General features: G+C 45.6%; 3 protein-coding genes across 3 annotated transcripts; all 3 read right to left on the bottom strand.

Moving 5' to 3' along the window:
• Window positions 1-88: 88 nt before the first annotated feature.
• Window positions 89-1,003, bottom strand: LOC139833150 (uncharacterized). Its single transcript, XM_071823329.1, has one exon. It carries the CDS (start codon window positions 1,001-1,003, stop codon window positions 89-91), a length of 915 nt encoding a protein of 304 aa, XP_071679430.1.
• A 21,522-nt stretch (window positions 1,004-22,525) lies between these two features.
• Window positions 22,526-23,454, bottom strand: LOC139833079 (uncharacterized). Its single transcript, XM_071823234.1, has one exon. The coding sequence runs from the start codon at window positions 23,452-23,454 to the stop codon at window positions 22,540-22,542; it is 915 nt and encodes a 304-aa protein (XP_071679335.1). The 3' UTR covers window positions 22,526-22,539.
• Window positions 23,455-27,217: 3,763 nt separating this feature from the next.
• LOC127319154 (DNA (cytosine-5)-methyltransferase CMT1-like) lies at window positions 27,218-49,144 on the bottom strand. Its single transcript, XM_071824451.1, has 21 exons — window positions 48,659-49,144; window positions 48,423-48,439; window positions 48,255-48,363; window positions 47,480-47,587; window positions 47,273-47,407; window positions 47,060-47,168; window positions 46,614-46,822; window positions 46,463-46,528; window positions 46,144-46,377; window positions 45,925-45,983; window positions 29,475-29,541; window positions 29,071-29,400; window positions 28,927-28,998; window positions 28,756-28,842; window positions 28,566-28,653; window positions 28,191-28,309; window positions 28,012-28,116; window positions 27,891-27,934; window positions 27,750-27,819; window positions 27,562-27,665; window positions 27,218-27,422 (listed from the first exon to the last, which is right to left on the bottom strand). Exons 1-21 carry the CDS (start codon window positions 49,142-49,144, stop codon window positions 27,218-27,220), a joined length of 2,823 nt encoding a protein of 940 aa, XP_071680552.1.
• Window positions 49,145-72,089: the final 22,945 nt, after the last annotated feature.

The following is a 72,089-nucleotide window of genomic DNA, read 5'->3' as shown; positions in this document are numbered from 1 at the left end:
ATCTACTAATAAAAGTACAAAGCCATTAGCTAATACTAATGGGAGATCTCCAATGGCTTCGACTTCAGCTTGGACGTTGTTTGCTACTTTAATACATCTTTCTCCTCTTTGCAGGGTCTGTCTCATACGGAATCCCTTTCTTGCACAGATGTTTCAGGAATGCCACACAGTCTTTCTGGTAGTGGCCCTTTTCCTTGCACCACTTGCAAGTGTCCTTGGACACCTCTTCATGCGGCTGGTGATCTTCAGTCTTTCCATGCGGCTTAGCAGGAGGAGGATTCCACTGAGGTTTCCCTTGTGGCTTGAAACTCTGAAAGTTCCTCTTCTTGGTTGGGCTTAGGTAATTGACAGAATCACCAGATTGCCCCTTGATCCTCTCTTCTTCTTGCACACACATGGAAATCATCTTCTCAATGGCCCACTTTTCTGGTTGTGCATTGTAGTTCACAGCAAAGGTCTCAAATTCTTTTGGGAGTGAGGCAAAGATCAGATGGATGACAAACTGTTCTGGAAGCTCCATCTCCATAGACTTGAGCTTGGAAGACATATGGCTCATCCTCAATATATGATCCCTTACTCCACCACCAGTGTATTTGGTGGTGACAAGCTTTCTTATGAGAGTGCTAGCATAGGCCTTGGAAGACCCAGTAAACTGACTCTCTACCTTTTTCAGGTACTCACTGGCAGTGTCACATTGTGGGATTGCTCCCCTTATAGCCTCCAAAATGGAGCTCTTGATCACCATCAAGCACTTTCTGTTGGACGAGTCCCACTTAGCACGATCAAGATCGTACTTCATTCTTTTTGGTCCATGGTCGAGAACCCTTTTGTTAAAGTCATCTTCACTTTCTTTGTCGCCCCTCACGGGGTCCTTATGTTCTATGGGACAAGCCTCTATCAGTGCCAAGTCGAGGTCAAGCAAAGCAAGCCCCACCTCAATCTTCTCTCGCCATGAGCCATAGTTCCCTCCATTGAGGGGCTCAATAGCCGAGATAAAACTCATAGGATTTCCTGAAACAAAATTTCCATCAAAATGAATTAATTCAACGTTGGTCAAATTAAAACATGGCACTTCTCAATATTAATTCTATGTCACCATTGGGCAGAAATAGAACCAATAATGATACCTCTGAATCTTGCGGAATACAATTTTATTAACAACGTTGGTCATTAAATAAAATCATCATACTCAAAATAAACTCTCATTTCCTAATTCAATTTTCCCGTTGGTTCCAATTAAATAACGAAACAATAAAATATGACTTGAACTTAACTAACACAGCGGAAACTTAACTTAATTTTCGAACTTTAACCCACATGAAAAAATTCCTATCTCACATTTATTCTTATTACTAAACTATTTCCAGAAAATTAAAACAGAAAAAATTTACTGGAAACAAAAAAACAGACATAACAGCCCAGATGGGCTCTTCTCTGATGCTCTCCTAAAGGCAAAAAACGCGCACATGCGGAAAACCAGTCGCGCTGCTAGATGGGCCGCGCCCAGCGTCTGGCCCGCGACACTGTCTTTCTCTCTTGGGCCTAAGGAGAGACCCCGGGCGGCTGCTGACCGTCGGATCGCATCCGACGGCTGTGCGCCGAGATCGGCCGCACAAAACCGCCGGGAGCTGACCCGGAAACCCTAGCCCCTTCATATCTCATCTCTCTACCTCTCTCACTCACCACCCGACTGCGGCGGCGAGAGCCAGACGAGGACGGTGATGGTAGCCGTCGAAACGGGCCGTCATGTGGAGAGATGGTGGCGCCGTTGCCTACCCTCTCACCGGTGCGCGCGTTCCCCTTGCGGGTGGGCGCGCCGCCATCGAGCGGATTGGCCGCGGTGCCCTAGCGCCGGCGCCTCTGCGGAGGGCCCTTCCCGGAGCAAAGCCGGTAAGTGGAGGCCGGCATGGATGCCGCCTCCCTCTCTCTGTCCCTTTTTTCTCTCTTATCTAATCCATGTTCTACTTAGGATGACCCGATCTAGGGTTAGGGTTTGCAAGACTAAAAAGTAAACTCTCTGTTTTCGATTCTATCCCGTATAAGATCTACCTCAACTAGATGAACGAAACTAGACATGCTCTGATACCATTGATAGATCTGCTAGGACCTCTAGTTGCTGCATCTAGTGAGTAATTGCATCTAGCATAACCGGGATGAACACTAGAGGGGAACAACAGGGTGCATACCGTTGGTCTTCGTCGACGAGGAGCTCGCCATGGCGGCGATGGAGGAGTGGCGGCGATGTAGGTGGTGCTTCCCGCCGCTATAGCGCCTCATCAGATCGGATGGTCTAGGGTTTGGTGTGTCGGTGGGGAGGACGGCAGCGGATGAACCTTTTCATGCAATTCATCCAACATCTTTGTGATCTTGAGAAAAAATTGCAATGCATCTGATAAACAATAAACTAAACCAGATCAACTACGCATTAATTGACACAAAAGGGAGGCACATATAGGCACATAGCTTCTGGATGCTAAGACCATGCCACATCCCGAAACCAGCAGTCCTGTCCGGACGAGCCACCTGATCTTGAGAGGAAAAGAGGAAAGGACTCACCTGATGCTGCATGCAACGACAGTGACACTGCCGATGGAGTGGCTGGAGTCATAGAGAGGGCAGCGGCATCTTGCTGCCAAAAATGAGGGCGCAGCTGAACGGCCCGCGCTATGGCATCCTGACACATCGAGAAGGGGCTATGTGGGCGGCGGGCGGATCGAACAACGAATGGGCGAATGGAGTTGGTCACTTGCGGTCGATCTTCGCCGACACGAAGGTAGAGGAACGAACTAGAGCAGCTGAGCAGGGAGAGCCCGCACAGTGCAGGCACTCGCGGCGGCCACGACAGCGAGCTGACCGCAACAAGGATGGCCGAGCAGGGCGAACCCAGGTCCCAGGAGAGCACCACAAGGGAGGATAAACCGCTGTTGCACTAACTAGAACATGAAAGAGAACGACCCCTACCGGTCAAAGACAACATCGAACCGACCAAGCGAAGGTCTGTGAGGCGTTTTCAGGCGACCAAACACACCAGACCCACCAAAATCACACACGCCGCAGAATGCGATGAGGTGCCCATGGGTACCGTCCGGTGCCCCAATCAACCACAGGGCTCCAAAACACAGGGAGCTTAGAGGTCCTTAGAGATTTGTTTCTATGCTTGGTGGGCTAACAGATTTAACCGAAATAGCTTTTAGTCCAAGCCCTGAGTTCTGAAACGTGAAAGCCATTCCCACATATCTATTCGTGTACTAGCTAGTCTAGATTTATAAAAGTTCATATGGTTCACTCCATGTGTATTTGCACGTTGCCGATTTCCACTCCTGGTTTAATGGTGTGTAAACAGTTACACTGGTGGAAAAACAGGCTTCGGGTGAGCCCCATAAGTCGCGATGCTGCAGGAACCGCGACTAATGGTACCTTTAGTCGCGGTTCGGGAGGAGAACCGCGACCAAAGGCCTGGGCCCAGAGCGCTCGGTGGCCAGCCGGTGCACGTGGGGGGTCTTTAGTCGCGGTTGGCCAGGCCAACCGCGACTAAAGGTGCCCGAAGGCCTTTAGTCGCGGTTGGCCAGGCCAACCGGGACTAAAGCCCCTCCCCTATATATACCCATCCAGCAGCCAACACTTAGCCATTTGGTGCCATTCTCTTCACAAGCTTCACAAGTGGGTGTTAGGTTTGCTTTTGGTTCCTCTTATGCACATAAGGTGTTTGATGAAATGCCCCAAGAGCATGAAATAAACATGATATGAAGTGTTGGAGCCACACTTGAGCTTTCTCATTTATTTTTTCCTCCTCGATCGCGGTTAGCAACTTGAACCTTTGATGTGTCGTTGATAAAATGTGCATGTGTGTGTAGTTCATTGTTTAATTTATATTGTTTGTAGCTAGTTAGTTTAACAAATGCATGATGGTTAATTATATATTTTATATTATAATAATGCAGATGAATCGACAATGGATGTACGGTAACCGACTCTCCGGCGAGTTCAGTGCGGGTTTGAAAGATTTCCTCGTAGTGGCTAATGCGAACAAGCAGGGGGGTTTTGTTATCTGTCCATGTGTTAAATGTAAGAATCAGAATGGTTACTCTTGCTCAAGAGATGTTCACATGCACCTGCTTCGGCACGGTTTCATGCCAAGCTATAATTGTTGGACCAAGCATGGAGAAAGAGGGGTTATAATGGAAGAAGATGAAGAAGGGGATGATTTCATCGATGAAAGCTATCTTGCTCATTTCGCTGATACTTTCATGGAGGATGCTGAAGGTGAAGGGGAAGGTGAAGGGGAAGGTGAAGAAGAGGCACGTGATGATGATCCCGTTGATGATCTTGGTCGGACCATTGCTGATGCACGGAGACGCTGCGAAACTGAAAAGAGAGGGAGAATTTGGATCGCATGTTAGAGGATCACAGGAAGGCGCTGTACCACGGATGCGATGATGGTCTGAAAAAGCTGGGCTGCACACTGGATTTGCTGAGATGGAAGGCACAGGCAGGTGTAGCTGACTCGGCATTTGAAAACTTGCTGAAAATGTTGAAGAATATGTTTCCAAAGAATAACGAGTTGCCCGCCACTACGTACGAAGCAAAGAAGGTTGTCTGCCCTCTAGGTTTAGAGGTTACGAAGATACATGCATGCATCAACGATCGCATCCTCTACCGCGGTGAATACGAGAATTTGAATGAATGCCCGGTATGCACCGCATTGCGTTATAAGATCAGAGGCGATGACCCTGGTGACGATGTTGAGGGCCAGAAACCCAGGAAGAGGGTTCCCGCCAAGGTGATGTGGTATGCTCCTATAATACCACGGTTGAAACGTCTGTTCAGGAACAAAGAGCATGCCAAGTTGTTGCGATGGCACAAAGAGGACCGTAAGTCGGACGGGGAGTTGAGACACCCCGCAGATGGAACGCAATGGAGAAAGATCGACAGAGAGTTCAAAGATTTTGCAGCTGACGCAAGGAACATAAGATTTGGTCTAAGTACGGATGGCATGAATCCTTTTGGCGAGCAGAGCTCCAGCCATAGTACCTGGCCCGTGACTCTATGCATCTACAACCTTCCTCCTTGGTTGTGCATGAAGCGGAAGTTCATTATGATGCCAGTGCTCATCCAAGGTCCGAAGCAACCCGGCAACGATATCGATGTGTACCTAAGGCCATTAGTTGATGAACTTTTACAGCTGTGGGGCAGACCTGGTGTCCGTGTGTGGGATGAGCACAAAGAAGAGGAATTTGACCTACGAGCGTTGCTTTTCGTAACCATCAACGATTGGCCTGCTCTTAGTAACCTTTCGGCACTGTCAAATAAGGGATACAATGCATGCACGCACTGCTTACATGAGACTAAAAGTGTACATTTGCCAAATTGTAAGAAGAACGTGTACCTTGGGCATCGTCGATTTCTTCCGAAAGGTCATCCAGTAAGAAAGAAAGGCAAGCATTACAACGGCAAGGCAGATCACCGGCCGAAGCCTGCGGAACACACTGGTGCTGAGGTATTTGATATGGTCAAGGGTTTGAAAGTCATCTTTGGAAAGGGTCCTGGCGGACAATCAGTTCCGAAGGGAGCTGACGGGCACGTAGCCATGTGGAAGAAGAAATCTATATTCGGGGAGCTAGAATATTGGAAAGTCCTAGAAGTCCGCTCTGCAATCGACGTGATGCACGTTACGAAGAATATTTGCGTGAACATCCTAAGCTTCTTGGGCGTGTATGGGAAGTCAAATGATACAAAGGAAGCACGGCAGGACCAGCAAAGTTTGAAAGACCCTGATGACCGGCATCCGGAACGGTTTCAAGGTCGTGCCAGCTACGCTCTGACCAAAGAAGAGAAGGTCATCTTTTTTGAATGCCTGAGCAGTATGAAGGTCCCGTCAGGATTCTCGTCCAATATAAAGGGAATAATCAACATGGCGGAGAAAAAGTTCCAAAACCTGAAGTCTCACGACTGCCACGTGATTATGACGCGATTGCTTCCGATTGCTTTGAGGGGGCTCCTGCCGGAAAATGTTCGAGTAGCCATTGTGAAGCTATGTGCATTCCTCAATGCAATCTCTCAGAAGGTAATCAATCCAGAAGTTCTACCACGGTTACATAACGATGTGATCCAATGTCTTGTCAGTTTCGAGTTGGTGTTCCCGCCATCCTTCTTCAATATTATGACGCACCTCCTGGTTCACCTAGTCGATGAGATTTCCATTCTCGGTCCTGTATTTCTACACAATATGTTCCCCTTCGAGAGGTTCATGGGAGTATTAAAGAAATATGTTCGTAACCGTGCTAGGCCAGAAGGAAGCATCGCCAAGGGCTATGGAAATGAGGAGGTAATTGAGTTTTGTGTTGACTTTGTTCCAGACCTTAAGCCGATTGGTCTTCCTCAATCGCGGCACGAGGGGAGACTAAGTGGAAAAGGCACGATCGGAAGGAAATCAATGATATGTATGGACGGCCATTCTTCCGATCAAGCACACCACACGCTTCAGACCAATTCCAGCTTGGTGGCTCCGTACTTTGAGAAACACAAGAATATTTTACGCTCGGACAACCCTGGGAAGCCTGAATCCTGGATTAGGAAGGCCCACATGGAGACTTTCGGCAGTTGGTTGAGAAAACATTTAATGAGTGACAATAAGGTTGTAGATCAGCTGTACATGTTGGCCAAGACACCATCTTCGACTATAACGACTTTCCAAGGGTACGAGATAAATGGGAATACATTTTACACGATCGCCCAAGATAAAAAGAGCACCAACCAAAACAGTGGTGTCCGCTTTGATGCAGCAACCGAGAATGGGCAAAAGGTCACATATTATGGTTACATAGAGGAGATATGGGAACTTGACTATGGACCCTCCTTTAGGGTCCCTTTGTTCTGGTGCAAATGGTTCAAGCTAACAGGAGGTGGGGTAAAGGTGGACCAGCAATACGGAATGACAATGGTGGATTTCAACAATCTTGGTTACCTTGACGAACCATTCGTCCTAGCGAAAGATGTCGCTCAGGTTTTCTATGTGAAGGACATGAGTAGCAAACCGAGGAAACGGAAAGATAAGAAAACGATCGGTACATCATGCGATGATTCAAAGCGCCACATTGTTCTTTCAGTGGAAAAGAAACATCGTGGGAGTGGAGGACAAGACAGACATGTCGAAGATTATAATATGTTTGCTGAAATTCCGCCCTTCAAAGTGAACACCGACCCAAGCATTAAGTTAAATGATGAGGATGCTCCATGGATACGGCACAATCGTAAGCAAGCAGGGACACAAGGGAAGAAATGATGTGTAATAATTTATTGTACCAAACTTTGTTGAATGAATCATGTGAATTATATTACCCGTGATGTGTTTGGTGTCCATTTTCGAATGATTCAATTGACTCGAGATAGCACTGATGATACATGAAATTTGGAGTGACTAAGTCATACTCCTGCATACATGAAATTTGGAGTGACTAAGTCATACTCCTGCATATAGGAAATTTGGAGTGACTAAGTCATACTCCTGCATACATGAAATTTGGAGTGATTTAGTCATACTCCTGCCTAGGCGTATAATATGCATACTCGTAGTCTTCATAGCCGCCGCCGTTGTATCGGCAAATCGTCGCCTTCTAAGTTGCCGGCGTCGTGCCGCTGCTGTTGCCGCTCGTTCGGGCGGCGCTCGTGGCTCGAATCGAGGGTAGCGCAGCGGGGATATCGCCGGCCGTGATGTAGTCCATGACGCTCTGCAGTCCGGCCGTACCACCATAGCCGACGGCCGGCCTCGTGGAAGTTTCCGTGAGGCGGACCGTCCTCCTCATACCTGGCGAGCGCCCTCTCACGCCGATTGATGAAGAAGGCGTCCCAAGTATGCTGGTTATCGGGATGCCAGCGGGGATTCATCCGCTGCTCCGGCGTGAGGTCGAGGTAGTAGTGGTTCGTGATGGCCGCCCGGCGCGCAGTACCCTGAGGGACGGGAGGGACCGGCACGCCGCCGGCGCTTAGGCTCCAGCCGGCAGGGACGCGGTAGCCCGGAGGGCAAGGGTAGTTCGAGGCGCAAAGCTCCTCCACCTGCTGGTAGGTTAGAGTGGGTGCGGTGGAAGCCATGAGAGAGTGATGAGAGATTGTAGAGATGTGATGCTGGCCAAGCCGGGCTACCTATATGTAGTGACAAATGGCGGGAAAAATGGGAGCGGGAAGACAGGAGGCGGGAAGAAAGAGGCGGGGAGAAAGTGGCGGGAAGAAATTGGCGGGAAAAAATTGGCGGGAAGAAAGAGGCCGGAAGAAATTGGCGGGAAACAATTGGTGGCGGGAAGAAAGAGGCGGGAAGACAGGGAAGAAATGGCGGGAAGACGAGGAGGGAAGAGGGGGTCGGCGGAAAGAGGCGGGAAGAGGGGGCCAACGAACTTTTGAATTGAATTATTTTTATTTTTATGAATTTTTTGATATATTATATGTATTTTTAACATATTGAATTGAATTAGTTTTATTTTTCTTAATTTTTTGATATATTATTTGTATTTTTAACATATTGAAATGAATTAGTTTTATTTTTTTGATTTTTTTGATATATAATTTGTATTTTTAAAATTTTGAATTGAATTAGTTTTATTTTTCTGATTTTTTTGATATATTATTTGTATTTTTAAGAATTTGAATTGAATTAGTTTTATTTTTCTGATTTTTTTGATATATTATTTGTATTTTTAAGAATTTGAATTGAATTAGTTTTATTTTTCTGATTTTTTTGATATATTATTTGTATTTTTAAGAATTTGAATTGAATTAGTTTTATTTTTCTGAATTTTTTGATATATTATTTGTATTTTATGATTCTGAAATGAATTAGTTTTATTTTCTGAATTGAAAAAGAAAAGTAATTCGAAAAAAGACCTTTAGTCGTGGTTGGCCTCGCCAACCGCGACTAAAGGGTCCTTCAGCGCGGGAACGAAAAACCCGGCGAAAATACCCTTTAGTCGCGGTTGGTCTAGTCAACCGCGACTAAAGGGTACCCTTTAGTCGCGGTTCGCGTCCCCAACCGCGACTAAAGGGTCCTCCCTATAAAAGCTCGCGGCGCGAACGGCCCGCTCATCTTCTTCCTCCGCCGAACAGACCGCCCAGACGAACCGACGAAGACGACGCCCACCAGACGCGCCCTCGCCGACCGCCGACCGCCGACCGCCGGCACCGCCGTACGTCGCCGCGCCGTCGCCTCCCTCTTCGATCTTTCCCGCGCGCGTCGCTCTCCGAAAGAAAACCGCCGCCGCGCCTCGTGCCACGCCGCCCCGACCGTGCCGCCGGCCCACTCTTCGATCCCTCTCGCCCACGGCGCCGCCGCCGCCTAGCTCGCTCGCCCGCCGGCACCGGCGCGCCTGTGTTGCCGCGCGCGCACGCGCCCGGCCGGCCCTCTCTCTGTTGACAGAGAGATCGTGCAGATGGGGGCGCCGGCCGCCTTTTTTTTTTAGTTTTTTAGTTTTTTTTTAATTTTAACTAGTTAATTAGTTTTAGAAAACGGTAAAATTTGATAATTAACAAAAAAACAGTAAAATTTGATAATTAACAAAAACGTATATAAAACTTGATAATTAAGAAAAAAAGTAAAACTTTGACAAAAAAGTAAAACTTGACAAAAAAGTTAAAAGTTAAAAAATATAAACTTGACATGCACCCCGCGCGTATACGGAGAGGGGGCAGCGAGGGGGGCGGCGATGCGCCGCCCCCCTCGCCGCCCCCTCCGTATATGTGCGGGCTTTTTTTTTGTTCGCAGCGACGGGGCGGCGCCACCGCCACCGCCGCCCCCCTTTCGCCACCGCCACCGTGCCGGTCTCTCTCTCACCGTCCGTGCTCCTTGCCGCCCTCCTCCTCTCCCCTTCCCGCGCGCCGCCGGCCGGCCCTCTCTCTCTCACCGCGCACGCGCCGGCCTCGCGTGTAATATGTAACAAATATGTAATATGTAACAAAATTTAACTTAAGAAAAATTAGACTTAATGATCAAAATTTTAACTTAAGAAAAATTAGACTTAATGATCAAAATTTTAACTTAACATTTTATTTGGGATCGAGAGGGGGCGGCGAGGGTTATGTGTCCTCGGCACCGCCACCGCCCTCTCGGTCACCGCCACACCGGTCTCTCGGTCACGCGGTCACTGCGTCCCCCTTTCGCCACCGCCACCGGTCTCTCGGTCACGCGGTCACTGCGTCCCCCCTTTCGCCACCACCACCGTTCTCTCGGTCACGCGGTCACTGCATGCGAGGCGAGGTCGATCGTCCGCATATACACATCTAATACACGCGTCCCCCTCTCGCCTCCCTCGTCGCCTCTCTCTTTATATGTAGAAGAGATGTGATAATGCTGGCATATACACAATTAATTTGTTTTGACTACATGTTTTCGTGGATCGACATATGGCGGACGATAGAGCTGACCCGATTCTGGACAACTATGATCCGGACGCTGAAGACCATATGTTCGGCATCATAAAAGGCGATATTCCATATGTGCCGACCGGAGAAGAAGAAGATGATATCTCTTCTTATCTGAACCTTGAGGGTGAAGATGAAGGGCGCCGTCAGCAAGCAGATGATGCCGAAGAAACGTCGATAAACGACGATCTTCAATTGGAAGTAGCAACCACCTCCGGCGCCGAGGTATATATATATACATATTGAGCGTCTGGTGATACAAACTAACTGATTTGAATAAATGTGTGTGTACTAACGCGCGCGACTCTCTTTCTTATTTTAGCCCTCGGCCGGATCGTCGAAAAAATCGAGTACGTCGTCAAAGCGTGGCGCAACCAAGACGATGAAACCAAACGAAACATGCACCATCGATGTTGTCGATGAAAAAACCGGTAGGCCGCTGGAGCCCAGCAAGGACGCCACCAAGTTTGTCAGCCAATGCGGAGCCGTTGTTAGAGACAACGTCTCGATCACCGTTCAGGAGTGGAATGAGCCAAAGAAGGCACGTCTTGGTTTCACTTTTGTCGATAAGAGAACAAAAAAAGATTGCGTCAAGAAGCTTATGGAACATTTCGTTCTACCTCCGGAATACCGCAGATACGATGAGGCGGGTAACAAGATTCAGGAAAACAAGGAGAGGTACAAGCTAGTCAAACAGTTCGCTCTTTCTAGGATGGCCAACGCATTCCGGAAATACAAGCAAAATCTAGCCCATGACTTTGTCAAGCCGGGCAAGACTCCGGATTTCAAAGGACAATATGAGAAACTGGAACATGATTGGCCAGAATTTGTGAAGCAAAAGAAATCGGAGCAGTTCCTTGAAATATCGAAAAAAAATAAGGAGAATGCGGCCAAGAAGGAGTACAATCATATCATGGGGCCAGGAGGGTATCGCTTTTGGCAGCCTAAGTGGGAGAAGATGGAGAACGAGCTGAGGGCGCGAGGAATCCATCCAGGTACGGAGGGATGGGACCCAAGGGCCAAAAGCTGGTGGTACGGGCATGGGGGATCGCTGAACCCGGAGACAGGGGAGTGTGTTTATCAGGGCAAAATAATTACACCCACCCAAAAGCTTATTGAGGCAATGAGGGAGGCTCAAGAGGGGAGGATCAAGTTCAACAGAGAGAACGACGCCCGACAAAAGCTCCTCGGGAATCCCGAACACGGAGGACGTGTACGAGGCATGGGGCCCATTCCGTGGAAAGTAGGGTTCCCCGTAACGATGACCCGTACGGTTACGTGGACCGTAAGAGACAGATGGATCGGGATGCAGATGTTGTGGCGAAGTTGGTAACGGAAATGGATGTGATGAAGAAAACCGTGAGTGTACTAGTCGCCGAAAGAGATGCAGCTCGGGCGCAGCATGAAGATCATCCAATGGATCTCGGAAGCCAGCAGCGGAGAAGAAGCAGCGTGGCTTCCACGGAGGCCTCACCGGCTGGTGCACCGACGATCGAAATTACTGCATCGGAGCCTCTGGTGGTCGAAATTACTGCACCGGAGCCTCCTCGCTACCCCGTGGACGATATAAAGGAGATGAAAGCATGTCATCTGTATTATCCTATCGGGAATATGTCCATGAAGGTAGCCATCGGCAGTGCTTTGCCACCTGGAGCACTCCACCACAACAACCCCATTCAAGATGGCTATGCTCGTGTGACGGTGGAGGAGATAGTCCAAGGGTTTGAGGACCTGGACATTGACATTGCTACACCTGAAGGGGTGAAAAGACTTGGAGATGTCAAGCGCCAGTTCATTCTATGGCGAAGAAGTTTATCAAGTTTCTGTGCGAGGCGCCAACAAGTCCACCCCCCTACGGTGGTGGTGGTGGCGGTGGCGGTGGCGGTGGCGGTGACGGTGGCGTTTTCGGCGGTGTTGGTGGTGATTAACCTAATACACCTCCTTCACGTCAGCCGACGCGCCGCCCCGATCCTCGTCCGGCGGGTGCTGTACGCCGCCCCCCAGTCCTCGTCCGGCGGGTGATCAGCAGACACCGCCCCCCAATCCACCTCCGGCGAAGAAGCAGAAGCAGTCCTGGGTTATTAACCCGGACCCTTATGTACCTAAGAAAACAAAGATACCAGAGCCATCACTGAAGCCTCTCATCCCGAGGCCTTGGGAACTTAGTGTCGAGGAAAATGCAGCGGCCGTGGCTGCTCAGCATGAGAAATGGAAGGAGGAGTGCAAGAAGAAAAGAGAGGGCGAGCCCAAGCCAGTATATTCTGACAAGCAAAAGCAGTGGGCTAAGTCATTTTTGAACACACCGTCCCAAGCCGCGAAGAATCTGCCTGACGACTATTTACGTGAACTTCGTAGGCAAGCACTCGCGTTCAAGAGGAACCAAGAGTTGGCGGAGAAGAAAGCCTTGGAGGACGAGGCCGAGTCAAAATTAGAAAGGGGGAAAGAAGTTGCCCAGCTCGGGGAACAAAGTAAACAATCGATCGCCCCGCTCATAGTGCAAGCCGCCGATCCGGATGCCCCCGATATCATAGCAGCTGCGGCAGCACATGGATTGACTGTAACGAGTGCCAGAGAACAAGCGGCCGAGTTAGGTATCACTCTTCGTGCACTGCTAGGCCTTGATGAGGCGCCAATGAAGGACGTAGTATTTACATATGTGAAGAATGGCCCTCTCGTCGAGCCTGCGCAGGAAGAGGATCTACCTCGACAAATGAAAGGTCTGCTAAATTGGTACAAGGGTTACATAAAACATAAAAACGCCAAAGAGTATATCTATGCGGAAGTTAGATATGAGCATCACTTCAAACATTACTGGGTACAAATTCATCTGAGTGAATTGTTCCAGCTGTTCAATCTGCGCGACCTCGACAAATCTATCATCAGTTGCTACGTTCTGTAAGTGATTTATTAATTTCTACCCCATCTCGTTCATTGCCTGCACTATATATATATATATATATATTGTCCTAACTATCTTGTTGTGTACGCTATTATGCAGAATGAAGAAGCGGGAAATGCGAATAAGGAACATCCATGATGTTGGATTCATTGACCCACACATCGTTAATTCACATGTGTTAGAACACCACCCCGCCGACGTGGAGGATGACCTGTGGCGGTTTATTAGAAAACAGCAACAGAAAAGTGATATTCTATTTCCTTACCATTTTGGGTGAGTGTTTCTGTCTTGAGCACATTCTCTTTTGTTTACTCCATGCATGGTATGTGGCTAATCGATGAGTTATGCATGACTGTGCATGTATCGTGTCCGCAGGTTCCACTGGATTCTTATGGTAATTAAAGTTCAGACCTCCTCAGTTCTCGTCCACGACTCTCTGAATATGGATCCGGCGCTTTGGGGCGACATGAGAAAAATGATGCAAAAGTAATTATTTTCATTCATTTGCGCTCTATATCGATCGGCCTATTTCGTTCATCATTTCCTAATATCAAGTAACTAATTAATAACTCTCTTGTTTATTTAATTTTCTTTGCCTCGTAGGGTTTGGAGACGGTTCGTAGATACCAAGGTCGGTGAATTCAAAAAAGAGCTACATTTTAAAATGGCAGTGCGGACGACTGGGGATATTCAGCCACCGGGGACCAATCTATGTGGATACTATGTTTGTGAGAGGATCCGGAGATACTGCAATGAGCGGGACCAGACGTGTGAGAACAACATCCTGAGGAATAACCTCCGGAAGACGCTTAGTCCGTGCTCGCTCCGACCACTTCAAGAGGAACTAGCTGGATGGTTGGCGAGGGAAGTCATCGATCCTAGAGGAGAACACTATTACGATGACGTAGAACTTTATATGCACCAGAATTTGTAACTAACTTGTTCAAAATTGTATATGGTCATCCGATATTGAATATATATTGTATATGGTCATCCGATATTGAATATATATTGTATATTCCCCTTGAATTCTTTTTGGTTCTAATTTCAAATTTGTTTGAAATTGTACATTCATATGCATGTATGTATACAGTACCGTAGAATATGTGAAACTCCTTCAAAATTAAAACCCAAAAGAAATAAAACAATACAAATTAAAAAGAAACCAGATTTAGGGGGAGGGGGGCTAAAACCCTAAACCCTGCGGAGGCCTTTAGTCGCGGTTGGCCAGAAGAACCGCGACTAAAGGTCCTCCGCCCTGGCGCTCGCCTGCGGCCCACGTGGACGGGCCTTTAGTCGCGGTTCGTAAGGAACCGCGACTAAAGGGGGGGGCCTTTAGTCGCGATACTTTGGTCGCGGTTGCGCCACCGCGACTAATGGCAGTTGCCAACCGCGACCAAAGCCCCTTTTTCCACCAGTGTTATCATTCTTAGGAACTGCTAGAACATGTTTTGATGTTTGAATAATTTCATTAATTAGCTATTCTTTCATGTACTTCTGATGGTTGTATAAGTTTGAGTATTTTTTCAAGTCAATGCTCACATTGCAGCAACGGAGTAAGGGAGCTAGAACCATATTACATGAGCCATAAATTAACAAGCTCAGCATGGCTTAATTACAAAGGATTCCTTCTGTTGTAGAACTCGAATTAAGTGTTTATGGACTCTGAGATCCTTCAGGTATTACAGCGGAAGACATCTGTCAGACAACATGGTCAGTGTAAAAAGGAACTATCATTTTTTGTAAAAATGTCAATATCCCAACTAAATAGTTAACAGGTTACATATTCAGTTGCAGAAGTACACAATTCAAGAACAATCAGAAAATTCAGACTAACAGATAATTCAAGCACATTCAGAGAATTCAAGGCACAAACCATGGGCGGGCACAGACAATTTGCAATGGGTATTCAAACTCAAAAATTAAATCCAAGGCAAAACTTGAAGGGTAAAAAATTGTGCAATACGACACTACAAACATAAAGATTGACAAACGGTTCAATATTAACAGAAAGATTCACGAATTTTCAATAACGGCATCATCTCAAAATAGTAGAGAAATTAGATGACAAATTGTTCAATACCAAGCAGAAACATTCACAATTTTTCCGTAAATAATTTAAGTTGGAATAGCAGTTGCTGATTTACTAGTCTAGAAACTGGAAAAAAATTACCGAAGCTTCAGAACAATAACCTGCAGGCTCCGCGCAGTAATCAAGAATCCTAACACCGCCTCCGCCTCTCCGCTCATGTCACAACTAACAACCGCCTGTCGCTCGACAAGGAAACATCGAAGCCGAAGTGTCACGAATTCACAGGAGCAAATCTGCTGCCATTTGGGCTTTGGAACTTTTTGTCCGCCATGTTTATTATTCCCTTTATATTCGACGAGAAGCCAGATGGGACCTTCATACTGCTTAGGCATTCAAAAAAGATGACCTTCTCTTCTTTGGTAAGAGCGTAGCTGGCACGACCTTGAAACCATTTGGGATGCCGATCATCAGGGTCTTTCAAACGTTGCTGGTCCTGCCGTGCTTCCTTTGTATCATTTGTCTTCCCATACACGCCCAAGAAGCTTAGCAGGTTCACGCAAATATTCTTCGTAACATGCATCACGTCGATTGCAGAGCGGACATCTAGGACTTTCCAATATTCTAGCTCCCAAAATATAGATTTATTTTTCCACATGGGTGCGTGCCCGTCAGCTCCCTGCGGAACTGATTGTCCGCCAGGACCCTTTTCAAAGATGACTTTCAAATCCTTGACCATATCAAATACCTCAGCACCAGTATGTTCCGCAGGCTTCGGCAGGTGATCTGCCTTGCCGTTGTAATGCTAGCCTTTCTTTCTGACGTTATGATGTCGGTGAAGAAATCAACAATGCCCCAGGTACACGTTCTTCTTACAATTTGGCAAATATACACTTTCAGTCTCATGTAAGCAGTGCGTGCATGCATTGTATTCCTTATTTGTCTATCCCGAAAGGTTACTAAGAGCAGGCCAGTCGTTGATGGTTACGAGAAGCAACACTCGTAGGTCAAATTCCTCTTCTTTGTGCTCATCCCACACACATACACCAGGTCTGCCCCACAACTGTAAAAGTTCATCAACTAATGGCCTTAGGTACACATCGATGTCGTTGCCAGGTTGCTTCGGACCTTGGATGAGCACTGGCATCATAATGAACTTCCGCATCATGCACAACCAAGGAGGAAGGTTGTAGATGCATAGAGTCACGGGCCAGGTGCTATGGCTGGAGCTCTGCTCACCAAAAGGATTCATGTCATTTGTACTTAGACCAAATCTTATGTTCCTTGCGTCAGCTGCAAAATCTTTGAACTCTCCATCGATCTTTCTCCATTGCGTTCCATCTGCGGGGTGTCTCAACTCCCCATCCGATTTACGGTCCTCTTTGTGCCATCACAACAACTTGGCATGCTCTTTGTTCCTGAACAGACGTTTCAACCGTGGTATTATAGGAGCATACCACATCACCTTGGCGGGAACCCTCTTCCTGGGTTTCTCGCCCTCAACATCATCACCAGGGTCATCGCCTCTGATCTTATAACGCAATACAGTGCATACCGGGCATTCATTCAAATTCTCGTATTCACCGCGGTAGAGGATGCAGTCGTTAATGCATGCATGTATCTTCAGAACCTCTAAACCTAGAGGGCAGAAAACCTTCTTTGCTTCGTACGTACTGGCGGGCAACTCGTTATTCTTTGGAAACATATTCTTCATCATTTTCAGCAAATTTTCAAATCCCGAGTCAGATAGACCTTCCTGTGCCTTCCATTTCAGCAAATCCAGTGTGCAGCCCAGCTTTTTCAGACCATTATCGCATCCGGGGTAAAGCGACTTTTTGTGATCCTCTAACATGCGATCCAAATTCTTCCTCTCCTTTTCAGTTTCGCAGCCTCTCCATGCATCAGCAATGATCCGACCAAGATCATCCGCGGGCTCATCACGTTCCTCTTCTTCACCTTCCCCTTCACCTTCCCCACCTTCAGCATCCTCCATGAAAGTATCACCGAAATGATCAGTGTAGTTGTCATCGATGATATCATCCCCTTCTTCATCTTCTTCCATTATAAACCCTCTTTCTCCATGCTTGGTCCAACAATTATAGCTTGGCATGAAACCGTGCCGAAGCAGGTGCAGGTGAACTTCTCTTGAGGAAGAGTAACCCTTCTGATTCTTACAGCCAACACATGGACAGATAACAAAACCCCCATGCTTGTTCGCATTAGCCACTACGAGGAAATCTTTCAAACCCGTAGTGAACTCGCCGGAGAGTCGGTTACCATACATCCATTGCTGATTCATCTGCATTATTATATAAAGTATATATTTAACCATCATGCATTTGTTAAACTAACTAGCTAGAAATAATAGAAATTAAACAATGAACTACACACATGCATATTTTATCAATGACACATGAAAGGTTCAAGTTGCTAACCGCGATCGCCAGGAGGAAAAATAAATGAGAAAGCTCAAGTGTGGCTTGGACACTTCGTATCATATTTGTTTCATGCTCGCGGGCATTTCAAACACCTTGTGTGCATAAGAGGAACCAAAAGCAAACCCACCATCCCTTGTGAAGATTGTGAAGAGAAGTGGCACCAAAATGGCTAAGTGAAGTGAGCTGAGCTGCCTTTTATAGGGATGGGCCTTTAGTCCCGGTTGGCCTGGCCAACCGCGTCTAAAGGCCTTCGGGCCAGGCCTGAGGACCTTTAGTCGCGGTTGGCCTGGCCAACCGCGACTAAAGCTCCTCCCGTCCACCAGCTGGCCACCGAGCGCGCTGGGCCCAGGTCTTTAGTCGCGGGTCGCCTCCCGAACCGCGACTAAAGACCCCTTTAGTCGCGGTTCCTATATTTTGGGGACTAATGGGGACGGATGGAAGCCTCTTTTTCTACTAGTGAACTACCATGATTTTCAAGTTCAACTGAACTCGTTGACCTCTGTTTTCGGTTGGTAGCTGCAATCAGGTCGAACACACCCCACCTCCTCTCTTTCATCTCCTCACTTGAGAGCTTGATTTGGTTCTCACTTAGTTGGGTGCAATTGGCAGTCCGGACCATGCACATGAACTGAACGATGAACATGATAAATACAAGTCTGCAATTTCTTTTTATAATGGCTTTCCAGTGAATTAGAAAATGTGTCCAACTAAGTAAGAACCAAATCATGCACGTCTTGTAGCTGCAATTGACTGCTCGGTCAGCCTCCGAGTTGGGATTAATCGTTATCGGCCGATTTTTATGTAGGGCTTGTAAGTTATCATTTCATCAAGCTAGCTCTGAACAAAGAAAGCATAAGATAACTAACTATATATCACATCAAGCAATAATGCTTGAGTTATATTGTATCATAAGCAAATGGTTGTATAGTTTTACGTCTTAAGCTTACAGTTTGGCAAAATGCCTCCGCACTTCAGAGTTTATAGAGAACTGGGGTATATAGGACTGCATTCAACAGATCAATCTAGGAGTTTTACCAGTTACACACAAAGCTGACTTTATGTATACCAGGAGCTTGCTAGAGGCAAGTGATAGATCTGCTAGGACCTCTAGTTGTTGCATCTAGTGAGTAATTGCATCTAGCCTAACCGGGATGAACACTAGAGGGGAACAACAGGGTGCATACCGTCGGTCTTCGTCGATGAGGAGCTCGCCATGGCGGTGATGTAGGAGTGGCGACGATGTAGGTGGTGCTTCCCGCTGCTACAGCGCCTCACCAGATCGGATGGTCTAGAGTTTGGTGTGTCGGTGGGGAGGACGGCAAATGACGAACCTTTTGGTCCGTGCCCGGCCCCCACCTCTTTTATATGGCCACGGCAATGGGGACCCACCAACCATACGGGTTGGGCGCCCCGATCAGGGCGCGAGATAGGGTCGTACGACCGTTGGGTCGCATCTTGGAGATCAAACTAACATTCTCCCCTTGATCTCATCTTACTTTAATCTTAATCTTAGACTTAAACTTTTCTTGGTACCCATTTCATCATAGATTAGCATATAGAGCATGTCTCGTCATGATGGGCAGTTACGTGCCATCAGATTCAATAGCTACTACACACCTTTCTATTTTGCAAATAGATTCTTCCTCTAGGCCCTTAATATCCAGGTATCATAGGCTTTTCCGTAAACCCATGCCGGCTACGTGTTCACTGAACACACATGGTAGTAAGCCTTTCGTAAGCGGATCCGTGAGCATTCTCTTTGTGCTTATATGCTCTAAACTTATGGTATGATCCTGGATTATATCTTTCACAACATAATACTTGATGTTAATGTGCTTGCCAGCATCACTTGACTTATTGTTGTGAGCATAAAATACTGGCTCATTGTCGCAAAGACATTCTAAGTGGTCTTTGAATGCTGTCTACCACTCTCAACCCGGGTATAAATTTCTTTAACCAGTTTGCCTGCTCCGAGGCCTCATAACATGCTACATACTCAGCAACCATCGTGGACGGTGTTGTGATAGATTGCTTGAAGCTTTTCCTCGATATAGCTCCACCCGCGAGAGTGAATACATAACCTATATGGATTTTCTGTCATCTACATCTCCCACAAAGTCTCGCATCCGAATACCCTTCTATCTCAAGGGAATCGGTTCTTCTGTATGTTAGCATGAGGCATTTTGTGCCTTGCGCATAACACAATGCTTTCTTCACCATTTTCCATTGATCTATTCCTGAATTACTTTGGAATCTGCCAAGTACCCTGGTAACAGAAGCTAAGTCTGGGCGCGTACATACTTGAGCATACATTAGGCTTCCGACAAATTTGAAGCATATGGAACTGCTTTCATTTGATCGATCTCATATTGGTTCCCGGGACAGGTTGCATATGGAATTACTCGCATGCATACCATACTTCTTTAGAAATTTCTCTAAGTATACCTTTTGCGATAGTCCTAAAACCCCTCTTTGTTTATCTCGGTGAATTTCAATTCCTAGAATGAATGAAGATTCACCAAGATCTTTCATATCAAAGTTCGAGGACAAGAACTTCTTCGTCTCCAATAGTAGACTAACATCACTGCTAGCAAGCAGAATGTCATCCACATATAGGATAAGGAAAATGAATTTTCCTTTCTTAAACTTTGAATATACGCAATTGTCCTCTCTATTCTCATTAAACCCGAAACTTTTAATTGTCTCATGGAACTTCAAGTACCATTGCCTGGAGGCTTGTTTTAATCCATAAATGGATTTTTTCAGACGGCATCCCATATGTTCTTTTCCTTCCACGACAAAACCCTTAGGTTGTGCCATGTAAACATTTTCCTCCAAGTCTCCATTTAAGAAGGCCATCTTTACATCCATTTGATGCAACTCTAAATCATAGTGTGCCACTAAAGCCATTATAATTCTAAAAGAATCCTTACATGAGACCGGAGAAAAGGTCTCATTATAGTATATTCCTTCCCTTTGAGTGAAACCCTTCGCAACAAGTCATGCCTTATATCTTTCAACATTCCCTCTAGAGTCACACTTTGTTTTGTAGACCCATTTACAACCTACTGTTTTGGCTTCTTTAGGAATTTCTTCTAAATCCCAGACTTTGTTGCTACTCATTGATCTCATTTCATCAACCATGGCCTCAACCCACTTCGATGAATGAGCACTTCTTGAGGCTTATTCAAATGTGGTGGGATCACCCTCCATTCAAACTTCTTCACTGACATAGATCTCAAAATCGTCAGGAATAGCTGGCTTTCTTGCTCTTTGAGACCTTCTAAGGTTCTCAACATCTGGCGCACTTTCTATGTGGGGCTATTGCACCTCTTCCTCATGTGTGATAACATTCTCTCTATTTTCATTCATTGTTGCCACAGGAGAACTAACAACAGGTGTCGCAATGACATTGTCCTGTGTCGGTGCAGCAGCAGCAAGTATCGAGAAAAATGGTTTCTGGATCATCGGAGTGGGTGCATACACCCGCTTCTCCTCAAGGTTGATTTCTCGGGATACCGTGCTCCTCCTGATCATCTCATCCTCCAGAAAAACAGCGTGTCCCGTTTCTACAAACTTAGTGAGTCTGTCTGGACAATAGAAATGATAACCTTTCGGCTTGTCTGGATAGCCAATAAAATGGCAACTTACTGTCATAGGATCTAATTTCCTAATGTTCGGGTTAAAGAGTTTAGCCTCAGCTGGACATCCCCACACTCGCAAGTAATTGAGTGAAGGTTCTCGACTAGTCCACAACTCATATGGTGTTTTAGACACCGACTTACTAGGAACTCGATTAAGTATGTGAATAGCGGTTTTTTAACGCCTCCGTCCACAAACTAACCGGTAAAGTGGAGTAACTTAACATGCTTCTCACCATATCCATCAGGGTACGGTTTCGTCTTTCAGCTACTCCATTCTGTTGAGGCTCGCCCGGTGTAGAATACTGGGCAACTATGCCATGTTCATGCAGGAACCTTGCAAATGGTCCCGGAACTTGGCCATATGGGGTGTGCCGACCGTAGTACTCCCCACCACGGTCAGACCTTACTATTTTAATCTTTATGCTATGCTGATTTTCTACTTCAGCCATAAATATCTTGAATTTATCCAATGCTTCTGAACGCTATTTAATTGGATAAATATATCCATAACGCGAATAATTATCTGTGAATGTTATGAAAGAATCATAGCCATCAACAGATTTCACAGGAAACGGACCGCATATGTCCGTATGAATTATTTCTAAAACTCATGGGCTTCTTTTGGCGCCCTTCTTTATGTTCTTTACATACTTTCCTTTAATGCAATCGATGCATTGTTATAAATTCGTAAATTCCATGGGCGGAAGGATTGATTCTTTTACTAAGCGTTCTATTCTCCCCCTCGAAATATGGCCTAAACGATAGTGCCATAATTTTGAAGAGACTTCATCAATTCTCTTCCGCTTATTATTTTCATTCAGGGATGTGGAGCCATTCTCATTATCAGCGCTTAAAACATTCACATTCTCATCACAAAGTGACAATAAATAAAGCTTGTCTTGTCTGAAGGCAAGACCAACAATCTCATTATTAAACTTGATCTTACATTGACCATCACCAAAATGGCAAGCAAAACCATCATCATCTAAGCGCGATACACTTATTAAGTTCCGATGAAAAGAGGGTACATAAAGCACATCTACTAATAAAAGTACAAAGCCATTAGCTAATACTAATGGGAGATCTCCAATGGCTTCGACTTCAGCTTGGACGCTGTTTGCTACTTTAATACATCTTTCTCCTCTTTGCAGGGTCTGTCTCATACGGAATCCCTTTCTTGCACAGATGTTTCAGGAATGCCACACAGTCTTTCTGGTAGTGGCCCTTTTCCTTGCACCACTTGCAAGTGTCCTTGGACACCTCTTCATGCGGCTGGTGATCTTGAGTCTTTCCATGCGGCTTAGCAGGAGGAGGATTCCACTGAGGTTTCCCTTGTGGCTTGAAACTCTGAAAGTTCCTCTTCTTGGTTGGGCTTAGGTAATTGACAGAATCACCAGATTGCCCCTTGATCCTCTCTTCTTCTTGCACACACATGGAAATCATCTTCTCAATGGCCCACTTTTCTGGTTGTGCATTGTAGTTCACAGCAAAGGTCTCAAATTCTTTTGGGAGTGAGGCAAAGATCAGATGGATGACAAACTGTTCTGGAAGCTCCATCTCCATAGACTTGAGCTTGGAAGACATATGGCTCATCCTCAATATGTGATCCCTTACTCCACCACCAGTGTATTTGTTGGTGACAAGCTTTCTTATGAGAGTGCTAGCATAGGCCTTGGAAGACCCAGTAAACTGACTCTCTACCTTTTTCAGGTACTCACTGGCAGTGTCACATTGTGGGATTGCTCCCCTTATAGCCTCCAAAATGGAGCTCTTGATCACCATCAAGCACTTTCTGTTGGACGAGTCCCACTTAGCACGATCAAGATCGTACTTCATTCTTTTTGGTCCATGGTCGAGAACCCTTTTGTTAAAGTCATCTTCACTTTCTTTGTCGCCCCTCACGGGGTCCTTATGTTCTATGGGACAAGCCTCTATCAGTGCCAAGTCGAGGTCAAGCAAAGCAAGCCCCACCTCAATCTTCTCTCGCCATGAGCCATAGTTCCCTCCATTGAGGGGCTCAATAGCCGAGATAAAACTCATAGGATTTCCTGAAACAAAATTTCCATCAAAATGAATTAATTCAACGTTGGTCAAATTAAAACATGGCACTTCTCAATATTAATTCTATGTCACCATTGGGCAGAAATAGAACCAATAATGATACCTCTGAATCTTGCGGAATACAATTTTATTAACAACGTTGGTCATTAAATAAAATCATCATACTCAAAATAAACTCTCATTTCCTAATTCAATTTTCCCGTTGGTTCCAATTAAATAACGAAACAATAAAATATGACTTGAACTTAACTAACACAGCGGAAACTTAACTTAATTTTCGAACTTTAACCCACATGAAAAAATTCCTATCTCACATTTATTCTTATTACTAAACTATTTCCAGAAAATTAAAACAGAAAAAATTTACTGGAAACAAAAAAACAGACATAACAGCCCAGATGGGCTCTTCTCTGATGCTCTCCTAAAGGCAAAAAACGCGCACATGCGGAAAACCAGTCGCGCTGCTAGATGGGCCGCGCCCAGCGTCTGGCCCGCGACACTGTCTTTCTCTCTTGGGCCTAAGGAGAGACCCCGGGCTGCTGCTGACCGTCGGATCGCATCCGACGGCTGTGCGCCGAGATCGGCCGCACAAAACCGCCGGGAGCTGACCCGGAAACCCTAGCCCCTTCATATCTCATCTCTCTACCTCTCTCACTCACCACCCGACTGCGGCGGCGAGAGCCAGACGAGGACGGTGATGGTAGCCGTCGAAACGGGCCGTCATGTGGAGAGATGGTGGCGCCGTTGCCTACCCTCTCACCGGTGCGCGCGTTCCCCTTGCGGGTGGGCGCGCCGCCATCGAGCGGATTGGCCGCGGTGCCCTGGCGCCGGCGCCTCTGCGGAGGGCCCTTCCCGGAGCAAAGCCGGTAAGTGGAGGCCGGCATGGATGCCGCCTCCCTCTCTCTGTCCCTTTTTTCTCTCTTATCTAATCCATGTTCTACTTAGGATGACCCGATCTAGGGTTAGGGTTTGCAAGACTAAAAAGTAAACTCTCTGTTTTCGATTCTATCCCGTATAAGATCTACCTCAACTAGATGAACGAAACTAGACATGCTCTGATACCATTGATAGATCTGCTAGGACCTCTAGTTGCTGCATCTAGTGAGTAATTGCATCTAGCATAACCGGGATGAACACTAGAGGGGAACAACAGGGTGCATACCGTCGGTCTTCGTCGACGAGGAGCTCGCCATGGCGGCGATGGAGGAGTGGCGGCGATGTAGGTGGTGCTTCCCGCCGCTATAGCGCCTCATCAGATCGGATGGTCTAGGGTTTGGTGTGTCGGTGGGGAGGACGGCAGCGGACGAACCTTTTCATGCAATTCATCCAACATCTTTGTGATCTTGAGAAAAAATTGCAATGCATCTGATAAACAATAAACTAAACCAGATCAACTACGCATTAATTGACACAAAAGGGAGGCACATATAGGCACATAGCTTCTGGATGCTAAGACCATGCCACATCCCGAAACCAGCAGTCCTGTCCGGACGAGCCACCTGATCTTGAGAGGAAAAGAGGAAAGGACTCACCTGATGCTGCATGCAACGACAGTGACACTGCCGATGGAGTGGCTGGAGTCATAGAGAGGGCAGCGGCATCTTGCTGCCAAAAATGAGGGCGCAGCTGAACGGCCCGCGCTATGGCATCCTGACACATCGAGAAGGGGCTATGTGGGCGGCGGGCGGATCGAACAACGAATGGGCGAATGGAGTTGGTCACTTGCGGTCGATCTTCGCCGACACGAAGGTAGAGGAACGAACTAGAGCAGCTGAGCAGGGAGAGCCCGCACAGTGCAGGCACTCGCGGCGGCCACGACAGCGAGCTGACCGCAACAAGGATGGCCGAGCAGGGCGAACCCAGGTCCCAGGAGAGCACCACAAGGGAGGATAAACCGCTGTTGCACTAACTAGAACATGAAAGAGAACGACCCCTACCGGTCAAAGACAACATCGAACCGACCAAGCGAAGGTCTGTGAGGCGTTTTCAGGCGACCAAACACACCAGACCCACCAAAATCACACACGCCGCAGAATGCGATGAGGTGCCCATGGGTACCGTCCGGTGCCCCAATCAACCACAGGGCTCCAAAACACAGGGAGCTTAGAGGTCCTTAGAGATTTGTTTCTATGCTTGGTGGGCTAACAGATTTAACCGAAATAGCTTTTAGTCCAAGCCCTGAGTTCTGAAACGTGAAAGCCATTCCCACATATCTATTCGTGTACTAGCTAGTCTAGATTTATAAAAGTTCATATGGTTCACTCCATGTGTATTTGCACGTTGCCGATTTCCACTCCTGGTTTAATGGTGTGTAAACAGTTATCATTCTTAGGAACTGCTAGAACATGTTTTGATGTTTGAATAATTTCATTAATTAGCTATTCTTTCATGTACTTCTGATGGTTGTATAAGTTTGAGTATTTTTTCAAGTCAATGCTCACATTGCAGCAACGGAGTAAGGGAGCTAGAACCATATTACATGAGCCATAAATTAACAAGCTCAGCATGGCTTAATTACAAAGGATTCCTTCTGTTGTAGAACTCGAATTAAGTGTTTATGGACTCTGAGATCCTTCAGGTATTACAGCGGAAGACATCTGTCAGACAACATGGTCAGTGTAAAAAGGAACTATCATTTTTTGTAAAAATGTCAATATCCCAACTAAATAGTTAACAGGTTACATATTCAGTTGCAGAAGTACACAATTCAAGAACAATCAGAAAATTCAGACTAACAGATAATTCAAGCACATTCAGAGAATTCAAGGCACAAACCATGGGCGGGCACAGACAATTTGCAATGGGTATTCAAACTCAAAAATTAAATCCAAGGCAAAACTTGAAGGGTAAAAAATTGTGCAATACGACACTACAAACATAAAGATTGACAAACGGTTCAATATTAACAGAAAGATTCACGAATTTTCAATAACGGCATCATCTCAAAATAGTAGAGAAATTAGATGACAAATTGTTCAATACCAAGCAGAAACATTCACAATTTTTCCGTAAATAATTTAAGTTGGAATAGCAGTTGCTGATTTACTAGTCTAGAAACTGGAAAAAAATTACCGAAGCTTCAGAACAATAACCTGCAGGCTCCGTGCAGTAATCAAGAATCCTAACACCGCCTCCGCCTCTCCGCTCATGTCACAACTCACAACCGCCTGTCGCTCGACAAGGAAACATCGAAGCCGAAGTGTCACGGATTCACAGGAGCAAATCTGCTGCCATTTGGGCTTTGGTCTGAATTGCTGGGTTGGTCTAGTGCTGATGGGCTAGACACGTTCGTGGTTTTATTGCCTAGATGGACTGGATACCTACACGTACTGACGTACATAACTACGTCTACATATGCTGTGTACATAATACTTTTTGGTCCAGAAAATGGGTATTCAGCTGAATACCCATGAATCTGTTTGTGCCCGCCAGTGGCACAAACCTTACGAAAGCAAGAGTTCCAGATTCAGCCATAAAAGCTGCCTCAGGACGACAAGTGATCTAGCAGCAGCAGTGCACCAGAAACATAGATAACACTTGCATACAGTTTGAACAGAATAAACAAGACAATCCATTCCGTTTCAATAATAAAGTTTGAATGAATACTAGCAAATGGTAAAACAAACGAACTTGGCCACAAGTTACAGCCTTTTCTTGAGCTCGACAATGCGTTGTTCTAGCAAAATGACAAATGTTTCGACAGCAAGTATATTGATGCAAATCAACAGTCGATCAAATTAAACTATTCTTCCTCCACTACTTCGCCTGCAGAAGATCCTCGAGGCAATCTTGCAGCTCTTGCTTGAGGCGCAGGGATGAAGTTCGCAGGCAGTTTGAACAAGGGGCACTGGTCTCCACTGAATTCACCATGCTGGTATGCCTCTCCGAGTGAACACCCCAGGGCTCGGGCAACGGGAACAGCGACAGCGTTCCCAACTTGGATATATCTGTGTAAAAAATGCCCAACATAAAAATAAGCTTCAGAACAACGAAGGTCAGAGCTACTGTCCTTGCAGAAACCAATCTGGTTATGCTCTGTTCTATCTGATGCACTACCTCAGATGTCAACATACTAGGTCAACTCACTTTTGTTTTATGGGGCCAGACAGCCTGTAGTAATCCGGGAAGCCCTGCAGCCTAGCGTTTTCTCGAACGGTCAGAACTCTGTCCTGCTTGGGATGCAAAATAGCCTGCATGCCAAAGTCGCCATCAAACAAAATATATTGGCAGGTTAAAGAATCACACAAGGACCGAAATTTTTATCAATATCATACTTGGTTGTGAGGCTCGGCTCTGGTCACAACAGTAGAGACGGTTTCATCCCACCACAGGCGTCCAAATGGTCTGCAAAGCAAGACAACAAGGATTATTGATAGTCTTCTACTAATAAAGTAATAATACAACACATTGCTTACTTCAGTGACTTGCCCTTGCAGAACTTCATAGCATAATTAGGGACCTACAGGAGAAGCAAGGGTGATTAAAACATGGGAAATATACACATTGTTACAACTGGTTAAACAACAACAGGTTTACCAAAGGCTTCCCGGACGAAAGATATTGACGAGGAATACTCAGATCAAACTCAACGCTTTTGTTTTTTCCAACCCGGACACCTTTCAAGTCGCGGAAGTTGGCCCCCTGGAATACAATAATTGCTTAAAAATAACAGGTTATGGTAGAGAAAAAGAATGATGGGTTCAGCCTTAACTTGCCTTTTTTTGGGGAATCTGCTGCACTCTGTCATAATCATCCTTATTCAGTTGAAGCGGCTGATGATCGAATAGCTGGCATTCCTTTGGAGGGGCATCTCCAAGCGAGTCGTCCCTCATGTCTTAAAATGAATAACAGAGCGGTAACTCACAATAGAGACTTAATAAAGAATTCACTTGCAAGCACACACAAAAAATGTTGAAAACTATGGCAAGGTGACATCATTGAACAACCAACATGACTGAAAATACAAGAAAGACATGACTGCATATTCTTTGAAAGGTATAAAAAATGAATTGAAAACTCATTACATAATCAGAGAACTACATGTTCATATTAAGTAGTGGCACTCAACAGGTCGAAAAATATGGGTTTACCGTTACGGTTGAGACGGAGATAGCGTTGTAAATCTGTTTTGGGTCTACTTTTATATGCCATAATGTCTTCAGGTTGATGGTTTTCAACCTGAAGAAAAACAATATCAGTTATAGCGAGATAGAAGTTCACAAATGGTCAGGCAGCACTTTAAAATGACCCCAGCATGCAACGAACACAGTCAGGACCTACCTTGGGTAAATCATCTATGGCATCCCTAAGACAAAGAGCGTTCTCCAAATCCTTAGATTCATTTTCATCACATGCAACTAGACATTGCTGATAACAGAACATCATTTTAGCAAGACATAATAATAATAGTAATAATAATAATAACATAGTGCTAGTATTGTATTCTCATACCGTGAATTCAGTTGGCTCGTGTTGTCCTCGATTAATAGCATCATGTGTGGGAAGGGGAAATTTTGGAAGTACCTACATTACCAGATAAACCTTCTTAGCAATAGTGTTACAAGGTTAAAAAAAGAGCATATGAAAGAGAGATACCACAGAAGGAAGAGCTCCCCACAGAAAGGCCCGCATCCTAAATTGTGGAAGCCCATAAGATCCTGCAACCATCATTCCAAGTCTAGCTTGGTAACGCATGGCGATAAGTCGGCTCAGGGCATAACGCCCAAGAAATCCCTTTGCAAACTTTAGAATATCTACAACGTTCTCCATAAGAACGTATTTAGGTCGGAGGTAGTTGACAATGTCCATGAACACAAGCATCTGTTTGTTTTTTTCATCCGCCAGCGGATCTTTATGCTTTCGGTGTCTGTTCAGTCCACTAATTCCTTGGCAGGGGGGACCACCACAGATAACATCCACATGGCCCTTCGGAATTAGAAATACATTAATAGGTAGCACAAGATCAAGATCCCAAAAGGAACAAGGATGGATGTACTTACAGGCAAGGGTAAAATGGATTCTCTATATCCACTCTCCACAAATTCTTTAATAGCTTCCGGAGAATCTCTGAAATGTTAATGTAATGTCCCAGGTTTAGAGACGATCGAGGGGTAGATTTTAGAAAAGGGATGTGCATTGCATAGTAAATTCTGGGGAAATTTCGCGCTTTTAAACAAAAACTGCATCGAAGGGGGACAAGTTTCTCTCTCGACACCTTACGGGGTTAGGGTTTCGAGAGTGCGACAAACTTGCATCTCACTTCACTAGTTTAGGGTTTTGAGAAGAGAGGGGAGAGTTTGCTTGATTGAATTATAAATGATATGACATGGTTGAATTCAAACCAAGGTTGAAATTTGAATTTCAAAATTCAAACATTAAATAATTACCTTAAATAATTCAATTGAGGAAATTCATTAAGTAAATAATCAATAATAAACAAGATGAACAATTATAATAAAGTAAAGCTCATTAGGGAAAACTTTGAGCTTTATTGAATAACACACAAGATACATTGTCATTACAATATTCATAAGTGAAATAACTGAATAATACAACACATTACATAAATGGGCAGAATAGAAGAAAGAAAAATAAAGAAAAATTACAAGTTAATGATCCTAGTCTAATTACTACAAGATCATCTTCACTTGATCTTGTATTTGATGAATTCCATGTCCATTTTGCTCAATTGATGATTCCTGCACAAAACAAAGCAAAAAACAGAAGTAAGCCAAGTGGCAAAGCCACTTGGCAGGTTAAAAAAATAAAGCAAAAGGAGGGGATATGATCAGGCTGCCGAGCTGATCCTCTCCAAGCCAAGTTCACAGGATTTGGTACACACATACACACTAGCAAAGACACACACAGCCTGTGTGCATGCTCAACACCAAGTCACTGGCTGGGCATGTGGCGCAACTCACTCACACAGCCTCAGTGAGTCACCAAAGTGACCAGGCCAAGCTGTCGACCAGGGAGAGCATAGAAGCATCATATATAACCTTTTCAGAGCCCAAACCCTAGCCATTTGTTCAGTCATCGACAAGCAGCAGTGGTAAGTTCACCAAGAACACCAAGAACACTTAGAACAGGAAGAACAACAAGCCACCAGAAATCATCCAGGGACAGTTTCACCAAGAACTGTCAGCTGTGAGCAAGTACCAGATGGAGTAAAGCACCACAAGCTTGTAAGGAGGAGAAGGGCAAGCAAACCAAGCATCACAGAAGCAATCCTCTACAACAACACTTAATTCTAGGAGCTGGAGTGAGGTATACCACACAAGAGCCTGAGCAAGATCATATCTTGCTCATAATTAAGCATGCTTGCATCACAGGAGCAAAGAAGGGTAGAAAACCCTGGGTGTATCATCATTTGGTTACTAAACCAATTGGTGCCAGCAAGTACAACCAAGGCTAAAAGGAAAATAAACCAGGGAACACTGGTTATGACCACACAGTGTCAAAGCCAGAGAAATCCAGCATGGATTTATTCCTTGCAGCCAATCAGAATCACAAAGCACCTATTGACCTAGCTAAACCATCAGATTGACAGGAAACATGTGCCTATCCTAATTATCAACATCAAAGCTACTGGAAATTCACTAAGTGACTAGCCAGTGAGCATTTATCCATCACAGAAAGCCACCAAACAGGGGAGCCATCCCAGGGCAGCACATGAATACTGCCAGGATCACCTCAACCACTTAACCAATTCCAACAAAGAAACCATGCACAGATATCATCACCCAGTAGGGTTCAGAAGGAGGGCTAGGGTACACAACCAGTGGTTGGCATCCTGCTAGCCCTAACAAATTCATTGAAATGATCATCACTGAATCACAGTTCACATCATTTATCCATCTAATCAAGTAAGGATAAACAGATAAATGAAACAGACAAGCAATTGATGCACCAGGGTCTTGCAAATGATCAAATGGATCATGACAGGCATCAATTGATGCTTCAGCAAGCAACAGCACACATCAGGCCAAGCCTGTGTGGAGCATAAACAGTACTGAGTGAGCAACAGTGAGGCACAGAGACCAAAGAGCAGCTTTTGCAAGCAACTGGTGATCATATGAACACCAGAAGTTTGTTAGAGCATGCTACTGCATACTAGAACTCATTCTAAGCACTTAACACATGAACCGATAATTAAATAACTGAACAATTGCATCACAGATAAGGGCATCAGGCTTTATAATTGTATCCAGAAGCACATCAAAGGCTTGATGAACCCAAGGATCATAATACACAAGAAAAGCACATATCAATTCATCACAGAATCACATTGCTAAGCCAACAGTAATGCTCAAATGAGCATAATCATGAATCTGAACTCAATGAACTAGCCCAGAGGCACTGGCACTTGCAAATATGCAAGGATTAACCACCACAATCAAGCCAGGGACAAGATTAAGCACACACAGTATGCCCAAGTGACAGTAAAAAGAATAGGAGCATGCCAGTAGGCCATGAGCATCACTGGATGCTCATGAGCAATCACAGGAGGGCCACAGCCAGAAATTACAATAAACAGAAATAGCTAGGTAGCACAGAAGCATGGTAATAACAGCAACAGCCGCAAGATGGCCGAGCACGGCCAGCACCTCCACAAGGAGGGAAGCCATGGCCAGGGATACTGGAGGAGGAAGAAGAGAGGCACAGGAGAAAGAGGGTGGCGGAACACTTACCTGGAGCAGCAGCACTACAGCGTGCCATGGCGGCACGGCGGCACGGACCGGCCACGGCAGCACCAAGCCGCGGCCAAGCCAGGCGGTCGCCGAGGCGCGGGGCTCCAGCGCAACCACGGCGGGGCACTCGGCCACGCCACGGCGCCAGGATCAACGGCTGCGACGAGGTGGCCGCGGAAACCCTCGGCCATGTCGCAGAGGTGTTGGGGAAGAGCGGTGGCGGCGAGGAAACACAGATCGGCGCGGACCGATCGGTGCGCCGTCGTGCGGCCGTTCGATTGCGTCCGATCTCGCCGGCGGGGACGGCCGGTGGCGGTCGGAATAATTCGGCGACGGCGAGGCGACCACGGTGTCGCGAGAGCAAGAGAGAGAGTAGGGTTTCTGCGCGAGGAGAGGAGAGAACGAATGGGCCGACCGAGCCCAACGGGTGGCTCGGGTGCGACCTAACCCGTTTGGCCACCCGGACAGGTGGGGCCCAAGGGCATTTAGGTCATGTCCTAATTCCAAGAAATACAGAAACTTTGAAATTATGTAAGAAATGTTAAATAGCTCTAAAAAAATAATAAAAAATATGAAAATAGATCAACATAAAATTCTCTAACTAAATAAAATATCAAAGAGAATTTTTGAAGACAAATAAGAATGAATCTTAATTTGATGATTTAAATAATGATTTAAATCACACATATTATTTTCAATAATGAAAATAAGTCCATTAATGCATTTGGACTTCAAAAACACCTTGACAACATTTCAAGGTAGTATTTTACTCTTAAACAAGTATCCCCAAATTATTCTTAGTATAAACCTCTTACATGAAATAATAACGACATCGGAAGGGGGAAACAAACCCTAAAAATGGAATCATGCATAATTGCTTCTTTAACCATTGCCCTTATCGGACAATGATGCTATTTTTCAGAACAAGAGGACAAGGGTCAGTCCATACCTTCCAACTGCAGAACTTTGCAGTGTTCAGGCAAGTTTATCACTTGCTCATGTCATTTGATTATTTCTATCAAATTACTTGCAAAGTACTATTATTATCACTATTGCATAAAAACCAAAACCACTATTTTCATAACTATGAATATGACTATGTGGTTGGCAATGGAACCATGGATTGTGTTGATATGGTGGAGGTTCCATTGCAAGGGTTTATATCCATCTAGGATTAAACAACAAATGTCGCAATGATTCTTGTGCCGTAATACCCGTGTTAACCATAAGATCTGGAGTGGGACGGAATAGTCAAAAGTGTTTCCACCTCTCGTTCATCAACGGATGCGCTTACCGTAGCAGTTGTGTCTGGCGGAACAACCGGAGGGTGGGGATCCCATTCTAATTCCCCACGGTAAAGCATTGCTTGCCGTAGCAGCTTGTGTCTTGCGGAACAACAGGAGGGTGGGGATCCCATTCTAATTCCCCACGGTAATGCGGTCTATGATGGGTTGCAGCCACCGGCGTAGGAGTGTATGGTAGAGCCCAAGATCGTTGTCGTGGTCGGGGTCCACCCTGAAATTACGGGAATAATGGGACCGACGTGGACCCTGTGGTCGGCGCATGCAACAAAGGGTGGGTGTTCGAGGTAGCGGAGGAACATGATTGGCTAGACCTTATACCGGGCCTCACACCGAAGGAAGTGTGGACGGGAAAGCTGCCCGGTTGGCACCAAGGTTAAGATCTCTTATGGGTAAAGCAACACACCTCTGCAGAGTGTAAAGAATCGTGACTGTCACTCCTGTTCCGGGATTGAGGAACTGCGAACGCGGCCGGAAAGGAGCTCCATGAAGTTCTAGTAAACCGGTGAAGGCTGACGGACATAGCTCTTTGAAATAAAAGCAATCTCTTGAAGAAATGTTTATCAAAACCTGCATTGGTATTAGACTTTCTGGTCTAATATCGTAGCTAGTGCATTAAACACCTCTTATCTATAATGAACTTGTTGAGTACGCTCGTACTCATACCACTCTTAAATCCCCTGCTTAGATTGTCTGAATCATCTGGAGGAGGACTACAACAGCAATGATGGAGCCGAGATCATCGGCTACGAGGAACCAGACCTCTCAGGAGGAGTTGAGGGCGTAGACTACATCATAGTCTACGGATCCGGGGAGGCTTCCGGAGGAGAACAAGCCTAGAGATATCTGAGAAGTAGTAGTAGCCGAGCAGCACAAACTCTTACCATGTGGCTGCTCGATTAAATAAATGTTTAGTTTAATGAGACTATGGTATTGTAAGTTAAGATGGGTTCGCCTCGAACCCAGGAGTTATCCTCTTAGGACCCAAGAGGAGCTCCGAGACGACTTGTGTATGCTACTTGTAATAATATGTGAATGAGTTATGGACCCTGCTATGTTCTGTTGTACTACTCTGAGGGATGTAATATTTGCGGAATGGTACTTCGCGAATGTTATATCAACGACTGGCATACTACAATATGCAGTGGTATGCAGGGTCACCACAGTTGGTATCAGAGCAAAAGCTTTGACCTTAGGTTGGAACCTAGTAAATGGGACCAAACGTTAGGAGTCAAATAGGATTAGTAAAGAATTCTCTAAAAATATGGTGTATATTCAATTGAGAATACAACAATCATATCTTTTAGTGCGATAATTCTTTATTATCTCTATTATGATGCATCATTACTAATCTTATAATCTTTCTATTTCTACAGCCAACATGGCAAGTTCACGACCGGGAAGAAACGTAAAAGTTATGGATTCCACACTGAACGAATACCAAGGAGGACTTGCTGATATCCTACGAGCCATGTTACGGGAATTTGGGTGCGATCCCCAGATTCCAGTAAAGAAGTACATGTTCTATGATGGTCCGGTGTTGGCCAAGTGCAGAGTAGGACTGCGACTTCCCGAATCTTTGGGAATGAGCGTAGTCATGCCAGCTGGAGAAGCGAGGACAACCAATACAGCTTACCATATAGCTGTTATGAGAGCCATAACCGACATACGGGAACATAAGACAAATGAGCTTATGGATTCCGAGTTCTCTCATATTCCTCATAATCAGGAGGAAGAAGATCCCGTGCTCAACCACTACAAATACGCCAAACGCAAACCCATAGCAGCGGCAAAATATATGGATAATAGCCGTAACTTCATATCATTACTCTTTTAGCTGAACCATCATCTGATAGGAGCTATTGATACGATGCTAGAGGAATTCACTGAACCCAAGGAGGAGAGTAGGGGGAAAGAACCTATGGAGAATGTAGTGCACACACCAGTTTATTCAGCTGGTGACTACATCAGCTTTGATCCACTTGCACGTGAACCTACACCTGTTACACCTGGGAACTTTCTGGGTAGTTCCTATGGGGGATACGAAGGCGGAGAGGAATCCGGAAACAAACAGCGTTCCGAGACTCCAATTGAGAATTCCAGGGGTTGGCGTTGGGGAAATGATACTGGAACCCATAGTACTACTGAGTATTATGATGGAGAGATGAACGATGACGCAACAACCCAGAACCAGAGCTATCCTAGTAATGAAGGAGTGGATGGAGGATATCCGACACAGGTTGAGTCGGGTATGGGTTTTGGTAACCCTTATGGTGGGGCTACAGGAGAGTACACTCGATGGGTGGACTATGATGCACTCAACGATCAGTTTGTGAACACTGATTTCTCCTTAGGATCATCATCCGATTCGGATTACAAGCCAACAGGGAGACCTTATGTTCCAGGGTCTATCAGGAGGACGACACGTTCGACCGGATGGAAGCCTGGGATGTACCGGGAGTGAAGACCGACTAGAATCCACCAAGGGAGGCGTGGCTATAATACACAAGTACCACGTGTATTATAGTTTGTAATATTTGTATAAATCTGTACATATACTTTAATAAGTGAGTTGCATACTCACATCGACTTGAGTATTGTAATGAGACCACTTATGTATGTATATACAGGGTATATGTTTTGTATGATTTGGATTTGCTTCTTGATTTCCATTGCGTGACTAGTTCTGTGCACAAAGTTGAGCTCAGAAAACTTGCGCATGGAGTAATTATGAGTATCATCTTGTGTTGCAGAACTAGGGGGATTATGTCGGGAACGTTAGGAAACGAGACTGAAGCGCAGCGCATGGAGCGCGAAGCAAAAGAAAAGGAAGAGGCTGAGGGTGCAGCCAGAGATCAGTTTCCACCACCACCACCACCCATGACCCAGCAGAACTTTATCCAGTACATGCAGTTGGCGGAAGAGAGGCAGCGTGTAACACTGGAGCTGCAGAACAAATTCCTTCAGGATCTGATGCAGCAGAATAGGGTGGAGAGACCTGAGAACCAGGGAGTCACATTAGCAGACTTCCAAAACACCAAGCCGATATCTTTCGCATACGCGCCAGAGCCTATGGACGCGGAAGATTGGCTGATGGATACTGAGCGCAAGCTCAACACTGTTGGATGCAACGACCAAGAGAAGGTTAGATATGCTACCCATCTGTTATGTGGACCTGCAGCATCATGGTGGGACAATATTGTAGCCGTTTACCCAGCTGGAAAGGTATTTACCTAGGAGGAGTTCGCAAGGAAGTTCAGGGAATCCAATGTCCCTGAAAGTATAGTGGAACTGAAGCGTCGAGAGTTTGAGAGTCTCGAGCAGAAGGACAAGGCAATCCTGACCTATGTCAGGGAGTTTTCAAAGCTGTCTCGGTACGCGGTTGAGGAAGTCAACACCGAGGACAAGAAGAAGAAGAGATTTCTGAGGGGGTTAAGTCCCCAGTTCAAGGTACAGCTACGGATGATGATAGCAACGGAATTCCAAGAGTTGGTGGATGCAGCCATCACTCTTGAAGATGATTTCAAACAACTGCAAGAAGAGAAGAGGAAAAAGGCCAAGTTTGAGCCTAAGAGGTTTGTTAGTAACAAGCCTAATACCAGCTTGAGTTTCAAGCCCAGATACAGCAACAACAACAACAACAACAACAACAGCAACTACTACGGTAGTAGGAAGAATCAGGCATTCCAGACTGCAAATCAAATAGTTTGCAGAAGCTGTGGATTCACAGGGCATTTCGCCAAGGATTGCAAGAAACCAAGGATTATATGCTTTGGTTGTCGCCAGGAGGGGCACATGCTGAAGGACTGCCCCAAGAAGAATAGTGGAGGAGGTCAAACTGGAGGAGGAGGAAATCGAGGAAACACCGGAGGGAACTGGAAGAATAAGAAGCCCTTCGGCAAGCTGAACTGTACCAGTCTGGAGGAGGTGGTCAACTCTGACCAAGCGGTGATAGGTACGCTCCAGATACTCACTCATCCTGGCAAAGTACTTTTTGATACTGGTGCAACTACATCATTCATTTCTCAACAATTCATCATCAAACATGGGATTAGTTGCACTAAGTTAGATACACCCATAAACATACTTTCTGCGGGGGGAACGATAGTAGTAACCCATGCCAAACAAAAACAAGTCATTATGATCAATAAGTGCGCGTTTGACGCGGACCTGTTCATTTTACCGATGAAGGACATTGATGTCATTCTTGGTATGAACTGGTTAGAAGCTAATGGAGCATTGATCGACTGTGTGAACAAAACGGTGTCTTTGAAGAGCCCCGATGGAAGCAGCATGATCTACCAAGGCGACAAACATACACAGATTGAAGTGGAGCTACAGCTGAACAGCATGAAGGAGGTGAAATTAGAAGATATACCTGTAGTAAATGAATTCCAGGATGTGTTTCCTGCGGAATTACCTGGTATGCCACCAGATAGGGAGATAGAATTCACTATCGACCTAATTCCAGGAACAGCTCCGATTGCCAGGGCACCATATAAAATGGGGCCTAAGGAATTGAAAGAACTTAAGGAGCAACTGGATGACTTGGAACAAAAGGGATTCATTCAGGAGAGTGTTTCACCATGGGGATCACCTGTGATCTTCGTGGATAAAAGGGATGGAGGAAGAAGGATGTGCGGAGATTACAGAAATCTGAACAACGTCACAATCAAGAACAAGTATCCACTTCCAAGAATACAAGATCTATTTGATCAAGTGAGAGGCGCGGGAGTCTTTTCCAAGATTGATCTAAGATCGGGTTATCACCAGATAAAGATCAAGAAGGAGGACGTTCCGAAAACTGCCTTTGTCTCAAGGTATGGACACCATGAATACCTTGTAGTACCTTTTGGATTAACCAATGCCCCAGCAATATTCATGAATCTCATGAATAAGATTTTCATGCCGTACCTAGACAAGTTTGTCATCGTATTTATCGATGATATCTTGATATATTCCAAGAACAAGGCTGAACATGCTGAACATTTGAGGTTAGTGTTGCAAACACTAAGAGAACACCAACTTTATGCCAAATTCAGCAAGTGTGAATTTTGGCTGGATCAAGTGGAATTTCTTGGTCATGTCATAAGTAAAGATGGAATCGCTGTCAACCCGAGCAAGGTAGCAGCAGTTCTAGAATGGGAAGCACCCAAGACTGTCAAGGAAATCCGAGGATTCCTAGGAATGGCAGGATACTATCGGAGATTCATTGAAGGATTCTCTAAGATAGCAGGACCTATGACAAAGTTGTTAAGGAAGAACACACCATTCGTGTGGTCCGAGGAATGTGAGAAGAGTTTTCAAACTCTGAAGGAGAAACTCACCACGGCACCGGTGTTAGCAGTTCCGGAAGTTGGCAAGGATTACACCGTGTACTGTGACGCGTCCAAACATGGATTGGGTTGCGTACTCATGCAAGATCGGAAAGTGATATCTTATGGATCGAGGCAACTCAGACCTCATGAGGTGAATTATCCAACACATGACTTGGACTTAGCAGCTGTCGTATTTGCACTCAAAACTTGGAGACATTTTCTCTATGGAGCGAAGTGTGAGCTCTATACAGATCATAAAAGCCTCAAATATTTCTTCACTCAGAAAGAACTCAACATGAGACAGAAAAGATGGTTAGAATTGATCAAGGATTATGACCTGACAATCAATTACACACCAGGGAAGGCTAATGTAGTAGCAGACGCCCTGAGTAGGAAAAGTACTGGGGGAGTTGAACAAGAAATATCACCGGAGCTGAAGAAGGAAATAAGCCAAGCCCAAATACAACTTTGGGAGAAGGAAGCCCATGAAGGATTATCGGTGTTGCAAGTAGCCGATGAACTTAACGTCAACTTGAAGAATGAGATAATGATGGGTCAGATGGACGATCCATTCATTGTAGAAGAGATGAGAAGAATAGATGAAGGAAGACCATCAGAATTTCACCGAGGAGAATCTGGATCTTTATGGTTCCAGAAAAGAATTTGCGTTCCGGATATTGCTGAAATTAAGGAAGTAATACTCCGGGAAGCTCATCAAACACCATATTCCATACATCCGGGAAGTACAAAGATGTACATGGACTTAAAGGAACTATTCTGGTGGAATAACATGAAGAGGGAGATAGCACAATATGTGGCAGAATGCCATACCTGCCAGAGAGTGAAGGCTGAACACCAGAGTCCGGCAGGGAAGTTACAACCTTTACCTATTCCAGAGTGGAAATGGGAGGAGATAGGGATGGATTTCATCACCGGACTACCCATGACCAATAAAAAGAAGGACATGATATGGGTAATCGTGGACCGGTTGACGAAAAGTGCACACTTTTTAGCGGTAAACCAGCAGGATAAAGGAGAGAAACTCATCGATCTTTACATCAAAGAGATCGTGAGTAAGCATGGAGTGCCTAAGAAGATCGTATCGGATCGAGGATCCGTGTTCACATCAGCATTCTGGAGCAACTTCACGAAGCTTTAGGATCTAAGTTGGATTATAGTACCGCCTATCATCCTCAGACCGGGGGACAAACCGAGAGAACCAACCAGATCTTAGAAGATATGCTTAGGGCTTGTGCCCTAGACTTCGGAGGATCATGGGAGGAGCATCTACCTTTAGCAGAGTTTTCATACAACAATAGTTATCAAAGCAGCATCAAGATGGCACCATTTGAAGCTCTGTATGGAAGGAAATGTAGATCACCGATATGTTGGTATGAAGCCGGAGCAAGCAAAGAGTTCAACCCTGATTATATCAAGGAAAAACAACAAATCATTGACATTATCAGAGACAGGCTCAAGATAGCTCAAAGTCGGCAAAAGAGTTACGCCGATCAGAAGAGAAGGACATGGGAGCCACAAGTTGGAGACATGGTTTATCTTAGGGTAAGCCCGATGAAAGGACTCCAGAGGTTTGGAGTAAAAGGAAAACTTAGCCCTAGATACATAGGACCTTTCAAGATACTGAGTCAGAACCGAGGTTTAGCCTTTGAGTTGGATTTACCGGGAAGGCTAGCTCAAGTTCACAACGTGTTTCATGTGTCACAACTGCGGAAATGTTTGAAGACCCCAGATGAACCAATATCACATGATGAGCTCGAGTTACAACCAAACTTAACATATATCGAGAAGCCAGCCAAGATTCTCGAGGAGAGCTGGAAACAACTCAGAAACAAGGCGATCAAGTATTGCAAGATACAATGGAAACATCACCCCGAGAGGGAAGCCACCTGGGAAAAAGAGGAAGACCTGAGGAAAACATACCCCGAGCTGTTCAGGTATTACAACCACAACTTCGGGACGAAGTTTTCTTTAAGGGGGAAAGGCTGTAATGTCCCAGGTTTAGAGACGATCGAGGGGTAGATTTTAGAAAAGGGATGTGCATTGCATAGTAAATTCTGGGGAAATTTCGCGCTTTTAAACAAAAACTGCATCGAAGTGGGACAAGTTTCTCTCTCGACACCTTACGGGGTTAGGGTTTCGAGAGTGCGACAAACTTGCATCTCACTTCACTAGTTTAGGGTTTTGAGAAGAGAGGGGAGAGTTTGCTTGATTGAATTATAAATGATATGACATGGTTGAATTCAAACGAAGGTTGAAATTTGAATTTCAAAATTCAAACATTAAATAATTACCTTAAATAATTCAATTGAGGAAATTCATTAAGTAAATAATCAATAATAAACAAGATGAACAATTATAATAAAGTAAAGCTCATTAGGGAAAACTTTGAGCTTTATTGAATAACACACAAGATACATTGTCATTACAATATTCATAAGTGAAATAACTGAATAATACAACACATTACATAAATGGGCAGAATAGAAGAAAGAAAAATAAAGAAAAATTACAAGTTAATGATCCTAGTCTAATTACTACAAGATCATCTTCACTTGATCTTGTATTTGATGAATTCCATGTCCATTTTGCTCAATTGATGATTCCTGCACAAAACAAAGCAAAAAACAGAAGTAAGCCAAGTGGCAAAGCCACTTGGCAGGTTAAAAAAATAAAGCAAAAGGAGGGGATATGATCAGGCTGCCGAGCTGATCCTCTCCAAGCCAAGTTCACAGGATTTGGTACACACATACACACTAGCAGCACACACAGCATGTGTGCATGCTCAACACCAAGTCACTGGATGTGCATGTGGCACAACACACTCACACATCATCAGTGAGTCACCAAAGTGACCAGGCCAAGCTGTCGACCAGGGAGAGCATAGAAGCATCATATATAACCTTTTCAGAGCCCAAACCCTAGCCATTTGTTCAGTCATCGACAAGCAGCAGTGGTAAGTTCACCAAGAACACCAAGAACACTTAGAACAGGAAGAACAACAAGCCACCAGAAATCATCCAGGGACAGTTTCACCAAGAACTGTCAGCTGTGAGCAAGTACCAGATGGAGTAAAGCACCACAAGCTTGTAAGGAGGAGAAGGGCAAGCAAACCAAGCATCACAGAAGCAATCCTCTACAACAACACTTAATTCTAGGAGCTGGAGTGAGGTATACCACACAAGAGCCTGAGCAAGATCATATCTTGCTCATAATTAAGCATGCTTGCATCACAGGAGCAAAGAAGGGTAGAAAACCCTGGGTGTATCATCATTTGGTTACTAAACCAATTGGTGCCAGCAAGTACAACCAAGGCTAAAAGGAAAATAAACCAGGGAACACTGGTTATGACCACTGATGTCAAAGCCAGAGAAATCCGGCATGGATTTATTCCTTGCAGCCAATCGAGAATCACAAAGCACCTATTGACCTAGCTAAACCATCAGATTGACAGAAACATGTGCCTATCCTAATTATCAACATCAAAGCTACTGGAAATTCACTAAGTGACTAGCCAGTGAGCATTTATCCATCACAGAAAGCCACCAAACAGGGGAGCCATCCCAGGGCAGCACATGAATACTGCCAGGATCACCTCAACCACTTAACCAATTCCAACAAAGAAACCATGCACAGATATCATCACCCAGTAGGGTTCAGAAGGAGGGCTAGGGTACACAACCAGTGGTTGGCATCCTGCTAGCCCTAACAAATTCATTGAAATGATCATCACTGAATCACAGTTCACATCATTTATCCATCTAATCAAGTAAGGATAAACAGATAAATGAAACAGACAAGCAATTGATGCACCAGGGTCTTGCAAATGATCAAATGGATCATGACAGGCATCAATTGATGCTTCAAGAACAACAGCACACATCGGCCAAGCTTTGTGTGGAGCATAAACAGTACTGAGTGAGCAACAGTGAGGCACAGAGACCAAAGAGCAGCTTTTGCAAGCAACTGGTGATCATATGAACACCAGAAGTTTGTTAGAGCATGCTACTGCATACTAGAACTCATTCTAAGCACTTAACACATGAACCGATAATTAAATAACTGAACAATTGCATCACAGATAAGGGCATCAGGCTTTATAATTGTATCCAGAAGCACATCAAAGGCTTGATGAACCCAAGGATCATAATACACAAGAAAAGCACATATCAATTCATCACAGAATCACATTGCTAAGCCAACAGTAATGCTCAAATGAGCATAATCATGAATCTGAACTCAATGAACTAGCCCAGAGGCACTGGCACTTGCAAATATGCAAGGATTAACCACCACAATCAAGCCAGGGACAAGATTAAGCACACACAGTATGCCCAAGTGACAGTAAAAAGAATAGGAGCATGCCAGTAGGCCATGAGCATCACTGGATGCTCATGAGCAATCACAGGAGGGCCACAGCCAGAAATTACAATAAACAGAAATAGCTAGGTAGCACAGAAGCATGGTAATAACAGCAACAGCGCAGTAGCTGAGCACGGCCAGCACCTCCACAAGGAGGGAAGCCATGGCCAGGGATACTGGAGGAGGAAGAAGAGAGGCACAGGAGAAAGAGGGTGGCGGAACACTTACCTGGAGCAGCAGCACTACAGCGTGCCATGGCGGCACGGCGGCACGGACCGGCCACGGCAGCACCAAGCCGCGGCCAAGCCAGGCGGTCGCCGAGGCGCGGGGCTCCAGCGCAACCACGGCGGGGCACTCGGCCACGCCACGGCGCCAGGATCAACGGCTGCGACGAGGTGGCCGCGGAAACCCTCGGCCATGTCGCAGAGGTGTTGGGGAAGAGCGGTGGCGGCGAGGAAACACAGATCGGCGCGGACCGATCGGTGCGCCGTCGTGCGGCCGTTCGATTGCGTCCGATCTCGCCGGCGGGGACGGCCGGTGGCGGTCGGAATAATTCGGCGACGGCGAGGCGACCACGGTGTCGCGAGAGCAAGAGAGAGATTAGGGTTTCTGCGCGAGGAGAGGGGAGAGAACGAATGGGCCGACCGAGCCCAAAGGGTGGCTCGGGTGCGACCTAACCCGTTGGGCCACCCTGACAGGTGGGGCCCAAGGGCATTTAGGTCATTTCCTAATTCCAAGAAATACAGAAACTTTGAAATTATGTAAGAAATGTTAAATAGCTCTAAAAAAATAATAAAAAATATGAAAATAGATCAACATAAAATTCTCTAACTAAATAAAATATCAAAGAGAATTTTTGAAGACAAATAAGAATGAATCTTAATTTGATGATTTAAATAATGATTTAAATCACACATATTATTTTCAATAATGAAAATAAGTCCATTAATGCATTTGGACTTCAAAAACACCTTGACAACATTTCAAGGTAGTATTTTACTCTTAAACAAGTATCCCCAAATTATTCTTAGTATAAAACTCTTACATGAAATAATAACGACATCGGAAGGGGGAAACAAACCCTAAAAATGGAATCATGCATAATTGCTTCTTTAACCATTGCCCTTATCGGACAATGATGCTATTTTTCAGAACAAGAGGACAAGGGTCAGTCCATACCTTCCAACTGCAGAACTTTGCAGTGTTCAGGCAAGTTTATCACTTGCTCATGTCATTTGATTATTTCTATCAAATTACTTGCAAAGTACTATTATTATCACTATTGCATAAAAACCAAAACCACTATTTTCATAACTATGAATATGACTATGTGGTTGGCAATGGAACCATGGATTGTGTTGATATGGTGGAGGTTCCATTGCAAGGGTTTATATCCATCTAGGATTAAACAACAAATGTCGCCAGTGATTCTTGTGCCGTAATACCCGTGTTAACCATAAGATCTGGAGTGGGACGGAATAGTCAAAAGTGTTTCCACCTCTCGTTCATCAACGGATGCGCTTACCGTAGCAGTTGTGTCTGGCGGAACAACCGGAGGGTGGGGATCCCATTCTAATTCCCCACGGTAAAGCATTGCTTGCCGTAGCAGTTGTGTCTTGCGGAACAACCGGAGGGTGGGGATCCCATTCTAATTCCCCACGGTAATGCGGTCTATGATGGGTTGCAGCCACCGGCGTAGGAGTGTATGGTAGAGCCCAGCACTGTTGTCGTGGTCGGGGTCCACCCTGAAATTACGGGAATAATGGGACCGACGTGGACCCAGGGTCGGCGCATGCAACAAAGGGTGGGTGTTCGAGGTAGCGGAGGAACATGATTGGCTAGACCTTATACCGGGCCTCACACCGAAGGAAGTGTGGACGGGAAAGCTGCCCGGTTGGCACCAAGGTTAAGATCTCTTATGGGTAAAGCAACACACCTCTGCGAGTGTAAAGAATCAGACCTGTCACTCCCTGTTCCGGGATTGAGGAACTGCGAACGCGGCCGGAAAGGAGCTCCATGAAGTTCTAGTAAACCGGTGAAGGCTGACGGACATAGCTCTTTGAAATAAAAGCAATCTCTTGAAGAAATGTTTATCAAAACCTGCATTGGTATTAGACTTTCTGGTCTAATATCGTAGCTAGTGCATTAAACACCTCTTATCTATAATGAACTTGTTGAGTACGCTCGTACTCATACCACTCTTAAATCCCCTGCTTAGATTGTCTGAATCATCTGGAGGAGGACTACAACAGCAATGATGGAGCCGAGATCATCGGCTACGAGGAACCAGACCTCTCAGGAGGAGTTGAGGGCGTAGACTACATCATAGTCTACGGATCCGGGGAGGCTTCCGGAGGAGAACAAGCCTAGAGATATCTGAGAAGTAGTAGTAGCCGAGCAGCACAAACTCTTACCATGTGGCTGCTCGATTAAATAAATGTTTAGTTTAATGAGACTATGGTATTGTAAGTTAAGATGGGTTCGCCTCGAACCCAGGAGTTATCCTCTTAGGACCCAAGAGGAGCTCCGAGACGACTTGTGTATGCTACTTGTAATAATATGTGAATGAGTTATGGACCCTGCTATGTTCTGTTGTACTACTCTGAGGGATGTAATATTTGCGGAATGGTACTTCGCGAATGTTATATCAACGACTGGCATACTACAACATGCAGTGGTATGCAGGGTCACCACAGTTAAGTAGGGTAAGATATATTGAAAAAACAAAATAAATAGGATTGTAATGAAGCAGGTACCAACCTAAGGCCATCAAGGGGCTCCCAAGTATCATGACTAGAATCATATGTTTTCCACCGTACCTATATAAATAATATATATCTTCAACCAAACTTTGCATACAAATGTTCTAAATGAACGAGTACAGTACATCACTAAATATACAAGAGAAAGAATACAAGTAACCCTTAAATCCAATAGAATTACAGAAATAGGAACTCTAAACGACAGAGCCTATTGTACCTTAAAACACAAGCCATCTATTTTAGTTTTATTTGGATCACCGTAGCATATATCAACAAGCTTCTCAACCTCAAATGTACCCTCCGAAAGAGATTCATTTACTCCATTTTCGTCATCTTCATCATCATTCGAACTCCGCGGTAGAGAAGTGCTATTATGGACGTCATATTCCTTACAAAGTCTATCCCACTCCTGAAGGAGTTTAAGAAAATTCTCGGCCTTCTCATTTCGTACCTACAAATTAGAGGTTAAATCATACAAGCTATTTTGTGTGGTGATAAAACAAGGAATGTAATTTAGTGCCAATTGCAGTTAGTACCTGTGCACGTGGGTGGTTGTGCTTTAGACTATCACATGCATATTTGTTCATGTCTACAGCCCATTTCTGCAGAAGACAATAATAGTAAGATTGTCAATTACAGTAATTTCAGGCCAATGGAAGTCGTAAACCTACTAGGCAGAAAACTTACAGTAGTCAATTTTAGGCCAGACAATGGAGCACCCATGCAAAGCCCGGTTGACATGGCACCACATCCAGAGTATAGATCCAGCAGTGTTGCTGTTTGCATTTGTGCATCAGGTGATACCACCAGGTCAGCAATTGGTTTTTCCTTAGAAGAGTCGACATCGTCACAAGAAATATCTGATGTCGTTTCGCTGCCTGTTGGGCCACCATTTTCTACAAAAGATTACGTCATCAACAAACACGAAGAAAATATCATGGTACACAATATTTATGAATTTTTAGGTTAGCAATTGTAGTTTCAGATGTATCAAAACAATTAACGTATTGTACCGTTTTAATAAAGATTTATGCTCAGACCATACGATTCTATGTTATTTTTATTTTAATATAAGTTGCATACAGGCAACAAAAAGGAAAGTATGATGATGGCAACATAAACAAAATAACAACTACAGATGATTACCTGGTGGTTGGCAAATGTGGAATATGCCACAGAATACGCCATATCATAATACAAATCACAATTTGATATAAGCTCAGCTTTTACTTGTTGTGTCAACTGTCATTGTTTGACCATAAAGCAACGTGTAAAAATCAGCAGAAAAATGGGAGGTAGTATGTAGTACACATTCATTAACTTGAAAGAATGAGTGAAACACTTACGTTTGGGCCAACATAAGTGATATTTACTTTCGAGATAATTGACCCAACCAGGTTATCATCCTTTTCCTCTGAAAGGAAAACACGCTTATGATCCTGTTCATGATCAGGAACCTCCAACACCTTGGATGTGATAACCTGCAAAAATTGGTCTTAGACACAAGCTGAAGTGTATATAGAAAAAAAGAACACAAAATGCTTGACACATACTGTATCAGCCACACTGTAAAACCAACGGCAACAGAAATATGATCCATGTTCAATTTCTTGGAAAATTTCGGTAATCCTTCCAATGTAATCATCCTCGCCATCACCAGCCTGCAGCCAGTCAAAACAACAATAACATGATTACTGTTGTTGGTCAGATCGAACCAACAAGATAAAATGCAGAATAGTAAAGTAGAATATTTGACCCTCAATGGTCTGCACAAAAGAAACGATAACAGTGCAAAACATTCAGGGCATTTCTTAAAATGCTAATTAACACAGAAGACAGTAAAATATAACAACTGATGAGAGAAAATGAGTGTGCAGAGGAGCTCCTCCAAAGCTTGACCTTATTATAAATGAAGAGCAGAGGAGCACAGAGCAAGTTTCTAATGAGTGAACAATATCTAGTGGAGTAAACTAGAAGGGCTGTGCGAAAAGGTCCTAGTGTACACCTAGGCTCTTGATGGTTCAGCATATTCAGAACTTGATTTACACGCATATATCTTTATCCTACAGAATATAGCACAGGTATAAACTGAATTTAGCGTTGTACAGTTCAGTACAGAATTATTACAAGCTAGCTAGGAACCTGCTGGTTTACTTGCATGCTTGCACCAACAATGCACGAAACAGAAAGGACTTGAGGAACTAACATAACAAGCTGCACTAGTCATCTAGGTACACTAGAACCATGCATTCACGAATGCTCTAGCAAAAGGATAAATGCATAATGGCAATCGATCCTGAAAGAGGCTAGGTGATCACGGTTGTTTACCGGCCGGATGTAGACATCATCGCCAAGATCAAAATTGACACCTTCCACGATAGCAGATCTGTAGTGGCATCGAGCACGTTTCTCCTTTTCCTCCTCGGGCGCATTAGACCTGCTGAGGCAACAGGTACAAAGGGTTTCAGTTAGCGCGCGTGCGTGTTAGATAAAAGCACCTCAGATTGAGCTCCCTGAGTAATAACAGTGGGACAAACAGGTGGATACCGCTTTTTACGCTTAGTAGTAACTTTTGGACGGTCAGAAGCCTGCAAAGAAAACAAAGGTAGATGGGATTTTCTTCAGTGATCAGAATTCCTGAACAGGGAAGAACATGCATGCCTAGGATCTATGTGCATGCAGAGAGGCGCGCTGAGATAGATGGATGAAATAGACTCCGTAGGCATTATTACCTTGGGTTTGTACCTCTCCGGCCACCGTCGCCGCGCCTCGTCATCTGGTATCGGGTCGGCGCCGACGAAGTGGTCCTCGGACTCGGAGGCGCCCTCCTCCTTCTTCTGCATGCTCCTCGGCCTCGTCGCCACCCTTCTCTTCCTCCTGATGGTGCGAAGCGTCCCCGCCTTGGCCCGCTCCGCCGCCTCGAGCTCGGCGGTCTCCTCCTCCTCTTCCGCCATCTGCATCTCCTCCGCATCGGGCTCCGACGCGCACACGTCGTCGTCGATCGCGTCACCCTCCTCCATCATAGCCGGCGCCTCGGCCAGGCGCCGCCTCCGTTTCGGCTCGCCCTTGGCGGGGCCGCTCTTACGGTTACGGGTACCCGCCGCACTGCGCCGGCGCTTTCCACCGCGTTCGGGCTCGGCGTCGGGGTCCGCGTCGGCGTAGGACAGTTTGGTCCGCCGCCGCGTGGAGCGCCTCCTCTCGGGCACCGGCGATGACATGGGTGCAGACGAGATGAGGAGCGACGGTGTTTGAGGCTTTGCGGGGTTTGGCAGGGTAGTGGTGGACTGGTGGTGATGGTGGGCTGGGTGGAGTATTTAAGGAGAGCGGCTGCGCGGCTGGCGCTTTGAACGGCGACGTGCAGAGGGTGGCAGAGCGCACGACCTCCTCAGCATTTGTTCCGAAATCTCCTCCGATTTCGGAGTTTGCCGTTTGTCATCTGTTTTGCGGAGCGAAGAAGGAAAAGATCACGACGCGCGCAATTAACTGAGGCGGTTTGAATTTCGAAAGTTCGATCCTGGATGATTGATTGGGCTGGGCGTAGACCGATTCTCATTTACTGTTGTGATCGTCACGAGCGATTTGTTGCCATACGTACGTGTTGAGTTACAGGAAGGAATGGTAGTTAAGGAATTATTATACTGTAGTTGGAAACAAATCACAATAACTAAGGCTAGGAATTCCACTGGGACTTTTTTATTTTGAAGAAACAACCGGCCTCACATAACACCGTTTCAGGAAGCACCGAACACGGATGGAAACATAGAGCCCACCTATCTGCAGCCTCTCTTTTCTCAATGTATTTTTTTTCTCGAAATACCGTACAACGCTCACAAAACAAAACATATATACACTCATTCCTACATGCACGCACACCCTACCCTTATGAGCATCTTCGAGAGACTGAAACCAAGAAACTAGTCCTACGGGCCTTCAAATTGACAAAGTCACTAGAGATGTCTCTTTATCGATAGGAAATATTCCATATTTATGAAACACCAAAGTGGCCTTTCTCTTCCATTCATTTTTGCAGCGATGAGTTTAAATGAGTTAATTTAAAGAAAAGCTATAATTGACATAGGTTTTAGCCGGGAACTTCAGCTCGGTGCAAATCTACTGTACGAATAGCTTCTACTGTTCTTCTTTGACCAGCATAAGTTTGTCCGCACACGAACACGTCACCGTGTACCTCCAACATCGAGCGTGATACGCAGGACACGTCGCTGGAGGAGGCCCGCCGAAAGCGCGATACGCAGGATAATCCGGCGAGCTCTTTTGAGAACCCGAAACCCCACACGCCCGAGAGAGACGCGTCTGGACGCAAGGCGGTGATGGGCTGCCCTTGGTCGGTTCACCCTCCCCTAGGACTTTGTGGATCGAGGCTCTCCAATACGAAGAACGCCGATGAACGAGAGCAGAATCTAGAACGAGATAGGTTTGTAGATTGGTTCTGCGATTGTGTGTTGTTTTAAATGGCCTGCACCCCTCAAGTATATAAGGAGTGGCTGGACTTTCCGTGCAAGATAGATGGTGGGATTCACGATCCAAAACCTTAGCTTGGGTCCAATTCGAATGGTTTGGACCGAACTTTTCAAAACTATTCAGTTTAAACTGGGAGTACCTGGGGGCTACTTTGAGGCAGTAAACGACCTCAAACAACTTTGTTCGTCTCGAAAAAATGAAGAACTTTCATGTTGCCAACTTTTCCATCTGAGTTCGTCTTGACCATTCTTTTTCCCCGTTGTCAAATTCGGTTCGGATTCAACATGGGCTGAACGTAGGCAGGACTTGTTCTCTCTTGTCTCATTCTTGACTAGAATTTGTGAACTCGTATAGGATTTGTCCTCTCCACTCTCAGTCATGTTTCTTGTTCTAGCTCTGGAGATATGACCTCAGATTAAGATGATCCAAAAAATCAAAGTTGCGTGTTCGACGTGACGCATAACTTTTGTTTCTATCATTTTTCCATTTGGGGTTATCTTAAAATTTTCACTCTTTAAGGCAAAAACGGTTGTCAACATATGCCCCCCGTTTTTCGGCAAAACTTGTATACCGAAAAATAACTTGCAATATATTTTATCTAATGACGATGTCAACACTCCATCGGACATTGGTTCTTTGTATCGGCCATGTATGCTAAGGGCGATAACTCTGTATCGGCCATGTATGTGTTCAAGCTTCTTGCCACACACTCGGGTAGAACTTTTTCAGATATCTTCCATTGAGAGCTCGAGATAGTAAATTTTCCTCCATAGATTCTACCAAGTATGAGTTTTCAGGAACTACCTTTATGACCTTAAAAGGACCAGGAGACCATTTGCCAAATTGTCTGTCCTTCGAACTAACTGGTAGGATTATTTTCCACACTAAGTTGCCAACTTGGAAACTCTTCAACTTCACCTTTTTGGTATAAGATCTTTCTACCCGCAATTTATCTTTTTCAATGTCTTTCAGGGCAGTTAAACGTTTATCGGCAACCTCATCAATGTTGTATATCATCAAGTTATGAAAATCCACTGCCGATAAGTCATTTTGCTTAGCGAACCTCAAAGCAGCCAGATTCACCTCTACCGGTAAAACGGCTTCCTTTCCATACACAAGTTCATATGGAGTTACCTTTGTAGCGCCATGCTTAGAGATCCTATGTGCCCACAAAGCTTCGGACAATAATTCATGCCATCTTCTCAGATAATCTTTAATCTTCTTCTTGATGAGCTTGATGAAAATGTTATTACTTGATTCAGCTTGTTCATTACCTTGCGCATAATATGGAGATGAATTGAGCATCTTTATCATGTAAGATTTGGCAAACTCTTTAACTTCTTTTGCCATAAATGATGAACCTTGGTCTATAGTCAATGTTTGAGGAATGTCGAATCTATGTATGATATGCTCAGTTATGAACTTAATCACTTCCTTATGGGTCATATTTCTGAGAGGTATTGCTTCAGACCACTTGGTAAAATAATCAGTAGCTACCAACATGAACCGACGCCCTTTTGAAGAAGAAGGGTGAATCATACCAATGAAATCTAACCCCCAACCTCTGAATGGCCACGGCTTGATAATAGGATTCATCATAGCAGCAGGAGCCAACTGAATATCACCAAACTTTTGACAAGCCTCGCATCCTTTATAATACCAGAAACAATCATTGATCATCGTCGGCCAATAAAAACCTGCACGTCGCAGTAACCACTTCATCTTGTGTGCCGACTTATGAGTACCACATATGCCTTCATGAACTTCTCCCATAGCAGCCCTTGCTTGACCTTCATCCAAGCACTTCCAAAGAATACCGTCAACTGTTCGGCGATAGAGATCATCCTCCATCAATAAATATTTAAAAGACATCCGCCGAACAGCCCAGTCCGTCCTCTTGCTAGGATCCTGCAAATATTCAACAATAGGTATTCTCCAATCTTCTTGTTCACCTGCACTAGAATCTTCATTAGTGACTGAATCAATGTGATTGGTTCGTTGCATGGAAAACAAAAATTCTACCGTGAATAAGAACAAAACCATGATCCAATATAGGAAAAACCAAGATCTAATCTATGAAGATCGGAGAAAGGAGAGAGATGAGAGACTAACCCTCGAAGATCCAAAGCCTTAACGAGATCAAATCTTGTGGTTGATGTAGTCGATCGTTCCGGTGCTGCAATACGATAGCACTTCCGTACTCGGTCGCACGTACGGTGTCGATGAAGTCCTTCCACTCCCTGTTCCAGCGGGCATCGGAGATGTGGTAGATCTCCTCGGAATCCCAGCAGCACGACAGCATGGTGGTGGTGATGGAGGAGAAGTTTCTGCAGGGCTTCGCCAAGCCGTAGTAGATTGCGTTGGAGAAGGGAGAGGGGCGGACATGGTTGGAGGGTGGTGGAGGGCTGCACCCCCTGCCCCCTCCCCTCTTTATATAGGGGGGAGGTCGGCCAGGGTTTTCCTTGGCCCCTCCTCAAAGCCTAGGGACGGCGGCCAAAAGAGGGGGGAGAGATTTCCTCCCCCCAAGTCTCCCCCCTAGGGTTTTGGGGGAAACCCTAAAGGGGCGGCCGGCTTGGGCCTTGAGGGTTGTGAGCCTGGCCCATTAGGGCTGGGATGCACCCCTCGGCTCATGTGGCCCCTCCTAGGGTCGTGGGCCCACTGGTTGAACCTCCAGAACATTCTAGATGCTTCTCGGTCTTCCACCGGAAAATCCCTGAACTTTTGCGAACCTCAGAAATTAACTTCCCTTATATGAATCTTATTCTCCGGACCATTCTGAACCTCCTCGTGATGTCCTGGATGCCATCTGAGACTCCAAAAATCATTCAGTCTCCATCCCATATTCGAAATCTACTATACGACATCGAACCTTAAGCGCGTCACCCTACGGTTCGTGAACTATGCGGACATGATCGAGACTCCTCTCCGATCAATAACCAATAATGGGACCTAGAGATCCCTAATGGCTCCCACACATTTAGCGATAACTTAGTGATCGATTGAACCATTAACATACGATATCGATTCCCTTTGTCGCGCGATACTTGACTTGTACGAGGTTTAATCATCGGTATCTCCATACCTAGTTCAACCTCGTTGTCATCGTGGTGGAATGGCAGATGCCATGGGATGGCTTAAGTTGGGGCCAAATATGCGCTAGAGGATCTAGGGGAGGGTTTGGTTAAGAAGTAAAGTGAGTTAGAACTCCGTATTATATTGATGAACTTGGCCTATGGCCATAGGTTGAAGATGTATGGTACAGAACTCTCCTATTCGCTACTGAATCGATCTCTCTGTCTGTGTTCGTCTGTCCCCGCGCAGGGGGGTGCCTCCTCTCCTTATATATGGGATAGGTGGCTTACAATGGAAGAAACCCTAATGGCATCTTTGATGAGCTAAGCTACTTTATAAAGATTCTTTGGCCCAGTGAGACCGCTTCTGTCTTTAATCAGAGACTGGTGACATCGTTCGGTATCTTTAACGTCAGCATCTCCTTTGGCGACAGGGCTTCGATTAAAGCTGATGTGCTTCGCTCATCTTGTCCTTCGGTCCTTGGAGGAATCTTTGACTGGAAGGCCGACATGCTACATTTGAGCTTATGCCGATCTCCGGTACCTTTACGGGTGAGTTCCGGTATCTTTGCCTTGATGGCTAAAACTCTCTTGCTCTCCGTACTCCGACATACCCCTCCTGGGATACTGGATTGTACCAGCTTAGCATAACTTTTAGAATCCGGATCAACCTTTAATCCGGTATGAAAATGATATATTATGGCATATTTGCCATAGTCTTGGCCTACCGGGGGCCATCCCCCCGACATTAGTCCTCGAAGTTGGTGTGGTCCGGCGGATTTATCCGACGGGCCATGCCAGGTTCGTACCGGATTAATCATTCCGATTTCCATTTAAACTTAACCGGTGTCATATCAGTTTCATACCGATAAACCGGATTTCTCGAAACCTCTCCGGCATCTTTCCGACTGTTTCTTCGTCATTAATTTCTCCTCAGCGAAGTCAAGAATATCTCGAAAACTGTGCCTTCCAGTGACATGCGCACTGTTTCTAACGCCGTAGTGTCAGGTGTCAAATCCCTCGTCTCCCGCGCGCAGTTAATGCACCGCAATTGATCCGTGTGGCCCTCCGTGTGGCTGCTTGAGGAATGTGTGTATTCCAGTGCCACATGGCGGCCCATCAGCTGAAGCAACGTGGGCCAACCGATTTCTGGCCCATTAAGCCCTTTGCTTATATCGGGCGACGGTTCGTCATCATCCTTCCCACTCTCTTTCTTCGCCATTGTTATCGCCTGCGCTCTCTGCCTCCAGAGCCTCTGCGCTGCCGCTCGTTGACGTAGCGTTGCTCTCCGGCAAACCTCCGCGGAGACTGCACCGCCCTTTTCTCACCTTCGCCAACTCATAGTTTCGCCGCCCTCTCCTTTCTCTAACGCGCACTTCCTCGCGAGGTCCCGTGCCGCCGCTCGCCGCTGACGCTCTCCTCTCCGCCGAACTTCCGGTGCGCGGTTGTGTGAACTTCCGCTGCCCATTTAAGGTCAGTGAGCCTCGATCTGTATCTTTTCCCTTCTCACTGTTCTACATGTTCTTCATAGGTGCGGTAGATTTATTTACCCCCTTTTCCTTTCTTTTTTCTCTTGTCTTTAGATCTTGACAAGCGAGTAGATCCGGCGAAGGTTTTTGTTAGGTAGCGCCAACACTTAGTCAAATGGCTTCCGAAGAGTCCGGTATGGATCTTTCCGGTAGCACCCAGTTTAGTGAAGAGCCCGTGATCTCCTCGGGCGAAGAAGAAGCCGTGGACCAAGAAACCGATGGGCTCGAAGAGGAGCTCGATAGGTTAGAGGAACAAGAGGCCGGCAAACCGGATCAAGATGCCGGTCCAAACCTCGCAGCCTACACGCACAGTGCTTGGAGGGGCTCAGACGTGAGCCAAGCCGAGATCGACTGGTTGTACCGGTCTCGGAGGATACCGGAAGAGGTGTCCTGCCAGATTCCTGGTAACGAGCTCGAGCCCGCGCCCCAGCCCGGCGAAGTTGTGGTCTTCACCGCCCATTTTGAGCGCGGTTTTGGCCTCCCAGCGTCGGACTTCTTCTGACGCTTCCTAGATTTTTACAAACTCCAACCTCACCATCTCCTGGCCAATGCCGTTTTTTATCTTTCCTCCTTTGACTCTTTTATGGAAGGTTTCATCGGCCTCTGGCCTACGACCGAAACCTTCGCCCGCTTCTATAATCTCCGGATCGACTCGATCCAGGACCCATCTCTCCCTACTCCCAAACTGGTAGTGCAGTGCGGGGCGTGCATACTCACGCCCCGCCAGGGGAGCCCATATTACAAACTCTCCGGCTTGGAGTCCTGCCGGAAGTGGCAGCAGACTTTTTTCTACGTGCGGAACCTTGGGCCGGTTGACTTCATCAACCTTCCGGCAACTGGCAGTTCAACCTCGGGAATAGCCACGCCGAGACCAACCAGATCGTCCGGTATCTCGCGGTCCTGAAGTTGGACACCGCACTCTCTACGGACGATATTGTGCGGACCTTCATCGCACGGCGGGTTCTCCCGCTGCAACGCCGCGCTCACAAGATCTGCCAGATGAGGGACGGATTGATCCCACCCGGATCACCACCCTCTGGCTCAGCAGAGCCGACGTGGCCGCCAAGGCCAAGCAAATCTCCAACACCAAGATGCCGGCCGAATGGAAATGGGGCATGGAGCCTTACAGTCGTAAAAATCCGGCACAGCAGAGCCGACGTGGCCGCCAAGGCCAAGAAAATCTCCAACACCAAGTTGTTGTAGATATGCCCAAGAGGCAATAATAAAGTGGTTATTATAATATATCTTTGTGTTTATGAAAAATGTTTGCATACCATGCTATAATTGTATTAACCGAAATATTGATACATGTGTGTTATGTAAACAACAAGGAGTCCCTAGTAGGCCTCTTGTATAACTAGCTTGTTGATTAATAGATGATCATGATTTCGTGATCATGAACATTGGATGTTATTAATAACAAGGTTATGTCATTAGATGAATGATATAATGGACACACATCCAAATAAGCGTAGCATAAGATCACGTCATTAAGTTCAACTTGCTATAAGCTTCCGATACATAGTTACCTAGTCCTTCGACCATGAGATCATATAAATTACTTATACCGGAAGGGTACTTTGATTACATCAAACGCCACTGCGTAAATGGGTGGTTATAAAGATGTGATTAAGTTTTTGGAAAGTGTGAGTTGAGGCATGTGGATCAACAGTGGGATTTTTCCATCCCAATGACGGATAGATATACTCTGGGCCCTTTCGGTGGAATATCGTCTGATTAGCTTGCAAGCATGTGACTAGGTCACAAGAGATGACATACCACTGTACGAGAAAAGAGTACTTGTCGGTGACGAGGTTGAACAAGGTATGGAGATACCGATGATCGAACCTCGGACAAGTAGAGTATTGCGTGACAAAGGGAATCGGTATCGTATGTAAATGGTTCAATCGATCACTAAGTTATAGTTGAATATGTGGGAGCCATTATGGATCTCCAGATCCCGCTATTGGTTATTGGTCGGAGAGGAGTCTCGACCATGTCTACATAGTTCACGAACCGTAGGGTGACACACTAAAGGTTTGATGTCGTTTTAAGTAGATATGGAATGTGGAATGGAGTTCGAATTTTGTTCAAAGTCTCGGATGGGATCCAGGACATCACGAGGAGGTCCAGAATGGTCCGGAGAATAAGATTCATATATAGGAAGTCACTTTCCAAGTTTGGAAATGATCCGGTGCATTTATGGAAGGCACTAGAATGTTCTAGAACCTTCCGGAAGAAATCACCATGGAAGGTGGAGTCCCGGTTGGACTCCACCCACCCTAACCAGCCAACCAAGTGGGAGGGTGGAGTCCATGGTGGAATCCACCACCTTGGCCGGCCAAGAAAGGGGGGGAAAGGGAGAGTCCATGTCCCTCTAGGTTTCGTCCATATGGAAGTTTTTGAATTGGGGTCTTATTCGAACACTTTGGGCAAACCCTAGGGATTCCACCTATATAAAGAGGAGGAGAGGGAGGGGGCCGGCCACACCAAAGCCAGCCGCACCCCCCCAGGGCTCCCAGGCCGGCGCCCCCTCTCCCAAACCCTAGCCGCCTCCCTCCTCCCACCTCTCCCGTAGAGCTTAGGCGAAGCCCTGCTGGAGATCTCCACCGCCACCGACACCACGCTGTCATGCTGGCGGGATTTCGAGGAGGATCTACTACTTCTATTGCCCGCTGGAACGGGGAGAAGGACGTCGTTGCTGACGTGGGAGTTGGATTGTAACGGCCCCAGAAAGTAGCTTCCTTGTGACGGTAAAGCACTCGTCCGTTGGGCACCCCAAGAGGAAGGTATGATGTGTACAGCAGCAAGTTTTCCCTCAGTAAGAAACCAAGGTTTATCGAACCAGTAGGAGCCAAGAAGCACGTTGAAGGTTGTTGGTGGCGGAGTGTAGTGTGGCGCAACACCAGGGATTCCGGCGCCAACGTGGAACCTGCACAACACAATCCAAGTACTTTACCCCAACTTAACAGTGAGGTTGTCAATCTCACCGGCTTGCTATAACAAGGGATTAGATGTATAGTGTGGAAAATGATGTTTGTATGCGAAGAACAGTAAAGAACAATGTTTGCAGTAGATTGTATTCAGATGTAAAAGAATTGGACCGGGGTCCACAGTTCACTAGTGGTGTCTCTCCGATAAGATAAAGCATGTTGGGTGAACAAATTACAGTTGGGCAATTGTGTCAACACCCTGGTTTTTAAGTCCGAATGCCTATTATGTCATTCATCGCAATCCCAGGAATATTGTTGTTGCGAGGCATAATAGTTAAGTATCACAGTCATCATTCATTACAAACCATAATGTCTTACAACTTGGAATCACATGATCCATATTACACGAATAGTTGATCTATTGATCAACGAACAAACACAAGTTCGTGGAGGAAGCGCAAAGATAAATGGACTCTCTAGTCCACAGGCCAACGCTTGATGTTGGAAACTCCTAGTGGTGGTAGACGTCCTGCTCGTCGTCATCCTCGTACTGCTGCTCGGCTTCATAGTCTGGCCATTTGAATAGCCAGGGACAAGGCCGTGAGTACTTTCAAGTACTCGCAAACTAATACTAAAATAAGTAACAACATTGCTATTAAGAGTGTTCTAAGCTCTAGGGTTATTTGCACAAAGCCAATTTTAGTTTAGAAACATTTTTGGTAAACAACTCCTTATGTGCTAACTAACTCAAGTGGGAACATTAGTGTCATTCCCACAACTCCGTGGTGATTCAAATTCAAAGTCACCGTTCAAGTTCAAAATCATAAGTCACAAAGATATAAGTTCTGATGACGGAAACAGTATGGCCTTTCCAACCGTCCATGACCGCGGACGCGGCTATTCGAATAGGTTTACACTCTGCAGAGGTTGCACACTTGTGCCACAACATTTGATTACATCCGTCAGGGATAAACCCCGAATCATCGTAACTCAGTACCCGGATCATCAACCATAACCTTTCACTTACACACCCTAGTATAGGCACCTCTCCCCATGAGCTTGGCCTCCCGGTGAAAACCAACTGTTAACCCGGGAACTGCACAGGGCTTGGCCATACAATTCACCTCAATTCACGTAATTTCACTTTCAACGGAGGCAGCCTCAGCATAACCCCTATGACGCTTGTTCAGAGGGAACCCATACTAAGACACATAAATTTCCAGCTAAGCCTTACACATAATCAGGTATTGTGGGGGTACTCAAAAGTTGGAAAGGTATCGCATCCAACTCAATCATCAGTTTTTAGCCATTTCACCAAGTCAACTTCATGTCATATTCACCTTCAAAATCTTTCAATGGAAATGACTCATCATTCCAAGGTTTTTAACATCATCATTTCACAAACACATGTTCCCATCTAGAGTAGTCATTTTAAATTTAGCACTAGCATCTAGATATGAGGGGTGCTAAGTACTTTGCTTTGCTTCTAGGCTAACTTTGATACTCTTGTACTAATTCAAAACTAACCAAGTGAATCATGAATCAAAAAAAGACTTTGATAAAACAAAAGTAAATAAGACTTGTAAAGTAAAACTGGGAAGTAGGATCATGAACATAAAGTAAAATGGGTAATGCCTTGCTCATGGTGAGCTTTGCACTTTGCAAGAGTATTATCTTGCCTTGGTTGGGGAATTGGTCAAAGTGGTCTTCTTCTCCTTGGAAGTAGACCTCCTCGTCCTCTTGGTACTCCTCGGTACTAGCGTCTAAAATACGAATACGGGGCATACAATCATCATACCAAACTTAGGTACTAAACTAAGCACACTCATGATGAACACAACTTAAACTAGTATCACACATTACTAATAAGTGGGTGGAGGTGTTCTTCTTAGTATTTAAGAAAAATAATTTCCTCTCATAGTAAATTAGGTGCTACTTTTAATTGCTTAGAGAAATAATTTCCTCTCATTATCTTCTTAAGATTTAATTTCTCTCATGAATAGTATGTGATCTAGGTTGACCAAAGTCAACCTCTTCACACTTATCATTTGAGAAAATGATTTAAATGAGGTGAGCACCTCATACACTTTAATCCTAGCATGGTAGAGATTTAATATTGATGTCTACGTCCCCTCCTTTTCCTGTAGACAGTGTTGGGCCTCCAAGAGCAGAGGTTTGTAGAACAGCAGCAAGTTTTCCCTTAAGTGGATCACCCAAGGTTTATCGAACTCAGGGAGGAAGAGATCAAAGATATCCCTCTCATGCAACCCTGCAACCACAAAGCAAGAAGTCTCTTGTGTCCCCAACACACCTAATAGGTGCACTAGTTCGGCGAAGAGATAGTGAAATACAGGTGGTGTAAATATGCAGTAGCAACGGCACCAGAAAAGTGCTTTGCCCAGACGATAAACAAGCGGTAGTAACGCAGCGTAGTAACGCAAAGAAAACGATGTAAACAAGCAGCGATAGCAGTATTTAGGAACAAGGCCTAGGGATCATACTTTCACTAGTGGACACTCTCAACATTGATCACATAACAGAATAAATAAATGCATACTCTACACTCTTTTGTTGGATGATGAACACATTGCGTAGGATTACACGAACCCTCAATGCCGGAGTTAACAAGCTCCACAATTCAATGTTCATATTTAAATAACCTTAGAGTGCATGAAAGATCAACACAACTAAACCAAGTACTAACATAGCATGCACACTACTACCATCACACTATGAAAGGAGGAATAGATCACATCAATACCATCATAGTAATAGTTAACTTCATAATCTACAAGAGATCACAATCATAAACTACGCCAAGTACTACATGATGCACACACTGTCCACATTACATCATGCAGGAGGAATAGAGTACTTTAATAACATCACTAGAGTAGCACATAGATGAATAGTGATACAAAACTCATATGAATCTCAATCATGTAAGGCAGCTCATGAGATCATTGTATTGAGGTACATAGGAGAGAGATTAACCACATAGCTACCGGTACAGCCCCGAGCCTCGATGGAGAACTACTCCCTCCTCATGGGAGACAGCAGCGTTGATGAAGATGGCGGTGGTGATGATGGAGAAGCCTTCCGGGGGCACTTCCCCGTCCCGGCGGCGTGCCGGAACAGAGACTCCTGTCCCCCAGATCTTGGCTTCGCGATGGCGGCGGCTCTGGAAGGTTTTTGCGGGTTTCGTCGATCGTGGCGAGGTTTTTAGGTCAGGGACCTTTAAATAGGCGAAGAGGCGGAGTCGGAAGGCTGACGGGGCGACGACACGCTAGGGTGGCGCGGCCAGGGCCTGGGCCGCGCCACCAGCATGTGTGGGCCCCCTGTGGGTCCACTCTGGCGGCTCTCGGGTGTTCTGGAAGCTCCCGGGGATTCTAAGATGCTGGGCGTTGATTTCGTCCAATTCCGAGAATATTTCCTTACTAGGATTTCTGAAACCAAAAACAGCAGAAAACAGGAACTGGCACTTCGGCATCTCGTCAATAGGTTAGTTCCGGAAAACGCACAAATATGATATAAAGTATGCATAAAACATGTAGATATCATCAATAATGTGGCATGGAACATAAGAAATTATCGATACGTCAGATAATATTCTCATAAGAGATTGAGGTTTGTTGTCCAAACTGAAACTTCCACCATGGATCATGGCTTTAGTTAGCGGCCCAATGTTCTTCTCTAACAATATGCATACTCAAACCATTTGATCATGATAAATCACTCTTACTTCAGACAAGACGAACATGCATAGCAACTCACATGATATTCAACAAAGAAATAGTTGATGGCGTCCCCAGAAACATGGTTATCGCTCAACAAGCAACTTATAAGAGATAAGATGCATAAGTACATATTCAATACCACGATAGTTTTTAAGCTATTTGTCCCATGAGCTATATATTGCAAAGATAAAGAATGGAAGTTTTAAAGGTAGCACTCAAGCATTTTACTTTGGAATGGCGGAGAAATACCATGTAGTAGGTAGGTATGGTGGACACAAGTGGCATAGTGGTTGGCTCAAGGATTTTGGATGCATGAGAAGTATTCCCTCTTGATACAAGGCTTAGGCTAGCAAGGTTTATTTGAAACAAACACAAGGATGAAGCGGTGCAGCAAAACTCACATAAAAGACATATTATAAACATTATAAGACTCTACACCGTCTTCCTTGTTGTTCAAACTCAATACTAGAAATTATCTAGACCTTAGAGAGATCAATTATGCAAACCAAATTTTAGCATGCTCTATGTATTTCTTCATTAATAGGTGCAAAGTATATGATGCAAGAGCTTAAACATGAGCACAACAATTGCCATGTATCAAGTTATTCAAGACATCATACCAATTACTACATGTAGCATTTTCTGTTTCCAACCATATAACAATGAACGAAGCAGTTTCAACCTTCGCCATGAACATTAAAAGCTAAGAACACATGTGTTCATACGAACCAGCGGAGCGTGTCTCTCTCCCACACAAGCATTTATTGAAACAAAAACAAAAACAAAAACAAACAGACGCTCCAAGTAAAGTACATAAGATGTGACCGAATAAAAATATAGTTTCAAGAGAAGGAACCTGATAATTTTGTCGATGAAGAAGGGGATGCCTTGGGCATCCCCAAGCTTAGACGCTTGAGTCTTCTTGATATATGCAGGGGTGAACCACCGGGGCATCCCCAAGCTTAGACTTTTCACCCTTCTTGATCGTAGTATATCATCCTCCTCTCTTGACCCTTGAAAACTTCCTTCACACCAAACTTCTCATAAACTTCATTAGAGGGGTTAGTACATAATCAAAAACTCACATGTTCAGAGGTGACACAATCATTCTTAACACTTCTGGACATTGCTCAAAGCTACTGGAAGGTAATGGAACAAAGAAATCCACCCAATACAGCGAAAGAAGCAATGCGAAATAAAAGGCAGAATCTGTCAAAACAGAACAGTCCATAAAGACGAATTTTTAATAAATACTTCCGTTGCTCAAATCAGAAAACTCAAAACTAATGAAAGTTTCGTACATATCTGAGGAACACGCACGTAAATTGGCATATTTTTCTGAGTTAGCTACAGAGAAAACAGCCCAGATTCGTGACAGATAGAAATCTGTTTCTGCGCAGAAATCCAAATCTAGTATCAACCTTCGATTAGAGGCTTCACTTGGCACAACAAATCACAAAACTAAGATAAGGAGAGGTTGCTACAGTAGTAAACAACTTCCAAGACACAAATATAAAACAAAGTACTGTAACAAAATAACACATGGGTTATCTCCCAAGAAGTTCTTTTCTTTATAGCCATTAAGATGGCACTACTAGGAAAAAGGCAATCAGTGGCGCACCACATATAGCCTTCAGTGGCGCACTAGTGGTGCGCCACTGCTATCACGCCACTGCTAACTCCTAGTAGTGGCGCACTAGGGGTGCGCCACTACTAGCCTGGATAACAGTGGCGCACTGCGTGGTGCGCCATTGACATGTCCAGCAGTGCGCCACTATTACTCCAAAGTGGTGCGCCACTGTTGGTCAGTGGCAGTGCGCCACCACTGTCTAGACGAGGTGCGCCACTGCTACTGTTTTGCGTGCGCCACTATTTCAGCGAGGTGGTGCGCCACTACTGCGTGTGGACGTGCGCCACTGCTGTCTCCAGGACGTGCGCCACAGATGAGATTCCTGGTGCGCCACTGCTAGTCTCGGAGGGGATCACAGGGCAGTGCGCCACTGGATCCCGTGCAGTGCGCCACTACTACTTAGTGGACGTGCGCCACTGATGGGCCACTAGTGCGCCACTGCTACGAATTTCGAATTTTTTTTTGTATCCTGGCAGGTATTTATACAGGTTGTATATCACAAGCACAATACAGGATATATAACACATATAAACAACAGCACAGCTTATCCATACATAGTTCTTCACATTAGCCCCACATGATTCACAAGATTTCACATTAGAGAAGTTACGAGGTTACAATGCAAGTTATGGGGTTACAAAGTCGCAAATGAGCTAGTGGTTACACAAGATCGATCATCTAAAGTACAATCACATAGAAGAGAGCTAGAGTCACTACTAGCACCATCCCGATGATAGTGGTCTTCATCCGGTTCCTCCTCCGCTCCCTCCTCTCTCCCGCCAAATAGCGTGCGTATCTATCTTCGGCCTCCACTCTAGTGGTGTACCCTTTGTAGCTGTTACCGCTAAAACGGTGAACCTGTCTCCGACACTCCTCCCAGTCGTTGTAGACTCCGGGAACCTTGCCCTTGTACACGACATACCACGTCATATCTGCACATATATGAACAAGCCAAAGAAACTAAGAAGTGCAAACTCAAATAAGAGACAAGTAGCTAGTATGAACTAAATGGAATGCCTCATACATTGTTGGTCCAAACAAATATTAACATTTAGGGAAGGCGTTAGTGAGGCCAGGTAGGATGCACAAGAGATTGATACTTGTGTCATCGCACCAGGCTCACTAGCGCCTCCCCCAAGTGGAGTGACCACAAAATTTAATCATCGTCCAATGCAATTAAGAAGTGCAAACTCAAATAAGAGACAAGTAGCTAGTATGAACTAAATGGAATGCCTCATATTTTGTTGGTCGGAACAAATATGAACATTTAGAGAAGGCGTCAGTGAAACCAAGTAGGATGCACAAGAGATTGATATTTGTGTCATCGCACCAGGTTCACTGGCCCCTCCTCCAAGTGTATAGGTGACCAAACATTCTAATCATCGGCATTCTGAAAAACCAAAGCAAATGGAATGACGATGGCCTCATACATTGTTGGTCGAAACAAATATGAACATCCCGGGATGGCATCAGTGAGGCCAGGTAGGATGCACAAGAGATTGATATTTGTGCCATCACACCAGGCTCACTGGCGTCACCCCGGAGTGTACAGTTGACCAAACATTCTAATCATCGGCATTTTGAGATACCAAAGCAAATGGAATGACAAGGGCCTCATACATTGTTGGTCCAAACAAATATGAACATCCCGGGATGGTGTCAGCGAGGCAAGGTAGGATGCACAAGAGATTGATATTTGGACATAACATCATCATACCTAACATCGTAGCTTCATACAATTTAATATAGAATTCAAACAACACGAAGCAACGAAGATAGAGTTGACAACACTCTAAGTTCTAACTATCGGTGTCCGAGCCGGATTCGCCGGTGTGGGGGTAGTGCACACGGCAGGCGGTGTCGTCGAACACCTTGACGATCATCTCGCCGTCCCCCTCGTACAGGAAGGTGAGCTGGCAGCCGGGCTCGAGGTGGAGGTCACGGGCGAACTTGTCCCACCCCGGGTGCAGGTACATCTTGCCCTGCCCGTCGAACAGGACCTCCACGGACCAGCGGCAGAAGTTGCAGCTAGCCTCCCGTAGCTGCAAGTGCGCCGGCTCGACGCCGTCGACGAACTCGGCGAACTTGTCCGGTAGCCTCTTGATGCCGAGTGGGTCGTCGTCGATGCGGAGGAGGAACTCGAAGCAGCGTTCCTCATCCGAAGACGAGGAGGATGCAGGTGACGGTGACCGTGGGGCCCTTGCTGCTCCACCGCGGCGGCCCCTTCCCCGGCCCCGGGGGCGCCCAGGACCGCAGCCTCGACCGCCTCGCCGGCCACCGGGACCGGCCATCCTACATGTTTACATTTTTGAACCATATTACGATCCATTCCACTAACAAAATTGGGCATGAACTATGCTAATTTATGTACATATGAGTGCCCCATTTTCGCCGAAACGGAAATGAATCAACATTTCGGCGATAATGGGCAACTCTGTCGATCCCTGCACAAGAATATGTCACCATATACACCAGCTCAGCACCATGGCACATGTACAATTGTTCCTCATATACACCAGCTGAGCACCATGGACTAGAACTAGTGTTGTAAACATCAAAATAAACACTGTGAGCATCAACCCTTCACTCTGATCCCAAATTATATGCATTTGAATGGAAAAATAGTAACAAATCAGTATAAAATGTGAACTTGAAGAACCTAGCAGCAGCAGTAATCAACCTAGCAACCTAGCAGCAGCAGCAAGCAAAAAATACACAATTTTACAGCCCTAGAGCAGCAGCAAGCAAAATATACCCAATTTTACAGCCCTAGCAGCAGCAGCAAGCAAGCAAATAGCCAAAGCACTAGGCTAAAATGATCAACTATCTAATGCATACATAGTACAATAGAATTTCATTGAAGATAGAGTCGGCAATATCAGATACATAATAGTCAGTAGCTTAAATCAGCAGTAGTATGTTAAAATTTCCTAAACCTAAATTTGCTACTACCACCACGATGGTTCAGCATTGATTTGTCCAGCTTTCTCTAATCCTTTTCTCATTAGTTATCTACTACAAGGATGCACCAAAGCAAGCAAGCAAAAACTACTGCAAGGGCAAGCATATGAAACAGCAGTTTATCTGACGAAACTGAAAATTTGCAACAAAACAAATGTGCAACAAAGAACTACTGCAAGGACAAGCTACATTTGCAAAAAAGTGAGTCACTCTATTTGGATTCAGCAGTTGACAGAATGTGCACTTGCATTGTGTCTGCCCAATTTAGAGAAGCTCCTTTTGATTGACTTGTAAACTTTAAGCCATCAACTTATTCATAACTAACTTCTGTACATTTCGCCTAAAAAACAACCAGAGGCAGGGTACCTAGGTTATTTTTTTTTTCTTACGAAACAACCATCAATGAGTTATGTATTGTAATTTTTTTTTGGTAAAACCGACTATGGAAGAAATGATCCATTTTTTAAGCAACCGGCAGGAGCACTACCTATTCATAAAGAAGAAAGAAAACCCAAACACTATACATATGAGGGTCTGTTTAGATTACGGTGAGAACATGCCAAACCACCCTGTGTAAATGATCCGTTTATAGAAAAACTGGACTAAAGAGAATTCAAGGCCCGGTCAATTTGAGGAAAACCTGGCAAAATACCTCACAACAGGCATTGTGTCATTCGAGACTAGGTGCATTACGTCATTGGAAAACAGGTATGCATGTATGACTCAAAGCAAACTGAAATAAACATGAGACTAAGCCTATACAACAAGGTTAACTCCAACACAGTACATACATAATTGATCTCATGTGCATAATTGATCTCATGTGCCTAGTAGATGATAACAGAAGAGCACAAGTGCATATATTGGCTAGCTATCTGTTATTGAGCCAACGGAAATCAGGAAGAGAATCGATTTGCGACCTACCAGAGCAAGTCGATTCGGCGGTAGAGAAACCGAGGGAGGAAGAAGCCGGGGGCAGGTAGCCGGCGGGCGTCTGCTGCGCTTCGATCCGATTCGACGGCGAGGCGGGGGCAGGTAGCCGGCGGGCGTCGCTCTGCGCGTGGCGGGCGTCGCCGGGGTCCGAGGTGAATCGAGGGAGGCGGCCGCCGGTGGTCGCCGGTGGGAGGTGGCGTCGGAGAGGCGTCGCCGGTGGGAGGTGAATCGAGATCGAGTGGGGAGAATGGGGAGTGGGGAACCAAGGGACGGCCGGGGGATTTTTGTCTAAGTCACGAGACCCCTTAGCAATGGCGCACTTCCGGAGGTGCGCCACTATGAGGCTTAGCAATGGCGCACTTCTAGGGTGCGCCACTACCGATATAGGTTTGGGTCAAAACGCAAAACAGACCAGGGTTTGACAGAATCGATTAGTACCGCATCGCTCTGTCCCTTGGTTGGTTTGCCAAACCTGGCCGGCCAGGTTCGAACCCTGGCGGCCCCATTTTTTTCACTTTTTCATTAAATTGATTTAACACTATAGTACATAGCATAATACACCAAAATAAAAGGCATAAATAATTATTATTATGTAGAATATTTAAAATACTATAGAATCTAGAAAATATCCAAAAATATAAATTATATGTCTATTTTGATCGGTACAATGTGTAGATTAACAATATGACATCCATTATTCATACAAGAAAATGATACATAATTGATCTCAAAAAAAAAAGAAAATGATACATAATTATCTTTTCACAATCTTCTTGCCCTTCTTTCTCGCGGTTGAATAATTTAGCCCCGGAACTCCTAGACTTCTTCTCTTGAATGGACGGCCTTTAGGTAGGGTGGTCCTGCTTCTTCTTGTTGTGTATGGTTCTTCATCATCGTCGTCGTCATCTTCCATCTTCGGATCACCGTACTGGTCAAAGTCTAGCTCGTTGGCGGCTCCATCCATTCCGATGATGCTCCTTTTGCCTCTCCTCACGACAACACGGCTGGGCTTTTGCGGGTCGGTAATGAAGAAGCATTGGTCCACTTGGGAAGCTAGTACCCATGGCTCATATTTCGCGGTGACCTTTGCGCCCGCTGTCTTGGATTTGGCTTCGGGTATAACCATGGTGGTGAAATGCCGGTCTTCTTTTATGACGTTCTTGGCCCACCTGACACGGAACATCGGCACATTCTCTCCGGCGTAGCTCAGCTCCCAGATCTCCTCGATCTTTCCGTAGTATCTCTGCTTGACGTCACCGGTGTAGGACTCCATCGTTACCCCGGAGTTCTGATAATCGCTCTTCATGTCCTTTTCCTCGGTGTAGAATGTGTAGCCGTTGATATCGTACGCCTGAAATGTCATCAGGTTGTGTTCGGCGCCCTGTGACAAGGCGAATATGAGTTTTTCTTCCGCAGAAGAATCCTCGTCTATAGGGTACGTCAGCATCTTGTCCTTGAACCACCGCGTGAAGGTTGAGTTGTGCTCTTTGATTATATCTCCGTCTGTCCTCTGTTGGCCCTGATCACTGTACGTCTTTGCGATGAAGGTTTTGTGCTCTACCACCCAAGGATCGACCACGTCTATGTGTTGTAGCGCGACTAGGTTTGCTCTTTCAAAGTCGGCGATTCGACCCTTGAAGTCGACATGCATTTCGCGGCTACCGTCGCGGTGACCCCATCCAGCGAGCTTCCCGAGATGCCTGTTTACGGGCAGGCCAACGGGGTTCTCGATTTCTAGATAACTCGTGCAGAAGGAGATGCACTCTTCGGTCAGAAAGCCCTTGGCTATGCTTCCGTCTGGACGTGACCTATTGCGAACGTACCCTTTGATGACACCATTCATCCTTTCGAACGGCATCATGTTGTGCAGGAACATCGGCCCCAGTTGGATGATATCCTCCACGATATGTACCAGCAGATGCACCATAACGTCGAAGAAAGCGGGCGGGAAGTACATCTCAAGCTCGCACAGTATCACCATGATCTCTTCCTGTAGCCTTCTAAGTTGCCTCACGCCAACAGACTTCCGAGAGATGACGTCGAAAAAGTTGCATAGGCCAAAAAGCGTTTCACGGACGTGCGCGTCCATGATCCCACGGATTGCAACCGGAAGTATCTGCGTCATCAGCACGTGACAGTCGTGAGACTTCATCCCGCTGAACCTCTGCTTCGCTTTGTCTAGGTACCTGCTTATCTTCCCCGCGTAACCGTAGGGAAGTTCTACTCCTAGGAGACGGTCGAAAAACTGCTCGATCTCCTTCTGACTTAGAGTGAAGCACGCGGGGGGGCAGTAATATTCAATCTTTTTGGCATTTTTGCCCTTGTGACGACTTTGCGTGTCCTCCGCCTCATCATCGTCATCGTCATCATCATCATCATCATTAGGGCGTCCCGCGTGAAGCTCCTCCCTGATCCCAATTGATTGCAAGTCGTACCTTGCTTTCGGCCCATCTTTGGTCTTCTCTGGCATGTTGAGGAGGGTACCAAGCAGACTCTCGCACACGTTCTTCGTGATGTGCATCACATCAAGGCTGTGAGGCACACGGAGGATCTTCCAGTACGGCAAGTCCCAGAAAACAGACCTCGTCTTCCATACCTTAAGCAGCGGCTCTGGCGCCTTTCGCTTCTTTCCCGGCGGTGGGCACTCTTTCCAATTTTTCAATAGCCCGTCTATTTGCTCGCCGCTTCTCGTACGTGGCCGTCTTCGGGGTTCGTCTTGACCATCGAACAGATCCTTGCGTTTCCTCCATGCGTCGTCCTCGCGAAGCCACCTTCGATGTCCCATGAACACCGTTTTCGAGGACCCGGGATCTCTATCTAGCTGGCGGTACGTTGTGTCATCCATGCACCTGACGCATGCATTGAATCCGTGGACCACCTGCCCCGCGACATATCCGTAACCGAGAAAGTCGTGCACCGTCGTGAGCAGTGCGGCTCTCATAGGGAAATATTCTTCCGCGGCGGCGTCCCACGTATTGGCAGGCGTGTCCCATAGCGTGGCTAGCTCCTCTTTCGAAGCCCCATATACAGATTGATGTCGTTCCCTGGTTGTTTCGGCCCTTCAATTAGCATACTCATTTGAATGTACTTCCTCTTCATGCACAACCAGGGGGGGAGGTTGTACATCCACACAAACACGGGCCAGGTGCTATGCGTGCTGCTCTGGCTGCCAAACGGATTGACTCCATCGGTGCTCGCGCCCAGCCTTATGTTCCTAGGATCGTCCCCAAATTCTGGGTACTCGAGGTTCAACGCATTCCACTGGCTAGCATCCGAAGGGTGTCTCAACATCCTGTCCTTTTCCTTTTTGTCCGGATCATCTGCGTCATCTTCTACCTTCCTCATCTCCGCGTGCCAGCGCATTAGCTTTGCTTGCTTAGGATCCGCGAAATACCGCTGCAGACGAGGAGTGATCGGAAAGTACCACACCACCTTCCGAGGAGCTTTCTTCCCCTTCTTGTACCGACTGACGCCGCACACCGGACATATGGTACACGCCGCGTGCTCGTTCCGATAAATGATGCAATCGTTCAAGCACACATGATATTTCACATGCGGTAAATCCAGAGGACACACGATTTTCTTGGCCTCCTCGATACTAGTCGGACACGTGTTACCTTTGGGAAGACGTTCCTGCCAGAATGACATGTTGTCGTTGAAGGATTTGTCGGTCATTTTGTGCTTTACCTTCATCTCCAGTGCCATGAGCGTTACTTTCAGGCGGGTATCCTCCGGCCTGCATCCTTCATACAATGGAGTAACCGCGTCTACCTCCAGTTGATCCATCTTGGCTTTCTCTCGGGCGGCAGCTCTTGCGTTACTCGTCTGCTTGAGAAGCAGCTCTTGAAGATAAGGGTCCTGCACCCAGTCCATCGACGATGGTCCATCGTCTTGATCTTCATGATCGTCATGATGACCTCCATCTTGATCTTCCTCATCATCAGGTCCAGGATCTCCCACATTGTGATCATGATCATCTCCGGGATCTTCTACATCCTGATCATGCCCAAGATCTTCTACATCCTGATCACCTCCTTCCTTATTTCTTGTTGAAATCCCATGGACAAATTCATAATCATCTTCGTCGCCTTCCCACCGATAGCCATCCATGAAACCACGCATGAGAAGGTGGTCCCGCACCATATCGGCTTTAGGGTCCATAAGGCTCGTCAGCTTGCATCTTCGACACGGACATCTTATCTCCTTTTGGTTATTTCTAATCATCTCGGCTGTCACGGCTTTCAAAAACCTAGCCACAACGCCTTCGCTCATCATGCGGACCATGGTCGCCTGCGGGTATAGAGAAAATGGATATCTTAGCATACCAAAAGAAAATTTTGGCATGACCTTCCCTAAAAATAGGACATATGTATATGCGAGTATGCCCACTATTCGCCGAAACGGAAATGAATCAACGTTTCGGCAAAATATTGGCAACTCCATCGCATTTCAAATCCCTGCAAACAAACACATGCAACACATGTGTGGATCGGAGGCTTTGCATATACAACACATGTGGAGGCTTCGCATACAACAACACACATGCACGTGATCGCGACAAGCTTTTCGCGCATGCGCACAACACATGAGCTTCGCATAACATATGTGCACACACACGTGTGTGTGCAAGACGATCGGAACCGGTCACACACAAAGCATAAAACCAACAAAGTTACCGATACGGCGAGACCTAGAGTGTTGGATGAGGTAAAAAGTTGAGATTGAGTAGGTATTGAGCTAAGAAAGCTTCACCATTACTTACCTATGAAGAAAATTAAGTTTACCAACGTAATTTTGGTGAATGAAGAGGTGAAAATGAGGTGGGAAGGAGGGGCAACACGACCAGATCCAGATTTGGTGGGAGGTGGTGGTGCAAGAGTGTTTGGGGAA

This window comes from Lolium perenne, chromosome 7, assembly GCF_019359855.2.
Source record: "Lolium perenne isolate Kyuss_39 chromosome 7, Kyuss_2.0, whole genome shotgun sequence".
Taxonomy (NCBI): Eukaryota; Viridiplantae; Streptophyta; class Magnoliopsida; order Poales; family Poaceae; genus Lolium; species Lolium perenne.
This window is presented reverse-complemented; position numbering and strand designations above follow the sequence as displayed.

What these genes read in the sequence shown, in the direction of transcription:
- LOC127319154 (XM_071824451.1), bottom strand. Translation starts at nt 49,144, where the DNA reads ATGTCATCGCCGGTGCCCGAGAGGAGGCGCTCCACGCGGCGGCGGACC. An exon ending in GAGCCCCTTGATGGCCTTAG is followed by an intron (nt 29,542 to 45,924) that starts GTTGGTACCTGC and finishes TTAACATTTCAG; the next exon opens with AGATTCTCCGGAAGCTATTA. An exon ending in GGGGAGCTCTTCCTTCTGTG is followed by an intron (nt 28,999 to 29,070) that starts GTATCTCTCTTT and finishes CTGGTAATGTAG; the next exon opens with GTACTTCCAAAATTTCCCCT.
- LOC139833150 (XM_071823329.1), bottom strand. Translation starts at nt 1,003, where the DNA reads ATGAGTTTTATCTCGGCTATTGAGCCCCTCAATGGAGGGAACTATGGC.
- LOC139833079 (XM_071823234.1), bottom strand. Translation starts at nt 23,454, where the DNA reads ATGAGTTTTATCTCGGCTATTGAGCCCCTCAATGGAGGGAACTATGGC.